Consider the following 72089-nt stretch of genomic DNA (forward strand, 5'->3'; position numbering starts at 1 on the left):
CTTTAGGCTTGACCACTCAAGCTGTTTACCTTTAACCACTTTTAGACCCCAGAAAAATCAGACTTGACTTTAAGATGTTCTACAAAATCGCATATAGGCTATATCAATTTAAGCCACATGAAGCCCTATATGTTTGTTGTAAAGCCTTATTGAAATCCCATGCGCTTCTCAGGAAACATTGTTTTATTCACATCTACTGAGATGTATTTCAATGTGAGTTCATAACAGGCCTTATTGTTGAGGAAAGGTTGACTTCATTTAGTTATGTCTGGTCATCTTTTGTGCTGACCTCTCTCAGTGAAGCAGCTTGTTAGATGTGTGAAGATAAACCCCCTTCTATGCTGAACCGTCTAGATCACATACCATGGGTTATCAAGAACCACTGTAAAGAGTTTTATAACATTTACCTAGCCGACTTGAAGGGCAGTAGGTAACCGTAAAGTCCCGATTTTAAAAATATAAAGAGAAAAAAGCGGTCTACTGTGGAGCGCCACCGTGGAGGAGGAGGAGGAGGAGGAGGAGGAGGAGGAGGGGGAGGGGGAGGAGGAGGAGGAGAGGAGGCTGTTCAATCAGACATCGCGGCGCGCGTTGACCGCAACGCTGAGGGAAAAAACTAGGCGCACGTGTTCAGTCGAGAGTCGGGACAGTCGCCTAACGTGGCTAAAATTCGGATTAACTATCTAGGGATTATAACGCTTTTTTATGGACTACCCTAAATGTATAACGATTATCGAACGAGCGTGCGGAAACGGAGACTTTTCTGAAGTGTAACTTTAAAAAAAGGTCTGCCTTGGGATCCCGTTCATCGAAGCGGTCCTTCGGGATACAAAGTGATGGTGAGTTCATGGTTATGATGTTCATGTTTGATGTTTAAAAAGGCTGTGTGTACTTTGCTCGCGTGCAATGCAAACACACACACGCGCGCGCACCCAGATTTTTTTTCTGTAATTGTGATTTTGTAGGTCTATCGATGAGTGACTTGGTTTTCCATATTGTCAGTCGCATTGTGCCCTTTAATGATTAACAACTGACCTCGCTGAGACCATCAGGGTTCTTTATAATGGTGATCGTATATAAGTCAAGGCCTATTATTGTATCATAAAGTGTATCATAAAGTTCAGTGATCAACTAAAATAAAAAACTCCAGGCTTACTATTGAGCAATCAGATCATATTTGACGTAATATTGACTTGTAAGCAAACATGCCTAGTTAAGTTTGTTGGTAGCCCAAATAGTCAAATCTAAATAAATATATTGTAGGTTCAAAATGCTTGAATGTTACATCAAATAAATAATAGTTACTAATAAATAATAAATACTTATACTAATAAAGAAATACTTTAGCTAATATGTATTTAACGTGGAATGAACATCATAGGTATCAATAGGACAATTTTGGCACCCTGCTCGTAGATATACAGTCAACACAATAACTGATGATATTTTCTTGCTTCCTGCTTCTATGAACTTATCTTGCTCCTTAATGGAAAAAGGGCCTGCCTGCTCCTATCAGCCCTGAGCAGGACACACCTGGCATCCACACACAGGCAGCATTATTTACTATGCATCTTCAGTGGAACAGTGAATGCAGTCTACATGTTTCCTACAGGAAAGCGTCAAAAGGTTAAGTTGTGGCTTCTAGGAAACCAGCCAGGGGGTAACCATGTTGATAGCACAAAAGATGCAGGCTTCAGAACCCAGTCTGCAGGCCACAAAGACATCAAATGTCAAATTATATGACACCTGTCCTTTGGGGGACAGGAAAGGAGCGGGCTCTAGAGAGAGAAAACACAAAATGATCTTCTTTGTTAATTAATTTAACTAACAATAAAGTAACTAATGAAAACAATTTGTGTGACGATATTATTAAGATTCAATGTTTGAGAGGCAGAATCTACTGTTAGTGAGCTAATTTACAAAATGACGTGCTAAAATTGCACATTATTTATTTTGCAACCCTTGAATATTGGTTGGAACTGGACATTTGTTCAACCACACTGCTTGACGCCTATCTTGACCATTCTTCAGATGTTAAGTGACCATTTCAGTGTATGAAGCAATACGTAGGGAAACCGAAAATATAAACTGGAGGATATATGAATCATCAGCATATGTTCAGGCTGCCCACTGCTGTGATTTGGAAAGCCATAGAGTGTGTTTTCTACGAGTGTGACAAAACCTCCCACCACTATGTCCCAACAGACTGGCTGTGCGCAGGACATTAGACAGGAATGGGGCCTTGTAGTCTCTGACTCTGAGGGGATGTTACCCACTGTGCCTGGCAGTGCTTGGGAAAACAGCAATCTGCTGCTCGCTTGGACATTACTGCTCTGGTCGCATGAGATTTGCCCTCAAAAATAACACATTTCATTTATGGTTTGCAAATATCCCTGAGAAGGCCCTGAGACCTGCTCAATTTCAAATACCATGCCAAATTGTACGTACTTGTTAAAGTGGCCGGCCTGACCCCTAAATGTTATTTTAAAGCATTGATTTAGAAGGGATATGATGGGAAAGGTCATTGCAAGCGGCAACAATGTTTTGGCTGCCTGTAACCAATAACTAATTCTCCATCCAGCAGGATTGATTTTATTATGGCTTCAGTTTTGTTTGATGAATACAGACGTCCTAGTCCAATAAATCACAAGCACAATATAAAGACTTTGGGAGAATAGCCTGAGAAAAAGGCTCCTGGCACAATTCAACTAATCAGGGCATCTCTTTCAGGATTGTTTCAGAGAATCCCGCTTGCCGATCAATCACATCCATGCACACAGCATCATCACAGCTCAATCACAGGTCTGCCAATGCAACCCTGGTCAATGGAGAAGAAGCATTGGTCTGTAGGGAGTTGTGCTGTTTCATAATCTTGCCCTCTTCTGCTCATTTATTTTTTCTACATAACTCCAGTTTACTTTCAGCAGCTTTACTAATAGAGCTTTAAGGGGTTGTGTTGCCATGTGCTCTACAACTTAGGCAAAACGGTAACACCTATCAGGGCGGAAGTCGTGGCGCCAGCTAGTTTTGTTCACACGGTGGGGTGATGGAACAGCTGCAATGCCAGTAGCTGGTGGAACAACAGGTGTGAGGTGTTCCCAACTGGTCAGACGTGCCATACACACATTCACCGTTGATGGAAATGTGCTTAGATAACTGATGTATGTGCATATCATTAGCAATGTGACTGTATGCCTGTTTTTTTTATTTATTTTTATCTGACATTAAAAGTCTATAAAAAATCCAAGCAATACTTTTGCTAATTAACGGTATTGCAGTACAGTGTTTATATATGCTCATCAAAAGACGAAATTGGGGCACTTTAGGATAAGAATTAAAAGTACAGAAACATTGATAAATCTCTGATAAAGGTTTTGTGTAATTATTTCTCTAATTATTAATGAGTCTGTTTAGTTAACTTAATTAACTACTAGATACATTTTTATAAAAAAAATATATAGTTCATTTGCAAGCTAATATTTTTTAATAAAAAACAATGGAGGCTGTGTTTGTTTAGGTATTCATTTTAACACGGTAACTAGTTAGAGACCGAAGGTAATGCAGCAACTTAACTAGCAGGAAGTGGAAAATCCTCATTTAATTATTTAAATTAATTATTATATACCATTATATTACACATGGCCATGGTTTGCTTCCATCCATTAATCTATGCCACAATTTAGTTGATCTATGTTAATATCAGGATCCTTGTAGAAGATGCAGGTGGGTTGACCATGATGTGAAGTATCTACTCCTCTTATGCCCTGACTTTGAAATAAAATTAGAGGCAAACTGTATTCTCTAACGGATGTTAATTTCCTTCCAGCCGATCTTCAGCTTTGCAGTTTATGTTTGAAGGCTCTGAAATTGCTCCCTTTGCACCAGTTCATATTGAGGAGATCATACACTGACAGAGTAACAGAACAAGATCATGTTCAATGGTGTCTCAATAGGCCCCTTTGTTCCATACTCAGAAAGGAGAATCTTCTTCTGGATAAAAAAACCCTCCAGTTTATACTTTTCTTCTTATGATTGTATTTACGTTTTTTGGTGACCTCAGTGGCTAGTGCTCTGGTCTCATAACTGAAGTATTCCTGGAGGGAGATAATGCCCCTGTGGTAGACATGGTGTCCTATTCAGGGTGTCTCCCTGCTTTTTGCAGATGCCCTTTGTCTACCGGCTGACAGCCACATTTTTCCTAATTCCAGTTTTTCCTCAAGCCACCGAGAATAAAATAACATGAAAACTGTTAATCGAATATAGTTATTCATGGTATTCATGCTCAGTGTTAGCTATTTTACCGTTGTTTTCACTGTTGATGGGTTGATTGCTAAATCCCAGGCATTGGATGAGACAAAATAAAGGCCCGCCTTTTAAGGCTTCCCCCCTTGCCTCAGGTGAAATCCAACACCTGTGATATCATGAATGTAGACACCAGGTTCTTTCTTGCTTATCCCTCCACATAATGTTGTGGGGGTTTTCACTGCTGGCTGCTCCAGGGATAGATCACATTTGGCCATGCCAGTCCCTCTCCCTGGCTAAGGACCCATTGCATGGTTGACCAAACGGCTAGAAAGTGGCTATGGCTCAGGTGGATCATTCACACCAGTGAGATCTGCTTTCCTGCTTTTTGTTGTCTACTTGACCTGTGGATAACCTGGTCAAAACCTCCTCCTTAATCTCTGGGCCCAAGGATATTATATGGAGCTCCATGACATTTATTGGAGGAACTTCAAGAAGACAAGTTCACAAGTTCTTTATTATCATAGATTCCATAGTTATGAAATAATTATTAAATCAGTAAGTACTTACTCTTTGAAGTTTTGTTATACTAAAGCAAAATGTTTCAAACAAATTTCAAACATCCCTGTTGCTTTATATTGATTGACAACCAGTGACGGATGAGCTAAGGACTTGTCTTGGCAGTGCTTTTGTGAGCCAATCTAGGTTGAAGGAAGTGTACTCTACCTCTGTGATGGTTTGGACTACATCTCTTGTACAACCATTTCAGCGGGAGTGATGTGAGGAAGCACAGGCCACCAATACGGTGAAGTATATTTTCGGTGCTTGTTTTACAGAGTCACGTGCTGCTTTTGACCTCACAATGTTGATGCTTTGCACGTGTAGGATGCCTTCGCTACCTACTGCTCCTTTGTCACGTCTCCCCATACTTCCTCCATCTGCTGGCGCCATATGCTGGAATCCGAGAAAGGGCTTTGCTCAAGGCAGGCCAGGTTAATTGCTTTCGACATTCCTTACACTAGTGGTGCTAATCCTGTCTTTGTGTAGCCTGTAGTCTGTATTTGGGCTGTTTGTGGTTTGATTTTCTAGGGAGGAAGTATTGAACACTAGAAAGTTTGCAGTCAACCTGCTGTTAATATGTACTGGAATGGGAAATCTCAGTTGATGAATACATATGAGTAAGATAGCGACCAAAGGAATCCATCTCAGAGAAACACGCTCATATATTTTCCTCTTCTTGTTCCTTTACCAATCCTTCATATGATGCCATATGAAGTCTTCAACATTATATGGAAAGTCTACCTCTCATCACTTTATATCATCAGTTAGCTGTTACGCTACTAGCCAACTTGGCAGTTGATTAAGCACCATAGAGTGGCTATTCCATTGTCATCACTTGATAAAACTTTCTTCTAACTTCTAAAATGTGAATATACATTATAACTTTATATTTTAGTTCTTACTTTTGTTATTTAGCTTTCAAACCAAAATACAAATCACAAAATGTACTGAATAAATAAAATATTTGTTTATGATTCTCTGACTAGGGACCATACAAATTGTAATTACTATATATAATATATAGATATATAGATAAAAAGGTAACATGTATTTGCATATTTTCTATTTCAACTTGCAAATGAGCATGCTTATGATTTAGATGTTTTATTAAAACGAGCACTGGCCAACTTATCAATGGAATGATGAATCAATGAATGATATGTATGTACTATGAATTACTAAATAGTGTTAATATAAATTAATAAGTGCCTATAAAGATATATAAGCCCACAAATGGGCTGAAATTGGGGAGTTTGGAGTTTATCCTGACCTGAACCCAAATGCAATCTTCCCTCCCAAGTCTCACACGTTGAACACACTCCTCCGTCAAAGTGTCAAGCCTCTGTTGTACTTTTGTAAAGTGGTTTCAGTGTAACTTTTATCATATGAAAACACTTGTGATCAGATAAGTGTTTTATTTGTTTTTATTTGTATAAGACACGCTTTTTTATGCACTTTCCATTCCCTGCCTATTCCCTCTTTCCCAAATCTAAGGCATAAGCTACCGCCACAAATGAAAAAAAAAAATTGGAGATAGTTTAATTCCAACGGCATGGAGCACCTATTTGCAGTTGACAGATTAGTATGATACAGCATATGGTCTTATGTTTTGGCCTCATCTCGCAAAATATATGTATTGGTCCAAACACATAAATTGTAAATGTATGTGTAAATTGTTGAAAAAAGCTTTATTGTTAAGTTTCATAAAGGTAAAAATACAATAGTTTTGCCCTACCATACCCTTACCTTTATAGACTTCCTAAATATTTAGTTGCTTTGACAATTGTTAGTCAATTTTGTTCAGGAGCATACATTTTCTACTTCATACTTTAAATCAATTATATGTTTCAGTTGACAGGTGTGGATGTCAGGTTCATGTTAAAATTTGTGTGCGTGGGTGTGGTTTGTGTGTGGGTGGGGTGTGTGTGTGTGTGTGCGTGTGTGTGTGTTTGTGTGTGCGTCCGTGTGTGTGTGTGTGTCTGTGTGTGTGTGCTGGAGATAATGTTATTGAACATTGATGCTAGAATAGAGAACACAGATAACAAAGCAGAATATATGAAATCAATTCTATGGGCCCTTCTCATGGATGGTCTGAGAATGGATGGACTTTGGTGGGGGTCACAAAATGTAGATCTCATCACATATGTTAATGGAAGGGGTGCGTGTGCACCCCTTCCATGGTGCCCACGCCCCTGCATTCTACTTATTTTTTGATATGGCAAATCTAAAACTATTCTGATCATCTCTCACTACATGGATTGGTTAAATACAGGGCAACTTTACTTTAACCTTTAAAAAATGCATTAAACATTCAAAACGTGGACAATGTTTCTTAAAGAGCTATCGGAATCAGTGTCAGTGAATTTAGTATAAATGTCGATGCTTTTCTTAGTTGTCAGAGAATATCAAGCTTTTCCAATAGACTTATTGGTGAAAAATGAAATAATTCTTTTTTAGATTAGATTTTGATGAAGTAGATTGCATTAATTGCATTGTAGTACCTCGGTTTTGTAGCTGGGTATGATATTCCTTAGCTAGGCTCAGATACTATTAAATAATTGTAATATGCATTGAGCCATACAATGCATGGGGCAATAGGGCACCTGTGCCTCACCACGCCCCACAACAAGACTCTGTGTTCACATCCACCACAACTAACACTGCTCCTCTGGACCCCCAGGTGCCAATATCAGACCCTATGAGCTCATAGCCAGTCTGCTGCAGTTTGGACCAGCAGGAAGTGCACACATGCAGGCTGGTCTAGGACGGATGTCGGCCCCTGGGCTCAGATGGATGTCGGCCCCTAGTCTCTGGGCCCCTGTCTGCGTGCTACTAGCCAGGCTGATGGTGCTGGCCCATGCAGGAAGTGAGTATTACAACACTTCTGCAACAATACAATAATACAAACACGCACCTTTTTACAGTTCATTCAGTATAAAATTGAGAGTCATATATTTGACGTTACTTAAGGTTTGTCACAAGTTGTTCATCGTGAAAGTGGGATTGTTAAAAAGTGCTTATAAATGGTTTCAGAAGCTGCTTTTGAATTGAACAAGTGAGTCCAACTTAATTTTAGATTGAACTAATCTAAAATTAGTTAAATCTAAACACAACCTAGTTGTCGAAAGTGTGTGGAGATCAACAATAATCTTCAAAGTCCAAACGAGTGGTAAGGGCTGTGTTTATACAACTTTGTCCTTCTACGATTCTTAGGCCATTCACATTACACACGCAGTATATTGCTATATTATACATACAATATTGTGATATTGTTTTTAACATATCTTATAGTCCATAACATCACAGTTATTGTGAAATATCTAAGTGTAGTGAGAAACCAAACATCATTATCTCTGTGTTGATATAAATCAATAACTTTACCAGCTCTGAAGGGTTTTGTTGATATGGGGACATGTTGAATGAATGTTGCCTTAAAGAAGTTTATATGACATGATATATGTATTTTAACAATACCCATAATGTGATTCTGACTCTTCAATGTAGTATGAAAACTATCGATGTAACCCTGTCCAATTCTATACATTTTTACTAAAACTATCACTAATACTATTTTCTTCAAACTCAATCTCCACAAATATGTATTCCAATATGTGAAAATAGGGGCATGATGATCCCTCACAGTGTTGTTTTGCTGTAGCTATGGTGTACTTACTTACTTTTTTGGTGGCCCTATTGAATAACACACATATATTTCGGATATCACATCATTTTAAATGGGTTGAATGGTTGTAGTAGTTATTTCAAAATGATTCTTCATGATATAGTTTTTGTTTTTTATAAAGCAGTTAAGGGAGGATGGCTTTATATGTTATTCAAAACAAATCCTTCACATGAAATCAATCTGCTGGAAATACTAAGAGAGAGAAACTAAAGATGCAAAATCCTTTTAAGAGGACAGTGTACAGATGTTTCAGACAGCTTGAGATGGTCCTTTGCGATTGCTGCACACTCCTCCCCTCTCATTATGTTGTGTTGAAAGTTCGGCAGCAGTGTTGTGAGTGTTTAAACATGAAGGTGCGTGAGCCCAATGAAGTGCTCGACCCTGCCACCACCCAACCTTCCACACTGCTCCTCTCACCACGGTATTGGAGCCGGCGAGTTGTTGTTTATTGCCGCATGATTCTGTATACCTTAGGCCGCTTACATTGGAATCAGGCTTTGCTCAAACTTTCCATAGAAACACGCAGAGGGAATCCTAAAGGTGGCTGACAACCTTTGTATCTGCTTGCTCAAGACATTTGCATGTTTGCGGCAAGTCAACAGTGCTTAACATTTATGCCCTCTTTGCTCATTTATGTTTTGCTCCAGGCAAACTGCAATGGGAAATATAAAGTGTTTATATTCATATAATATGAAGAAATATCATGTTGTGCCTTTAATTTGTTGCTAAGAGGTGTGAAGGCGTATGGAGGCACATCAGTGTCAGGCATCCTTAAGTGGGAAGCAAGTATAAACATGCAGATAAACCAGCTCTCACTCTACCATGCTATTATAGACTTTATAAAACATTTTTAAAACACTTTAAAAGCTGCCATTGGATGACACAATTTATACAACTTTTCAACATGTGAACCGTAACAATAAAACACATATAAACCATTAACAACAACAAAGTTGGTGGCATAGATCACTATATTTAACGTAGTTATCAATGAGTCGTAATAAATGATAAAAATCAAACAGATTCCCCAATTATTATTTATCATTTGCCATATTTATATCATACCCATACACTATTGGTTTTCCTCATCAGTTTGGGGTGGACCTCTACATTCAATTCTCAAGTCTTTCCATGTGAATCCTCTGTAACTTGTTCTTAATCTGCATCTCCCTCTGCTGTCGTAGGCGCGCCCAGCTTCCTCAGAGCCCCTGATGACCAGATAGGAATATCTGGGGGCGTTGCATCCTTCGTGTGCCAGGCGCTGGGGGACCCCAGACCCCGCATCACTTGGATGAAGAAAGGGAAAAAAGTTAGCTCTCAACGTTTTGAGGTAAAGTCTATCTTTCTGTTTGTCTATCGGTCTGTTTCTGTGTGAGTGTGTGTGTGTGTATGTCTATGTTTCTGTTTGTGTGTGCGCCTGTCTGTCTGTCTGTCCATGTTTGTGTGTGTGTGTGTGTGTGTGTGTGTGTGTGTCTATGAGTGTGTGTGTGTGTGTGTGTGTACGTGTGTGTGTGTGTGTCTGCAGGAGTGGATTTTGATCACAAACTCACAAATTGATCACCAGCCTAGAATCAGTCAGTGTCAGTCCTAATGTATAGTGGATGTGTTAAGATACAGCGAGGGCAGTGGTCAGGGCTGCTGAACAGTGTTCAGTAACATGACTTGCTGCATGATTCCGAGCCAGCGGGAGGGCTCATTAGCTGACTGCTAGTGCTTCAGAAGTGGCACAAAGACACATGCTGACGTCAATATGAGCCATAAGAATGGTTTTCCACCTGTCTGCTTGGCATGCTTCAAACATATGTGTGTGTGTGTGTGTGTGTGTGTGTGTGTGTGTGTGTGTGTGTGTGTGTGTGTGTGTGTGTGTGTGTGGGGGTGTGTGTGTGTGTGTGTGTGTGTGTGTGTGTGTGCATGTGTGTCTGCATGCCCCTGTGTGTGCGGGGGGCATGCAGACCATTTCTGGTCAGGAAGCTATTTCATGGGCTTCCTCCTTCATTAGGGTAAGAATGTCTTTCCTTGTGTCCTCAGTCCTCACACTAAAGAGACACTGCTTTGACCCCTTGGGTCCTTCGCCCCCTGAAATACCCCTGACCCACTCAGGCTTATCACGCAGATATCCCTTCATTGTCTTGCGTGTAGATGGAGTCATATTGAGGCATTTTCAGTTTGGTAGTAGTTCTTGGGTTGATTCATGGTTGTTTGGATTTTTACATGAATCTGTTGACATTAGACATAATATAATATGGCAAAATATCCATGGACCTAGTTATGCTACAATCTTAAAAACAAACCTACACAGCTATTAGAATATTACAATCATTTAAATCAACAATGCATTCATCTTTATCAAAGCAATAGCTCATTAATAAAACACTGGCTGTGATAATATACATAACGCTAAAAACTTGCACAATATTAAATTGATTGTTTACGGCAAAGTTACAGGTCCGTTTCTATGTTAACTTAAATTATGATTTTCCCACAAATATTTGAAAGTTGGAAAGGGACGAGAAGGTACAAAACTGAAGTTTCTTAAAAGATAATTATTCAAATGGCAAAGGAGGGAAAGGCTGGTAAGGACCATGGGTTATTATCGGACATTCTTACAGGCATTCACGCCTCCACCAACTTGACCGCAGAATCCTAATGACCTTTCAAGCCAGCTTTAACCCATTTTACAAGTTTATCAAAGAAATTCTTCAATCATAAAAACATGGGCATAATAATATACATAACGCTACAAGACATGCACAGGTATTCAATTGATTGTTTACGGCGAATGAAATGACACACACACACACACACACACACACACACACACACACACGCACACAGACAGAGCGATAGATGGATATTACAGGTCCGTTTTAGGCTACGTTTACATGATGACGGTCTGAACAGAAGACCCAAAAGTGCCGTCACGTCTTCACTTTTTATTCCGCATTTAGACGAGCGTTTTCGGGAGGAAATCTGCGTGCATACGGTGACGCAAAAGTGTGTGGATTTCGATTGGGTATGCATGTCAGGCGTGTCAGAATTTTCCCTCTTCCCTTATCTGTGCCGCGAAAACCAAAACATAATAACAGATCCTTCTCTGTTCAGTAATACTAGCTGTACATATCCTGAACATTTCATTTCAAGTTTTCCACTCTGGAGGGTGGTTTCAGATTTTTGCGTTTTGAAGCCCCAAAAACGCTGTCACCGTCTAAACGAAAGGCACTTCCAATAAAATATTTGATCGTTTTTACCCGCAAGCGTCCTCGTTTAAACGGGGCCTTTATGTTAACTCAAATTATGATTTCTCCACAAACAGATGAAAGTTGGAAAGGGATGAGAAGATGCAAAACTGACCTTTCTTAAAAGATAAGATTCTAAGATTCTAAGATAAGAGTCAAAGGAAGGGAGGTACATTCTTACAGGCATTCACCCCTCCACCAACATGATAGCAGACTCCTGAAGACCTTTTCAACCTAGCTTATGTCCATTTTAGTCTGATACAAGAACCAAGATTTCATCCTTTTTTCCTACTGTTGTAAGGCTTTGCAGGAGGTTAAATTTGGAGTATTAATAAGGGCCCTCACGTCCTTAATATAAACAAACGTCCACCCTGAGAACGTTTACAACGCTGCCAAGTTTTCAAAGACAGCTTCTACATGAGAAAAAGTTATTTTTAAGATTGTTTTTTTTGGCATTTTCAAGCTTTATTTGACAGTACAGAGTTGAAATGGGGAGACAGAGGGGGGGGGGGGAATGACCTGCAGTAAAGGTCCACGGGTCGGACTCGAACCTGCGACCACTGCAACGGAGGCCGGAGCCAATATGGTACGCGCTCTATCCACTACGCCACCGGAGCACCCATGAGAAATGTTAATCCTATGAATGCTCTTTAAAATGATTTATAATACTTTGAGAGAGTCAATGATACAGATTGATACACATTTGTCAAAGCCTCTTGACAACACATAGTTACTATAAGCAGTATCTTTCTTACTTAAAGATTACTGTGTTTTCTCTCACTAGGTGATTGAGTTTGACAACGGCTCAGTGCTACGCATCCAGCCCCTGCGGACCCATCGGGACGAGGCCATGTACGAATGCACGGCCAGCAATAGTGTGGGAGAGATCAACACTAGTGCCAAGCTCACTGTTCTGGAAGGTATGACCCCACTCTGTCCCTGTTGTAGCTCTTGCCCTTGCGCCCGTCTTGTAACAACTCCCGGTCTGTCTTTGTAGACACATAAGGTAACTCATAGCTTTGAGTCTGAGATTGATTCAGGAAGGAAACAATGGGTCCCAAATGCAACGCAGTACATAGACTGAGGTACTAAGCCAGTCTTTCCCAAAAGTGGTCTCCGCTTTGGGCTCTCCATTGGTACCAGACTCACAGAGGACCTACCTCTCAAATGCCAAAGTTACAGCTGAATGGTTGGATTTGGTCTGGACTTTGCTGGTGTCCTTGACGAACTGGAGAGGTAAGGAATGAACAGAACCATGTGCGTAACAAGCTGGCTCTAAGTCTTGCAGGTGTGCTTCTGCAGAGGTGTCAATTCTGCAGGGGAGATTGGCGCTAATCATGTAGGTGCAGCCAAAAGAAAAATCTAACACAGAAACAGGGTCTAAAACAGCAGGAATCAGTGAAGAGCCCAAAGCACACAGAGCACAAATTCGGCGTCATATTTGTTGCCTGAAAAATGAATTGTTATACTTCATAATCATCTAAAAAACATTTGCTCTATTCATATACGACTCCAGACTATTTTGGATGCAAAATGTATTTTGTGTCTGACAAAACAAGGCCACATGCTTTTGACATGAAAAAATAAATAAATCGCAACTGAAGAAAGCTCTTACTAGATGATTGAAACCACCTCTATGCAACTCACTCACCTCCCTACTAGTCTGGTCACTAGATCCACGCACCCTCCTGTCTCACCTACAAAGATCAACCACCCACACTGCCACAAACCTTCCTACTAGACCCCAGGCAGGCTCCTGATTACCGGATTACCAATCCACACTTCCATTCAACCCAGTGGTATGGTAAATGCTGTCTTTTAGATGGATTCATCTCAACCTGCCCATAGCCACTAGCTAGCTCAACGTTTTAGCACGCCCGGCCTTGGAGAAGGTGATGAGGTTTCTTCTTGACCAGGACTGCTGGGGCTGTCCAAGTAGTGCTTCTCTCCCCTAATTCATGAAGCCCTGCCTGTGAGTAAGGTCAACAACACACAGGGCAGATTCCAATGAATGCAACTGCAGGAAAAAAAGAAGAACCAAAAACAAAGGAACAAATGATTATTATTGAGAGCATTATTGGTAACCTTTTCTTGTTATGAACCATGATTTTCACACCGGAAATGTAGGGTATAAAGAGATTTTTCAATCATCCATCATCCATCCCAAACTGCTTCCCGGGGGATCCTATACAACAAGGGTGTCATTGTAGATGTTTGTTTTTCTAAAAACTTCTAATTTACACACCAGTCATGTTTCATGTGCAGAATATTCCCTTCCAGCCACACTTGGTTTGGGAAACTCCTTAGTGATAAATGATCTGGCATGTCAGGTTGAGTAGGCAAACACACACACACACACACACACACACACACACACACACACACAAACACATACACCCTTTGAAAAGAAGAACAATACACACCGTAATAAATGTCTTTGTTGAGGTCGTTGTTAAATTATGTTACCTTTTTTAACTAGTGGCTAAACTGAAATTGACCAGACTTGCCTTTTTTTTTAACAAGCTCGGTGACTGACAGTGGCATATGAAATCCTGTTTGTTTGATGTAAAGTAATATGAATAGTGTCATCTTATCTCATCTCTCAGTTCCCTGTTTAAAATAATTATCACACAATAGCCTGGAACCTTTTAAAAGGCATTCCTAGTAGAAACTCTTCACACACACATATATTACTTATAGATATCCTTTTTCCTGAGAGGCCTCCATAAGTTACCAACTACTCTTCTCTTTGTGTGGGACATGCCTTTAATTTAGTACTCAGTGTTGTCAGTTGGGTTATTTGAGATGACAATGGGCTTATAAAGTTTCAGAGTTGGTTTGTCTATTCTAGCTTGTCAGATTCTATGACTTGCCAAGAACAACATTATTACCAAAGTGATTATATCAGTAGTTTGTTACTGGAGTAGGTACATTGTATTCATTTATTCAAATTATAAAATAATAAACTCCAGCAAAATCAGCGAATTTCACTTCTTAATTTTGGGTCAGAATGACCACTACAATACAATGGAAACAGTTCAGTAAATACAAAGTTATTGCTGTTTGAAATTACACATATGTGACATTCCCTACAAAAAACTTCTATGTATAACAATCTCATGTAGGCAAACTTATAATGGCTGATTATTGTTGTTAACATGAAGAACCTACTCTTTTTCCACTTCCCTTTCAATTCGCCATAGAAAGGGAAATGAAAACGAGAATGATTCCACTAATTTAGTTGGTGCTATTATCTAAATGGCCTTGTTTGTGGTTAGAAGCAAAAACCTCTTGCCAGTTTATTAAACTGTTTTTGGGGTGGTTTAAAACCTAATTTTAACACACAAAATATCTAATTGTTGTAAATTTTCTGCAACCTCAGAATTGTCTTTGATTTATACCTTCATTTTAAAACAAGTGTAAGGGAACTCCCTGTTACAGTCCTGCTACATTCAAACACTATGGGATCAAAGAAATGCTTAGTTTGTTGACCGTTCAAGGAAGGGGGAGGGAGGGGGCGTGTTACTCCCCTGGTTCCCACCCATGGCAACTCTCTGCATGTTTTTATTAGCCCACCGATTGAATGGGCGATGTTGTTTATGAAACGCTTTACACGCCGTGGCGTTATTCTCTATATATAAGCGTATATAAACTCCTAAGAATCCTAACTCTCACTTGGAAGCTGCCATCAACAAAAGCTGCCCAGACCTCCACATGTCAACACAAACCTGTCCCATGGTCATGATGTGGAAGAGTAAAACTAAAAGGCATATCGACGTCAAGAGATTACTCCCTGCGTTCGGGATCGTTCATCAACTGTTTTATTTTAAGGCAGATAAATTACAATAAAGGTTCATTCGAGTAATCCTGTGAATGCTCATGTCTCGCTTGCTCTGTTGTTTGTGTTTGTCCCAGAGGACCAGGTCCCCCATGGCTTCCCCACCATCGACATGGGCCCCCAGCTGAAAGTAGTGGAGAGGACCCGCACAGCCACCATGCTGTGCGCTGCCAGCGGAAACCCAGACCCTGAGATCTTCTGGTTCAAGGATTTCCTCCCTGTTGAGATTGATAGCAGCAATGGACGCATCAAGCAACTCCGTTCAGGTAATATTACAGAATACGTTCCCGGTTGCATATGTCTGCATATGAATGCAGATTTCTTTTGACGATGGCACAGGATTTTGATATCGGAGCTGTTCTGGTTTCTCTTTGTAGTTGGTAGTCCAATTAGTCCAATCAGGTTTGAGCGAGCTTTGCTTCCATGCAGGTAAACATTCAGTGTGGAGTGTCGCTTAAAACCCATTTGGCTATTATTGGACTCCTATTAGGGTTTTTTATCTTAGCTTTGATATGTTTTCAAAGAGATTAGTCCAAATGTCTGTTATCCGCTATATTACCAAAAAAGATTGTCTGTTGCCCCCAGAGGTAAATATTTGTATGACTAGAGCTCATTGTAACCGAGATTAATGCAGCCGAAGCTTGACTGAAAAGAAGTGATTTGGAACCTCGATGCAGTGACCCGACGATGCAGTGGCATGTGTGAGCACCACTGCATGCAGATAGGAAACAGGAGTTCTCTTAAGACAATGGCCCTGTTATGTGCTTACATGTTCTTATTGGTGCTAGAGTAGAAGATAAACTGAATGTGATTCAATGTCAAATGTATCAGTTAAACTTTGTTTAATCCGACTGACGAAAGGTACTTCTGCGAATGACCTCTTCTACCTTGACATTGTGAAAAAATAATAAAGCGCTATTATTTTTCACAATGCATGTTTTACAGCCTGACCTGCCATGAAGCTCCCTCTGTACATAGTGAACAGGGGAGGCAGGCCTTTTGTCAGCATGCGTAAGAGCATCTGTAGCATGCAACTGCCGCAGCTTACCATGGCAGGTGTCAGTGTACAGAGCCAACTCCTTCTGGAAGCTGCTGAGGCTCTCTTACTGCGCTGGTGGGCTGGTGGGCAGTAAGAGACAACACAACTTCCCCTGTTCTTGCCCTCACCCTCTGACCATGACAGCCCCTCCATATCCCAAGCTACGAGGTTGATTGGGCTGTTATCCAGAGTCCTGGCATCTGGAAAGTAACCAATCAGTGTCCCCATTTGGAGTATCTACCCAATATGCTCAAATGGTCAGAATGTCAATTATATCAAATACAAACAAACAGTTCGTCCCCCTGCAGGCAGTTAGTCACACATTCTACATTAAAAACAGTTCCGCACAAATATAGAAAAAAATATATTATTGTTTTCTGACTTGTGTTTCACTCAAGTCCATTCTTTAATTATTTTAATTCTATTTATTTATTATAGGTATTATAATTAACTATCTGTAGCAGCTTTAACTGATTTATTTAGGTGATGACAATTATATAAACTCTTTCAAGAGGACAGGAAATTATCTCTGCTGCTTTGAGTTTTCTCTTGCTTTCTCTCACCTTCTCTCTCTCTCACCTATATACACACACACACACACACACACACACACACACACACACATACAGTACATATATACTCATGCACACACATACATGCACACTCATGCACACACAGACACGCAGACACACAAATACGCACACACACACACACATATTGCCCACACACACACACCCACACACACACACACACACACACAGACACACACACACACGCACACACATATTGCCCTCACAACCCATTATCTTATACTAACGCTTCTCTTTAATCCTATTTTCATTCAAATTACCTCGCCAGGTGGTACACCAATCAGAGGTAAGAATGCTCCGGTATAGAAAAAAAAATCCGCACCACCCTTTCCATTTCCATTGCTTGTCTCCACGCTTCACTGCCACTTAACCTCCCGTAACGACCGCTTCCTCAACCTCTGCCCTCTACAGCCCCTTAACCACCCAGCCACCTCCCTTTCCCTTGGAGGAGTGTCATTGGTTTAATCCTACTAACGAAGCAGACAGCTTTCGAGTGTGTGTGTGTGTGTGTGTGTGTGTGTGTGTGTGTGTGTGTTTGTGCGTGCGTGCGTATATGCGTATGTATGGGTGTGTGTGTGTGTGTGATGGACGGGTTGGATTAAAGTGAGAAACCAAAAGGAAGGAAACTATTAACTTTGGTTATGAAATAGATTTCAGCTCTTGGCAGTTCAGGACACTTTTGACATCATATTGAGTAACGATCATGGCGAATCCATCCACCATACATGAAACATTGCAAGAAATATATTCCTATGTATATTCGTATTCCACTGTTTGTCTTTTAGCACAAAAAAGCATGTGTCACAGTGAGCAATTTACAACAGGCTATGCTGTTCGCTCTGTTTCTACCCGTTTCTTCTGATATTTTGCAATTTTATGTATCAGTTACAACGGCCAATTTCTTTATTCTTTGTACAAATGGAACGGAAACATTGGTTCTTATATCAGATGTCTTTGCCTTTCAATCTTTCTCTTTATTTTCTACCTGTACTAAACATCCATCTTGTTATGTGGTGCTAATTCATCAGACCCAGGAGTAGTTGGGAATCTCTTCCACCAGAAGTCTCACTAACAGTTCCGTAACACCCCCCAGTCTCACATTATGAAACCAGTGTTTCCCAAACCTTAGCTTTAGGTGCACCACTATATTGTCATCAAGTCTTTTCGCTGACCACCTCATATGCAAACGGTAAAATACTTATAAATACACATGCTTTGGCAAAGCAAAGAGCAATGCATGTTTATTTAGAATACAAAAATTAACACAAAAGATCATTGGAAAACATTTAAATCCGAAACATATGATGGAATGCACAGTGAAACTATTTTTTAAATAATAACAAGCCATAATAGGATATTAGCTCAGTAGTTTTTATTATGTTTTTATTTTAAATCATCTATATTATTTTTACTTTATTGTAAATGTGTAAATGTGTAAATTTACACAATTTACAATGTGTAAATTGTACATTTCAAGAATAAAATCCCACGTAGCACCTGCAGTACCCTCGCTCACCACTGGTCGCTTACCACTGCAATTCGTAGCACAGGTTCAAAAGCTCTGTCCTATAGCACGGAGAGAAAGTAGCATACTGTCTCAAATAAAATTTCGCCCAGCTCATCTGCTAATGTCTATGTATAAAATAAACATTTATTCATGTAACAGTGTTTTTCAACCTGTGGTATTGCAGGAGCTACGTGTGATTTGTGTGTGTCACCTTGTGCATTCCGAAAGTTGGCAAATGAATGTTTGTTCCATGAAAAGAGGTGTGTGTGTGTGTGTGTGTGTGTGTGTGTGTGTGTGTGTGTGTGTGTGTTTGTGTGTGTTTATGTGTGTGTGTATTTGTGTGAGTATGTGTTTGTGTGTGCTGTGTGTGTAAGTGAGCAAACCAGGAAAATATAGTATGGTGTTTGGCTGTCTTGTGTCTTTGAGGCCTTGTGTCTTCCTGCTGCCTGTGTTCCCATGTCAACATGGATCTCTGATACTGATCCCTGCGCCCCCAGGAGCCCTGCAGATCGAGCTCAGTGAGGAGGCGGACCAGGGCAAGTACGAGTGTGTGGCTATGAACAACGCAGGCACCCGATACTCTGCTCCAGCTAACCTTTATGTTCGAGGTAACATCAGCTACCCCCCCCCCCCCCCCCCCCCCCCCCCCACACACACACACACACACACACACACACATTTTCTCATGCTTTTTTTTGTTGAATGCTTTTTTCCTACTCTCCTTCATTTGGTTTTAGGCCTTCATTAGGTCCCATATCTTAAGTGTTTTCAGTTTCTATAGGTGCTGTAAGTAAGATTTGAGAGTGTGGTTAAATTTGAGGTTCTGCATGTTTTATATTTTGTTTGTGACGTGTAAGGAAGAGGAACACAATCAGTGAGTCATTCACTGGTTGTCAGGTAAATTGACTACAAACATAGTTGTATGTTTGCATTCTTTAGTCAGTACATGTACATATTTTGTCCTTCTTTAACAACAACCCCTCTCATTTCTCTACATGTTGTATTCTAGTGCACCACCATGACCAATGATTCGCTAAATCTCTTGTACCATGCCTTCAGAATGCTCGCTGGAGCTTGTGTGGCATGGTGGTGATGAGTAGTTTGATGGGTAATGTGTGTGTGTGTGTGCGTGTGTGGGTGTAATTGCGCGTGAATTCATGAACAATTGAATGCCATGCAGGTCAATCTGCTGTATTTCACTGTTCACTCCTCACCTCTGGGATTGCTTTCTCAACACTTTTCTTTGTCACCTTACCTCTATGCTTAGATTTCCACATTCCAAAATTCACATTTTCTGATGGTGTGTGATATCATCATACACACAGATCCTAAGTGTGATTGCACATCTTGCAGCAACAAAAATAATATGTTCTGTCCGTGTTTGTTCACTCATGTCTCAGTGGGTCTTTCAAGTGAGGGTCTTGGGTTCTTCTCTGCCTGTCTTGTCTTGCACGTCTTGTTCTTAAGAGTTTGAATGTAAACTGAGCCACTGTGTTTGGAGCTAGGCTGGGCTAAAGATTGTGGAACCATAACCTTGTGTTGAACTGTGTTATTTTGATATTCACATTCAGAATAATTTTTGGTTTTGTGTGTTTGTGTTTGTATGCGTGTGTGTGTGCATATGCGTGTGTGTGGGTCTTCCTTAGTCCTTTAATTGCCTCTCTACGCTTGTGCTGTCAGCTATGTTTTTAGCACTTCAATTGCAAACACTGTTTATTATGTGACATATTTTCATCCATGTTTGAACCTGACACATGGTTAATAATCATCACTGGATAATCACATATTGGGCCTATTTTACTGTGTATTTCTTCCTGTCTTCTTCTTTCCGCTTTTTATTTCTTGTATATTATTTTTTCTTTACATTTCTTCTCCAAAATGTCTGCCTACCCCACGTTGCCATTGCCCCCTGCCATTTTAAAACGACAAAATGTCACCTTTCAGATCAGCGGGAAGGTTGGTTCTGTTTCTCCTCTCTCCTTTAAACTCAAACCTCAAGCTTAGGTCTGCCAGACTGGAGCCGTGCAGCGCCGGCATCTTGCTGGGCGCCTCAGGCCCGTCGTGGCCGCTATCAGGACCCCCTCCTTCCCAAATACCTTGCCTTGGTGTACAATCTAAACCCTACCTCTATGCTGCGATGCTGCTTGTTAGCCAACTGTGTGTCTGGCATGGCTACGCTGCTCATCTGGTCCTTTGTCTGCATGGGTCTGTGTTTGATCGACACGGAATGTCCTAGTGTGCATTTTTTGTGTATTGACATTCTTGTGTTTGCTTTTATACTTTTGAGTTGATAAACAAGTGGAATTTGGGTATGAGCTAATAGGAACGTTAAGATTGATGCTGTTTATTATCAACTTAACAAGAGCATTCTCCCTGTTAGAGTTGTTCAGGCTAAAAGAGTAGCCGCACGGTTCTCTGCAGTGAATTGATAACATGCATGCATAGAAGACATGCAAGAAATTGTATGAGCAGTAATATAAACACCCATGATATAGCCTAATCTTTTAACACACACATTTGAAATATGAACTGCCCAATCCCATTCTGATCCATGAATTGTTTTGTATGTGCTAATTCTCTGTGATACAGAGATAGTTATTGGTGTATTTGACCAATTACTAGCTCATTATAGTTATTCACTAAGAAACTAAGTTCATTCTCATAGTGAAGTTTATTAAAAAGTGTGTTTATAAAGCATAAGCAACAAAGGCAAAGTCGGTTTATTCTACTTATAGCTTTTAATCTATGTTTTTAACTGTTCTGTTTTCTTTACTGGGAATGTTGGCACCACAGGAAATAAACCCCACTGTGTTCTGCATGGCTGTGTCAGCTTCCTATCGCCCCATGTCCCTCGTTTATACCTCTTTTTCTGGCATGCCGTGCAAGATACATAATTTATAGGTCAATGGACGACACGTCTCTGTTGCTATTTTATAAAACACCCTTTTCCCAGTGGTGTCATCATATAACAAACAAAGTTGTCACTCATAAAACTAATTGTGCATCCGCTACCTTTTTTTACCAGAAGAAAATGGTCCAGGGTCAGTGTGTGTTACCTTCACTAGCCTACTTTTGTCTACTCCCTGTGTCCTCATACATCAAAGTATAGACATATATACATAGACACTGCATTGGGCTTTGGATCGTACGTCAAAGTCCCTGTTACTGGAGATGCATAGACTGGCCTGTAAACAAATATGAGTAAACAGCAAAGCTGTGTTTTTTCTGGATAAAGAGCCTTTAATGTTTTGATTTCTTAACTGATCTCAATGAGTTCAGTTCATGAGTTTTTCAAGGGTTTATCATCTCTGTGGTGAAAAAAATATTTATTATATCAAATATTTATTACATGATTTAATATTAATATAAAAACTACTCATTGATGTTTGTTGAGAATGTTAATCTTATGTTAACCGTATAGCTATATATCCAGACAAATCACAGCTCCACCGTTTACCCTCTATTCAGGCCAGTTCTGGCCTCTCAAATGTGCAACGTTGACGTAACGCAGCAATGGGTTGAAGCAGTCAATGCTCCAATCCCCGATTCCTACGATGACACCTCTGTGAATAGGGTCTATTGTCACTCTTTGCATCATTTTTATCACCCCCCAACCAAATAGAATTAATAATAGCTCATTTACGCTCTGATTCCATTACTATTGCAACTAATCTCCATCTTTAGGGTTCATCTAAAGTTTGCTAGGCTGTTGTTGATGTCCCTAGTGATGGCCAGCATGTAGACAGAGGAATAAAGGACTGTGACCTATTGTCCATGGATAAAAAATGCAAGCTTCTATACATTTTTTATTAAATTAAATTGGAATCTGCAACGTTTTAATATATATACTATTAACATATTACATTTTAAGGTTAAAAGTTTGTTCAGTTCAATAAAACATATACATGCTGTCATTCTTTAACTGGAGGGGATTCGATCACCTTTATCTAGTTTAATCTAGAAGTTATTCAACTGCTGGCCATGCAGGACTCCTGACTAGTTCATTCAGCCGTAATTTAATGCTCAAAGGGTGTTGTTTTTAAAGCCATGTGTTCAGAGTACCCGATACTTATTATCCTCCAATGTACAAAGGTGTCTCATTCAAAAACAAATCTTTTTAGAATTTTCACTCAAGTCCCAGCATTAAGCCCTTTAAACAATTAAATCATTTATATAATAATATATAATAAACTGGCATATTTTGAGCTGTATGGGCCATGAGACATCTGTGTGTTTTGGAAGATGAGTTGAAGAAGTCAAACATATTGCAAGATATTAATATTGCTGCTCAGCTTCTGCTCTTCACCTGCTATGCAATACCGCCATCCCTTCAAATACGACTGATGAAAACCGTGCTCTCACACGTCCCCCTCCTCCACCCGCAGTTCGGCGCGTGCCTCCGCGCTTCTCCATCCCGCCCACGGACCACGAGGTGATGCCAGGAGGCGATGTCAACCTGACTTGCGTGGCGGTGGGCGCCCCGATGCCCTACGTCAAGTGGATGAGCGGCGCGCTTGACCTCACCCGGGAGGACGAGACACCCGTGGGCCGCAACGTCCTGGAGCTCACCAATGTGCGGGATTCAGCTAATTACACCTGCGTGGCCATCTCCTCCCTGGGCATGATTGACACCACGGCCCAGATCACCGTCAAAGGTGAGCACTGAGTAGTAGGTCAGGGACGGGTCCTTCTGTTTGAGCTGCAGTGGTAGGAGGATCAATTAAAGAGGAGCATGTTTGAGGAGCATATATGGTTAGTTGAAGTATTAGAGAACCGGATGTTTCCGTTCAGATCGATCAAAGCCTGTCGTTTATTGGAAAAGTCTAAAGAACTAGCCTTTAGGGATCATGCATGGAAAAGGATATATGGTGAATTCAAGACTATTTTCTAGGTGGATGTATAATTTGATTGATTAGGTCTTGGAGAACTTAGATTGTCTTCTAATAACCAAATATGCTATTATCTTAGTGTAATTCTAAATAGTTTAGAGTAATCTGTAATTGTGTGTCTCAGATAACTGAGACACACAATTACAGATTACTCTGTAATTGTACACTGCAATTTCATTAATAACTTCAATGGCTATTTAGATTTCTTCTTACTGAGAACGCTGCTTGCCTTCACAGCCCTGCCCAAGCCACCCTCCACACTCATTGTGACTGAGACCACTGCCACTAGCATCACCCTGACTTGGGACTCAGGAAATCCCGAGCCTGTCTTCTATTATGTCCTCCAGTATCACCCAAAGCTGTCCATCAATGGCTTCCAGGAAGTGGACGGAGTAGCCACCACTCGCTACAGCATCGGAGGCCTCAGCCCTTACTCGGAGTACGAGTTCCAGGTCATCGCTGTGAACAATATCGGGCGCGGCCCCCCGAGCAGCGCGATCGCCGCACGCACTAGCGAGCAGGCGCCCTCCTCGCCCCCCCTGCACGTCCAGGCACGCATGCTGAGCCCCAGCACCCTGCTGGTCCAGTGGGAGCCTCCAGAGGAGCCCAACGGCCAGATCCGGGGCTACCGCTTGTACTACAGCTCCAGGGACGATACCCCCCTGAGCTCCTGGCACCGGCACAACACAGACGACGGGGAGATGACAAGCCTCCTGGGCCTGACCCCCGACACCACCTACAACCTGAGGGTGCTCGGGTTCACCTCCAAGGGGGACGGACCCCTCTCAGAGGTGCTGCAGGTCAGGACCCAGCAGGGAGGTGAGGAACCCGCTATGGGACTTTTGTTGCAAAAATACAACACATGGCAACAGTCTGGGTTGATGGCTTGGGGAATAAACCACTGACATGTCTGCATACTCATGAATAAATGATCCAAAACTCATTTCAATGTGGCAAAGTCCTTTGACTCTTCATTCCTTTGAAATACTAAATGTTAAGTATCTCCAATTTTGGGGATTTTCTCTTGTTTTCTCGTCTTAAGTTCCCGTTCAGCCAATTGGCTTTGAAGCAGAGGCTGAATTGGATACACGCATCATGTTGTCATGGCAGTGGCCCGTCAACGACCAGATTGTCAACTTAGAACTAATTTATTGGGAGGCTTCTGACTTGGCTAATAAAGTAAGTATATGTTGTTATGAAGGTCATCAGTTTTATTCTGTGAGGATGATCAGGCTATGGTCCCTCCACACCCATTTTTGAAATTATGTTCCAGACATTGGAGTCCCCAAAATTTTGCAGATACTCTAAGGCAAAATGTTCTACATAGTCCTTAACAGACAGCTTTGTAACGATTGTGGGCCCATTATTCTCTTCTCTCTTCTCCACAGGTCCAGACCACGTTGGAGCCAATGGGGTCCTATGCTGTGGAAGGTCTTAGACCAGACACCCTCTACATGTTCTCATTAGCAGCACGCTCCGAGCTGGGTTTAGGGGTGTTCACTCAGCCCATAGAGGCCAGAACTTCTCAGTCCAGTGAGTAGCGCAACATCATACACCTCCCACGGGTAATTGAAGATTTCTTGTGTGATACGAACTGTGATATAATACTGACTGTACCTAACTTAAAAAACTAACAGTGTCAGGGGTTTATGTCGGGGCCGGCCTTCAGCTCCAAGTCAGGCTTTGCTTGATCCTTGACCGTACCACACTACCTTCCCCTCAGCCCTACCCCTGGAGTTACACCTGCTAAGCCTTAGCTCCACCAGCATCCAGGTGAGTTGGGTAGCGCCCCATGCAGCCAGTCGTCATGGGAACATAGCATCCTACTCACTGGCCTATCAGGCACTCTCTGGCGAAGGGGCTGCACGTCGAGTGGTGACTGGGATCGGATTCAATGTGAGCAGCTACGTGCTGGAAGAACTGGAGAGGTGGACTGAGTATGTTGTCTGGTTGAAGATTCACTCTGACAAAGGGCTGGGCCCAGACAGTCCTGCGGCCCGCACCAGAACACAGGAAGACGGTATGTTGTCAAAGGCTACACTTGAACGTCCCTTGGCCCGGAGCTAACTCTTCCAGCTGCTGTTCCTGCTACTAGTAGCCCTCTCTCTTTTCTCCTTTACTTCAATCGTTTTTTAAATGGACTGCTCCTAGTAATTTTCTTTCTTTTTTTTCTTGCTCTGCAATTCCCTTGGAACCGTCTTACTGATAAAGCGTTGCTTCCCGTATCCTATTGATGTGCTCTCCCATCAAGGATAACCAACATACTTTACCCTACATATGACCTTACCCTGTCATCACACAAGGACTTCCTGTGGGATTTATTATCAGAGAAACTGGTGTAAAGATTTTGAAGGAGCAGACAACAACTCCAGCAATATGTCATGTACACATGTGTACACGACATGTGTTAGTGTACACATGCATATCCATTTGTGATCCAGATTATTAAACGTTTTGGTTCGTTGGTTTTGTTTGAGAAAACAAGTGAGAAATAAACCACTGTACTCCAGACTTTCTCCAGACAAATTTTTCTAACTAGGCTAGCCATCCAGGACAGCTATGGTCAGTAAATGTTCTGTAAGGTAATAAAATATGACTAATACTGTTCCTTCCTTATGTTTGTCCCAGTGCCCGGCGCCCCTCCCAGGAAGTTGGAGGCATATGCTCTGAACTCCACTGCCTTCAGAGCGACCTGGAAGCCCCCCCTGCCTGTGAAGCAGCACGGGCAGATCAGAGGCTACCAAGTGGTCTACACCCGGCTGGAAAACGGGGAGCCCCACGGGCAGCCCCTTATCATTGACGTGTCCCTCCCTGAAGTCCAGGTACCCCAAGCCCTTTTTTAGCACATTTGAACCCATCGTGGGGTTGTTTAAGGAGCAATGGGCTGGTTGACATCACCAGACTCAGCCTCCTTGATTACAGTGTGGAGCCTTAATGGAAGTCTGCTTCCTGCCCATTTATTTTGAACTGTTGGAATTGATAGGTGGCCAGTTCCTGAAGACCGCAGGGGCTGAGAAAGACAATTGGGGAATAATAGGGTCCTTCAGGTAGGAAGGACTCGGATTTGATGATTATATTATAGCACCATTTAATCTGACCCTGCATTAATCGGAAGTCAGTCAAGAGAGGAGATAACAGGACAGAGGCGTTCTTCACAAGCTGGAGGCTTCTTGGATGCATTTGGTAAACCAGAGAACATTGCATTACAGTGATCTAGTCTAGACGATATAAATGCATGGATGAGAGCCAATGTGTGGATAACAGTGGATAACACTGGGCTGATTTCAGCAATGTTTCTAAGATGAAGGAAACCCTCTGGTGATTTTCCCTGCTGATCAAAAGAAAGCAGACGGTTGAACAAGACACCAAGATTTTGACACAGGAAACTTGAGACAGGTAGAACCCTCAAGACACAGTGTGATGTCTTCAAATTGTGTTGCTTCAGGCGGGTGATTAACAGCTCAGTTTTCCCTGTGTTTAGTTGTTTGGGACATCCATCTTTTAACACAGAAAGATTCAAACTTTGAAATTTGGGAGAAGTAATTTGACCCATACGGATGTAAATTTGAATGGTCTGCAACAGTGTTTACAATACATTGCAATATGTGCAATGTGAAGGTATCCATCATGACGTAGTCGCCGTGTAGAAGCATGTCTCTTTCTCTGCCACGCACCCCTTTTCAGTTCTTCAACGCTTATCTGTGCCAGGATGCCTTTTTGGTGAGCAGGCGTTTGGGCACCCCAAACGCTTTGTTTAATAAGCCTCCGGGAAATAGACTCCCTTGCCTTTCCAGATTTGTTTAATGAAGGATTCACAAGAGGAGCAGAAAATTCTGTGTCTGCGATATTTTACCTTTTTCATGAAAACACAAGGTCCTGGGTAGAGGTTTTTAGTTCAGTACATGATTCTTTTTAGGATGTATTATTGTGCACATACTTTGTTCTGCTCATGTTTCAGTCCCTATAAAATTGATCATAGTTATAATTTGCATTTGTCTTCATACCTCATAGGTCCGATATAAGTCGGTTAATGGCAATTGATGTATTTCTGATTTTAGTAATGGTATGGAAAGGTTTACCTGTGTGTGTTGAGTCATCTTTCCTTCACACTCCTAGGAGACATATCTCCTGCAACTAACTCTGTGATTTACATTCCTGCCTTATCTTGTGTGGTACCAGGCCAGATAAAACACCCCCCTGCTCTCTCTTTTACACGCAGCTTTGTTTATTTGTTATGTTATTTTTATACCCTTGTTCCCTCGTTTCCCTCCTTTCTCATAGTTCAAATAAACTCACACATGCATCCATGCAGACATGCAGGCAAGCACAAACACACAGGCTCTACTGTACGTCACACACAGTGTGTTTGTGTGTGTGTGTATTTTGCCCGTCTCAGAGCTTTACCTTTGGTATGTTGAGTCTCTCCCATCGGCCCCATGGCAGCGATGAGACTCCTCACAAGATTACCATGGACCATGGACTGTAGCTCGCTTTTAAATCGTTTTCTTTCCTAAGTATGTATTTTTATGTCAAAAAAACATACTGTGACCCGCTATGATAAATCATTATAGAAGCCGACCAACAGAATAACAACAAGCAAGGAAACAAACATTCTGCTCAATTCATTATATGGAAATTCGAAATCAGCGGCCACATCAAACTCTTATGACAAAGGGGTGAAAAACAAGAAGCATCAGTATTTATTCTGGTTCGTATCAGTCTTAAGTGTGGGCCATCAGGAAAATCAGAACAGCCCTTGATGATGCCAGGGATGCGCTGAATTTCACTTTGTTTCTGTTTTGTCTCCTTCATTCCTTTCCGTTCTTCACTACTCTTTCTATTCCCTCTCTTCCCTTCCACACGACACCCTCTTACCCAGGAGGCGATCGTCACAGGACTGCTCCCAGAGAAGAGCTACTCTGTGACGGTGGCTGCCTACACCACCAAGGGAGACGGGGCCCGCAGCAAAGCCAAGGTGATCACCACAACAGGAGCAGGTAGGGGCCTCTTTTATGTCTGTTTGTAATTGGGACTGCACACACACAGACCATCAAACACACATTACCATTAAACGATCAGAGGAACTCCCTGGAAAAATCCCCATAGCGATCGGAAAGGGATAAATGTACCGCAGATTAAACCTTTACATCATGTGTAATGGTGACGCAACAGTGGTTGTATTTCTGAACATGCTCGTGTGAAGTTTCTAAAAGGTAGTCACATCAGAGGACTCTTTTTATTTAATTATTAAGACTGCATTCACCTTTTTCATAATTTTTAAATAAGAATAATGAACAAAAACCTTGTTCATTCCAATAAGCCATGAATAAAATGTGTGTGTTTGGTGGGATTATTCCTTCAGTCCCAGGCAAGCCCACCATGATGATCAGCACCACCATAGGCAACACGGCTCTGATCCAGTGGCAGCCCCCCAAGGAGATGGTCGGGGAGCACACGGGTTACCAACTGCAGTACAAGAGGGCTGAAGAGGGGGCTTTTACTGTGAAGGACTTCAAAAAGACTGACGACCACTTCACCGTCACCGGCCTCTACAAGGGATCAACCTACATCTTCAGACTGCGTGCCAAGAACCGTGCCGGCCCCGGGGAGGAGTACGTCAAGGCGGTGAGCACCCCGGAGGATGTGCCAGGCAGCTACCCCCAGAACCTGAGCGTGGTGGACCTGAGCGCCACGTCCACCGCCCTATCCTGGGACCCCCCGCCCCTGGCCGAGAGGAACGGGAGGATTGTCCAGTACCTGGTAGTGTACCGGGACATCAACAGCCAGCAAAACACCACCAACACCACCGAGGACACTCAGATGACCATCCAGGGCTTGCAGCCAGACACCACCTACGACATCCGCGTGCGGGCGTTCACCAGCAAGGGGAGCGGACCACTCAGTCCAAGCATCCAGAGCAGAACCATGTCCGCCTCCCCACCAGGTGAGACCCCGGTTGTGTGTGTGCAGTCGCTGATGACGAACAGAGAATGCAGGATCTGTCTAACATCCCTTCTCTATGGACTCCTTCCTGCTACTTACACCAAAATGTCAAGATAAATATACATGCTTCCAATATGTTGTTGTATGTATATAACACGTAATTGCCAGCATATTTCTAGACACATGCAGACTCTCACGCACCTACAGCTATACATGCGCAAAACACGCTAGAGGGCAGATGGCAGGGGGGAGGAGACCGAAGCCATATTGCAGCCTTCCTGAGCAGAGACTGTTCACTATAGCAAGTCTTGAGCCTGTGCAGAACATTTATTGAGGATATGCAGACATATGGTGTATATGAAGTATAACGGCATTCAAATAACACTGCCTTTATATGTGCCTATGGGGAGTGCTTAAAGCACTTTTCTTTTTTATTCTGATTCTCAGACTCCTGGCGTTTGTGGGGATTGTTCAATCATATTCAACGATGCATGATCTGATTTATGGCCTTAATACTTTTATTTACATATTCATAGTTATTTGTAACAATGATGAAAATTCTGAAAGAATTGATTTAACGTTGAAGATTGAGCATTCTCCATTCTCATAACAAAACTCTTTGTACTTAATCCAGAGTGTGTCTCTCTATTGACATGTTTTTATGTTTTCTCTTTTCCTAGAATTCACCAAAAACTTTGCTGTTAAAGCAGTGACCAAAACCTCTGTCCTGTTAACCTGGGAAGTACCAGAAACGTATCAATCTCAGGTTCCTTTCAAGGTAATGCAATGCCACGCTGCATACTCATTTGTATGCCCTTATAATGTATAATGTTTTAATGTGTGTATAATGTGTATATATGTATGCATGCAACTGTAATCTGTGCATCCATGCATGTATCTATTACACAACATGTATGAAGCATCTCGGAAAGAATCATTAAATTCATGCATGATGCATTTTAAGAGTGTGGCAAAAATACTTTTAATGAGAGGATGAGATAATAGAGACAAACAGCAAAACTGTAAACATATTTATAAAGCCTTTTCTTCTGTGTTCGATTTTAGATCCCTCCTTTTTTTTTCTAAAGGAGAACCGAATGCACCATCTTGTTTCGAACACGGAGGCTGAAAATGATAATTTCTCTGCTATATCCAACACGTCCCATCCGTTCCCTATAGATCCTGTATAACCAGCAGAGTGTAGAGGTCCAGGCCCACCTCAGGAAGAAGCTGATTAGGGGTCTGCAGCCGGAGACGGAGTACTCCTTCATGCTGATGAGCCGCGGGAGCAGCGCCGGGGGTCTCCAGCAGCAGGTCTCCATCCGGACGGCTCCTGACATGCTCCACGTCAAGCCAGCGCACCTCCAACAGAACCCAGAGGAGGGTGGGAAGCTCACCTTCAGTCTGCCCCGGGTCCCCGCTGGAGTCTCCGTCAGGTCAGTGCTGGTTCAGCCATCTGCCTCGAGACGAGCTAAGTTGTTTTTCTTCTCATACAATTTTTCTTTTATGTTGTTTCAAGGTTGTTGACTTCCCAGAAATATTTATTTGGTAGTGAAACATGGCAGTACAATTTGCTCCTTTTATGAGCCAGGGCACAGGTAGTAGGCTAAACTTGTGCCATAGATAAGTACCTACCCGTGCCACGTAAAAGTAACAGACCCGTAATTGGTGTTATGAGGGACACCTGTGCTGGTCCTCTGTGAAAACGGTGAGTTGCCAGTTTAACTTCAGCCAATCATATGATGTCTTGTTTGTTGTGGTCCATGTCATTTAAATCTTGCAAAGGGCTAAAAAACAGCTCCTATTCATCCAGTATGATCATATTATGGATGTGAGATGTTCCCTTGAACTTTGAAAGCCATTCCACCAGCTCATAACTGCTGCTCTAGCTCAGTGGTTCTCAAAGTGGGGGTCGCGTCCCCTGAGGGGGTTGTGAAAAGTTTTCAGGGGGTTGTTAAAAATGTCCGAGGGCGAGATGATTTTAATTTTTTAATTATTTTTTTTAAGTCAGAAACCACGCATCAAAAAATAAAGTCTACATTAAAACTCTAGGGCTCTAGTCTAGGCCTAAACCTGTCCTTTATTCCTCACAGACAGGCTTTCGCAGACCGTGCAGATGCGACAGAAACAATGTATCGCGTCGCTCCCACTACGCAAACTCAAAACAATTCCCGCTTGACAATAATCATGGATCTATTAAAGAAAGGACAGCGGATTAAAAAAATCATTCATGTTAAGTAAATGGAAAAACATCGGACACGAGAAGATAACGGTGCCGTGCACTGAGCCCTCTCGGATGCCGGGCCGAAACAACATTTGTTTCACTACGACTCCTTTCAGCTGCCCACCCCTCCTTCTCCCGGAAAAAATAAATTAATTAAACGGCTAATAAAACGCTTGAGGTGGCGTTTTGAAAAGAGAAAACTTGCATTTTATTAGTACATGGTATAAAGATAATTATGAGCCTTTGATTGATATCCAGACTTTTCCTGTCTCTGAACAGAGAGATCTACTTCTGGGCCCATTGAATCGAGGGACCTATCCATAGCCCACTTAAACAGCTGCAATATCAGGCTTGGCTGCTGAGCAGCACTGGTGGATTGCGGAAGTATGCACTGCTCCTGGGGGCCTGATAATAATACGAACAAAAATAGTGGGCTATTAGCAACATTTCGGGGGGATACATTTTGGCTTTCAGTTGCGCAGGAGTACCCCGCATTGTCTGCGGCCGCTATGGACATTCTTACACCCTTTGGGTCGACATATATGTGCGAAAAGACATTCTCGTCCCTGGCGTACTTGAAAAACAAGCAGGCCTATCCTTCACATTAGTGTAAAAAAAAAAAAATACAAACGAAAATACTCAGAGTTAATTTAGATCTGATGCATGTTCTTGGCTTGAATTGGATTTTTTTTTGGAGGAGGAGGAGGAGGTTTATTGTTCATGCATCTTGTTCAGGATTAGATCTATCTGCAGATGCACTGTTCCATCATGTTTAAGTTCTTGTTAAAAATAAACTAGGCATTTTGTCATTTTTCCTTTGATAGAATTGCTTATTTGATTATTTTCCTTTCAGTTTGTACAATTGTGGGAACATGCGATGAACAGGACAGGTTTTAAAATAAAATTAAATAAAAAAATAAAAGGGGGTCACCAGACGTCACCAGGGAATTTTGGGGGGTCGCCAGGGGAAAAGTTTGAGAACCACTGCTCTAGCTTGTTGATGCAGTTGTATGTTCTTAACACAGGTGGTACTATGTAGTGGTGGTTCTTGTCACCCCAGCTTCACTGCAGATGTGGGAAAGCCCTGAGGACATGGATATAAATGAGGTGAGTGAATGTTTGGTTTCACAGTGTATTGTTTTTCACACAGGACACATGCGTGAGTTGGCTACTTGGGTAATTTAAAACATTTAATTTAAAACAACAATTTAGTTTATAGTGATCCACTTTGTTATCGCAACGTGACTCCGTAGCCGAGCGTTTTCATGTCTACGGTTCATACAGAGTGCAGGTCACATAGGGGGCTAATCCCACAGGACGACATCACTAGCCAGTGTTGTGCCTGAACGCGTTCATTGAACGATAGTTCATGAACTTGTTCATATTTTGGGAGAACGTGAACTGAACGGACTGTATTGCTGCCTGATGAACGTTACTTTGAACTCGTTCATTCTGGTGTCTGTGAACTGCACGCTAACTTGGTTTAACTTCGTTCAATATGGGGGTTATTTGTTTATCAACACGGTGGATGCGCGCGCAGAACGCCGTGTTCTTTGACCGGTTGCCATGCTAATCTCTGCGGTTAATTTGCAGTTGAGGTGTTGCCAGTTTACTGTTACATTAAACTATAATCAGAAAACGCGGTTATATGCTATAGACCCTATAGTATCTGTCCTATAAAGGCTGGGACGAATTTCAAATTATAAATATGTACACTTTATTTTGAAAGTATAGACCGGCGCGATTCCCATTGAAACGAATGGCGCGGTGATTATTCTTCAAAACGAGAGCTGTTAAATTGTGGAAAATGAATTAAACTGGAATCAGGCAACACGGTTATATGCTATAGACCCTAGAGTATCTGTGGTATAAAGGCTGAGACGAATTTCGAATTATAAATATGTACAATCCATAACGTTAGCTCTCTGGCTCATAGCTCAGCGGACTAGAATACCTCATACAACCATTGCTTCTTGGCCGGAAACGGAAAGGGGGGCTGTTCATGTTTGGTTGTAGTCTTTTCGCTCGGTTCTCCCTCTCATCAGTAGGGCTAGAACCGAGCGAAAAGACTACAACCAAACGTGAACACCCCCCCATTCCGTTTCCGGCCAACGAGCAATGAGTCTTCCAACAGAAATCAATGGGATTCACAAAATGCGCTAAATGTGCAATAAAACACGATAGAAACTGTATTAAGCTGAGATACTTGGTTGAACCACTCTATTTCAACCTAGACAAACCTCAGATGGGGCTCAATGTTCAAAATACCGGAAAAAACGAATAGCTCACAGCAACATATTGAAAAAAAGAACTATGAACTAGTTAATTTTTTGGAACTGTGGACTTAGTTCAAAATTTTGAATTATGAACGTTTAACTGAAGTAGTTCATTTTAAAATTTGTGAACTGACCTTTGAACTAGTTCATGTAGAAAGTGAACTTTCCCAACACTGTCACTAGCAACATATCCAATGGCCCAAACTGCTTGTTAATGTCCGGTGTAAGCAGGAACTTTGATCAATCTGTTTGAATATGCTGGAAATGCTTGTTCTCAATTCTTAACTTGTCTTTTTTGACTTGTAGAACAATGAAGAGAAAGTTCTGGGTGTTGAACTAAATAATGTTTAATCTGTTTATACTTTAATTTCAATATTTGATCTTGTATATAATTATTTTTGTCATTGTTATGGATGACTACCGATGTTAACACAGGCTTGTTTAGTTTGACATTCTCAAATCTTCCATTATAGTTGTGTGATTTTACTTTCATGCTTTTTCATGTGTCTTATTGTTTATTAAATAACACACTTCATACAATTAAAAACTAAAGAAAACTGTGCAGTGACACACGTAGCAAAAGCTTTGCATCGGGATTATTTAAAGTCTATCGATTCTGGCATTGAAGCTATTTTGAAAATATAGTCCAGAAATATCAGATTTAAAATCGCAACAGAGAGTATTGTCACTTGTGAAATCCCATTGTGATGGTTTTGGTAAAAGCCACAACACCCATCCCTAAAAATAGTCATTACATATCTGATCTGACGTCCTCCCCCTGCCATGGAGCTCCTGGAAACGGACATGGACCTCAGCGTTTTCCGGCGCCGGAGACAGATCGAGGACGTTCCCCAGCCCTACATCGCTGCCCAGCTGGAGTCCCTGCCTGAGGCCTTCACCCTGGGTGACGAGAAGCACTACCACCGCTACTACAACCGGGCCCTTCCAGGGCAGCAGCTGTGCCTCTGCTTTGTCCTCGCCGAGCTCACAGACCAAGACTCTGTGAGTGGGAATTGCCACATCTCTAGCCTCACATTTAGGTTTCCATATTTCATAGTCACATGCTGATGTGGTGTCTGTACAATAGTGCTTAGTTATTGAGGGAAACCTCTGAGATCAACTTGCTCAAGAGGAAAGTCGATTCAGATTTGTATCATAATTTAAACAGGTTCAGAGCAGATCAAATTAGTATTGGACTTTAAAAGATGGTCATTTTGTATGGCTCACACATGCCATGCTAACCGCATTGAACCGTTTTTCTAGCAAATATAATTCACACAGCTGGACAACGTTTGTGGTTCAAGTTTTGACACAATCAATATACCTGCACTATTTCACTTTTTTTTAAGGAGTGGTTTACTGAAACAGTTTTAAATAAGATATCATTCAGAGAATAGATCTGTGGGAAATCTCAAATGTCAGACAATACTTTTATATGTAAAATAGTGCAACCACTACTTTTATATAATTATAAAATTATATTAAAGATAATCCTATTCAGCTGTCCACGTATTAATCAATATCAAATAAATATATGTTGTTATTGCTACTGGTCTAATCACCTGCTGTTAGGCCTTCTATTAAAAAAAGATGTGATTCACTGAGAGTAAATGCATGTTATATTATAATCTCTTCCGGTTTTTAACATTTTATAGAAGTTTTTTCAAGTGGCATCCTCTTTGTCTGTACCTGTGAAGCAGCAGCAAAAGGTCTTTGTGGCCAGTCCGTTTTCTGAGCCGGTGGTGCTGTCGTTCCAAACCATGCCGTGGCCCTCTGAGGACCCTGAGATGCTCTGGGTGATGGGTCCTGTTCTGGCTGTCCTCCTCATCATTGGCACTGTTATTGCTATTCTGCTGCTCAAGAGGTGAGGGGAAACTGACAATACAATGAGAAGCAGAGGTGAATCGTAGAAAATCATTGTTTGAATACACACTTGCACGCACGCACGCTCGCACGCACACACACACACACACACACACATACACACACACACACACACACACACACACACACACACTATCTTTAGTCGTTTTTACACTGTGAAATATGCCCGTCTTATACCCGCCTTTTTCATGCCACAGTCCCCGTTTTTTCCATGTTGATGACGCAACGACATCAACATGGGTAGTTTTAACTGGAGATACAATGAGATCAACGAGCTGCTGACCATCATGGGAGAGAAGGCGATGCAGTCGCATTTTATGAAGTCGGGGAAAGATGGTGCGATCTACGAGAAAGTAGCAGAGGAACTTTCCTTACGAGGCTTTTGGCTGGATAAAAAACAAAAAGTGGTCAGCAAAATAAAGAATATGTTGGCCTTTTTGAACTTCTAAATAGTTAATTGCGTTTGTAGCCAACACTCGGATGTGGTCTACTCATTCTTGCATGCAGGGTATGCAAATTATTCTAAAGAAGTCTCCGTGCGTCGCTCCGCCTGTTTCAGTGAACCAAGAAAGCCGGCTCCTTGACAAAGTCGGAATTTACCCCCTCAGTTTTAAACAGGCAAGACAGTGAAATTGCAGGGTGTGCAAAGCCGCCACCGTACCGGCTTGCCAGTGTGAAAATGCCTTTTGTATTGTATTGTACTTTTTTCAGAACTATGTACAGGTTCTCAGCCAATTGTTACAGAAGATCATTATCCTTTTATGATTAATCTATTTCAAATGATTACCTTATTTTTGGTGAGAGCCCCCAGCAACTTCTACCCAGTAATACTCAGCATCTATATACAATCATTATTCACTTAATTTAATGTAAACAGTGTGACGTTTCAATAAATATTTTTCGCAGCATTATGCATGATTTATAGGTATAGTTATATATAGTTATGGTTTTCAACATGATGGTAACAATTAAATACAACTTTTGGCTTCTTCAAAAAGTTTAGTAAAATAACTAGTGGTCTGTCCATATTTCTCACATTAAGTTGCCCTTTAGTGTTTGGCTCCGTGTTAGAAGAAGTTAATAGGGCTTTTCTAGTGCCCAGCATCACCTGGTGTCTCTAAATCTCTTGGTATGATAACATCCAATGTCTTCTCTCTTTGCCTTTCACCTCTGACTTCTGACCTGTGGACCATGGACATAGCAAACAAGAGGAGTAAGTGGTACCTTTATTTTACATGACCAAATGTATTTTCATTACTCCTTTATTAAAGGGAACCCATCACACTCTGCGCTTTAAGATAGTTATGCAAACTCATACGTGTGTTCTGAAAAAGAACGCTGTCTACAACATCAACTATGTTTCAGCAAAAAAAAGAAAAATATACATAAATGTTCAACTATCATTATCTTCTACACATCATATAAAGCCTGCAATATAAGTGTGTGATGTATCTCATGTATCTGTGATGTGTTTGACTCACAACTCTCATTCTTATCTGGCTTTGTGACCCTCTCTGTTTAGGAAGCGGGGCTCGCTCACAGCCAAGGATGAGTACCTGGTAGCCGGGGTTAAGGACTCACTGCTGCACCAGACCCAAGACCCTGTGGAGATGAGAAGACTCAACTACCAGACACAAGGCATGGAGACATATACGCACGCATGCACGCACGCACACACGCACGCACACACACACACACACACGCACACACACACACACGTATTTCTGAATTTGAACTGAATTGACCTTGATGACATAAATGGTCTGTTTCTAATGGATCACTTTTATTGCTGTTTAAAAAAGTTGCAATTTCTTTTTTGCCAAAATGACTTGACATGACATGCTATAATCTTTATTCTCACCAACATATTATTACAAGAACACACAATGTCCAATATCTATAGATTCCTGAGAATTATATATCTACTACATCACCAACCAACTCACTTAAAATGTTGGGACCTCAATGTGTGTCAGCATGCTGTTATTACCCCCATGTTTCTAGCTATATATATATATATATATATATATATATATATATATATATATATATATATATATATATACAAACTCACACAGTGAGTTTTGAGATCAATATATTTCAAGAAACTGACCTGTACCTGTTCCTATTCATTCATGTATTTCCTTTTTAATTAATGTGTTGTATTTCTCTTATTATTATTATTATTATTATTATTATTATTATTATTATTATTATTATTATTATTATATTATTTGTAATTATGTGTCTCTCACTCCCTGGCAGGTTCCAGATCCCCCAAATGCCCAAACACAACAAGTTAGTTTCTACCTTTGACATTCTTGATCCTTCAGAAGGTTTTCTTCTAAAGTCTGTTTATGTGTATAATGAATTGGGAAATACTAACTCTAGACCAGTGGTTAAAAGTAAGTTTTTTAAATGCTAATATTTGTAGCCTTTTTTCAAGTTAATATGCAGTCAGGATACATTTCTACTTATGCCATCAAGCCGATCTAGCATCTCGGATCGATTGCTCTTCCTTTGGTCCGTTGATGTTAACGCTGAATGTCATACATTGTATTTTGCAGGTGACTTTGGCATGTTGAATTTGGGGACGTTGAACGTATTTAAGTTAAAAATTTTAACGTTGAATATTTGATTTCGAATTTTTTTACATTGAGTTAAATTCAGAGGCAAAAAATCCAGATATATTACTTCAATGCATAAATATTCAGTACTTAAAATTCAATGGCTTTTTATTTTCAAAATCCGAAGACACAGATTAACTTCCATAGAGTTTTCAGTTCAGAAGAACAAGCAGCGCCTCAGTCTGCCCCGACCCATCGTGTTTAAAAAGATAGTCTGGTCCCAAACCAAGACCAGACTGATTGTAAAAGCAGACGTGAATATCAGGATGGTCTCACAATTACATTTATGCATTGTTTTTTAAGTCCCTGTAATTCAGCTATCCTCACTAAATGACTGACCTGCCCCTTCAATTATGAGTTAATTCAGTTTTTTGTGTTTCATGTTCTCTGTTACAGATTTTTTGTTCTGTAATGTTTTTTGTGTTTGCTTTTTTTGCACATACATTTCAAAATGTATAAAATTGCTTTGTTCCCAATGTCACTGCAGTATACATATATCCAGACATCTTTGTGCAAGAACAAATTGTAAATTATTATAGTTTTATTCTACTTCATTTAAGAATGCTTGATTCTGATTAGCTGGGAGGAGGGCATTAACCCGGCAGGTTGCCCGCTGACTTGATGATTCTACTTGCTGCTGACTGAGCACAGCGTCATTAAATAGTAGATTCAATACGCCGCTTGTATTTTCTGGAATACTTGATACGCGGTGATTAGTCTTCAAAACGAGAGCTGGTAAATTGTGAAAAATGCATTAAACTGTAATCGGATGTGGTATAAAGGCTGGGACGAATTTCAAATTATAAATCTGTACACTTTATGTTGAAAGTATAGACCGTCGCGATTCCCATTGAAACGAATGGCGTGGTGATTACTCTTAAAACGAGAGCTGGTAAATTTTGAAAAATGAATTAAGCTGTAATAGACAACGCGGTTATATGCTATAGACCCTAGAGTATCTGTGGTATAAAGGCTGGGACGAATTTCAAATTATAAATATGTACAATCAATAACGTTAGCTCTCTGGCTCATAGCTCAGCGGACTAGAATACCTCCCATTGCCAAGTCGTAGCTAAGGGCCATCCTATTTACTGAAGGAGTGAAAAACGTTTCCGTTGCATTAGAGCCTTACAGGAGGTTAATGATTATTCCAAGTTTTAGTCAAACCCTCAGGCATTACCAGGGAAACTAAATTATGGCATGTGAAAAACTTTATATTTGGATTGTAAAACGCATGAAAATATGAATGAATGATCTTAATTTCTTTTCTTTGGAAAGTGACCATGGTATAAGCGGGGTAATGCCCTTCGTGGCGTCCAAAACATGTTTGATCGATCGTAATTAAAGGGGACTACTTTTTGAGGGAGATGAACTCAAACAGAGTATACATTTAATAAGCATGCAATATGAATAAGAAAAAGCATAATTATTAAAGTATTTGACTTGTTTAATTATGTTGGCAAGCAAGAAGTAGAATAAACGGGATAATCACCTCAAGGCAGGGCAATAAACAGTTTGATTGTCCCGGCTCGTGGAAGGTTACCGCGGTAAGCCGTCCACGAGCCGGGCATATCAAACTGTTTATTGCCCTGCCTTGAGGTGATTGTCCCTTACACATTATGCACATTCACATTGTTCTCACTACACACAACAATTATTCAAATGAGCAGGTCTTACAGTCGGACCTTGGCAAGAATAATGATTAAGAAAGGTAACACCTGTTTAACATGATTATAACTAAGAGGTTTATAAAGCCAATACACATTTTCCATATTTTATCATTACTGATAACAGACCATTAGCAACACAGTGGGATTTTATTTTTTTCTTGAAGTATAGCATCTTCGTATCCAGATGATTCTAGGTCTGATAATGTGGTGATCTGTTTTTGTCTTGGGTCTGTGTTGAGTTTGTTAAGTTAAACAGGACATAGGGTAAGAGTGTTGTGTTTTTAAAACAATAACAATAACGCAATAACACAATGGCAATTCAGTTTTATGTCAGTTTCAAAATTGTACAATTTGGTCTTTAACTCTCACCAAATGGTCTTAATAGTAAGAGTAAATATGCTATAAAAATATAGATGTGCAAGTCCTTGGCATACACAAAAACTCATTCCCCTGTTCTCTCTTCGACGCCTCCCGCAAGCCAACCCCCCCCAACCACTAACGAGCCTCGTTAAACATGTTAAAAGATGCCATGGCTCTCTGCAGGGATGAGGGAGCATCCCCCTGTTGCCACGGGCAACCTGTTGGACCACATCGACAGGCTGAAAGCTAACAGTGGCCTGGGCTTCTCTCTGGAGTATGAGGTAACTTACTGGTTCATGCTCAATAAACATAAACTAATGTAGTAGCGAGAAGATAACCACTCGATACCACTAAAAACACTCGAAAGAAGCTTTTGGGAAAAAAAGGTGTTTATTGTGTCTCGCCAAATAATTTAACCAATGAAATATTGCTGATATAGAATGCCATTGGTTCATTCTATATCTTATGTAGAATGAACCAATGGTTGAAGCCATTTGAGACCGCTTTTATGGCTCACTAGAAAATGTATGCAGTTACATATTTATGAACTATGCTTTGTGATATTTATTTATAACTTTTGAACTCCAGCTCTGTCTTTTTCCCTGTCATTACCATTAACCTTTACACAAGCTTGATGTTGTTGTTAAAATATCTGAAAATATAACTTGCCATCTCATCTCACGAGACGGGTCATAAAATAGTCATGTGATGTCTCTCTCTCTCCCTCACTCTCCCTCACTCTCTCTTCCTACGAAAACACACACGCGCACAAACACCCACACTCAATCACTCACTCACTCATTCACTCACTCACTCACTCACTCAAACTCATCCACACAGGCTATAGATCCTGGACAGCAGTTCACGTGGGAGCACTCAAACCTGGACGTGAACAAACCAAAGAACCGCTATGCCAATGTCATCGCCTACGACCACTCCAGGGTGGTCCTCAGTCCGGTGGACGGTGAGTCCAGAAATTTTTATAAACTTGTACGATGAGAGGTTCATATTGGCCCAAATTGCCCTTTAAACGTAAATGTTGACATAATTACAGCATTGATTGTTACTGGCAGTATTGGATCGCCAGGAAACAAGCATTGTAGTTAGACCCCTTTCTCCTCCCAATCAGATTGGAGCGAGTGGAGATGGAAAAATGACTGTAGAGCAATATATCTGCCCTGTCCAACACTTGTGTCCCAATAGAACTGCTTACAGAGGTCCAGCTCGTTAGATGCTCTCCAACTTCTTCCCGTCACTGCAGGGATTCCAGGCAGCGACTACATCAACGCCAACTACATGGACGGCTACAGGAAGCAGAACGCCTACATCGCCACTCAGGGCCCGCTGCCAGAGACACTGGGGGACTTCTGGAGGATGGTGTGGGAGCAGCAGACCAGCACCATCGTCATGGTGACACGGCTTGAGGAGAAATCAAGGGTATTAAGCATACACACACACACACACACACACACACATACATACACATACACACATATACACACACAATGCTTGCTGTCTGCCTGTCGTAATGGGGTGGCCAATGGGCAGATAGGGGCAGGATCCTCTGGTCCACATGTAACCTCTTTCTGTGTCTCTCAGCAATCACTTTAACCAAATAATTATTAGTTCATTACCGACTTATAGTGCAATTTTTGAAAGCTGTTTTTTAACTTTTTTTTGGTTGTTCAATAAAAAGTTGGTATCACTCCCTCCAGGTAAGGGGGCGGGATACAAATGGGATACAAATGTGTCCACAGACATGGTGACTAATGTATGATAGTAAGCATTATTGGCCCTTAACACTAATATTCAGTTACAACACTGCCTCAAAAGGCTATTGGCTTAAGCAACACCAGTAGAGGCATATACTTTCCCCTGAACTTTTAAACGTTGCAAACGTGCAAAAACATAATTGTATATTTATGTGGCATTCAGTCCAATGCTTAAAATATATCTGTGGCATTCAGTAGGCCAATGCTGCGGTAAAGTGTGTAAAGTATGACCAAGTGTTTCTTTCTGTTCAATAGATAGAACTTTATCAATCCCCTGTAGGAGAAATTTGTTAGTGTTTGTCCCTATAAAACAATAATGGTAAAAAAATAAATACAAAACATGACGGTAATTTAGTCAAACCGTCCAATCTGAAGGCTCTACTTAACCACTCCCCCTACTCACTTCCAACAATGCAAACCGAACAGAACAGAGTAGGGGAGGGCGTAGCCTAACTAGTTTGTGAACGACCCAGAGAAATGCAACGCAAATTCAATGTGAACATGTATGAGGTTACAAAAAAATCACGGACGATTTTGAAATTCCGCCACACATTTTTTTAAAAGTGTCTCAAAAAGAGGGCATGTCCGGGCAAAAGAGGACGTCTGGTTACCCTACGTACGGGAAACCCATTTGATTCCTACCTGTTCCACTGTTAAATAGCGGCTGAAATTGGTTGGTGCTATCCTGGTAATTTCTCTGCGTGAAAAATACGAAGTGTGGCGTGTGAGCGTGTGCATGGGTTGAATTGCGTGTGTCTCACGCCGAATGCGTGAGACTTGAGAGCCCTGTGAACACACATATATTCTGAAAACAAACGTTTTAAACAATTTATACACATACCTCGTTTGCTGCATATAACCGTGAAAGTATTAGGTTTCTTCTGTAAGAAACTGCTCTTGTCTGCTCTTCTAGTTGTCCACTGAAGCACAAACTTTATTTTGACTATTGTTACAGAACCACATTCACATCCATTGCTCATCTCCCTTCTCCCTCTTGTCAGCATTCCACTGCTAATTGAAGTTAGCAGAAGAAAGAGCCTCAGCCAAAGAATCTCTGTTTGCGTTAAACTCAGTGAGCATTGTGTGTTGCTCCAGCCATGTGGCGGTGACCAGCCATCCAAACACGGCTAATAGGCCCCTTCACATCTCTCGGACCAGTGGTGTGAATGTAACAGTTGGACATCTGCCCCTCACCCCTGTTCTCTCCTTCAGGCAAACTGCCTTCATCTTGAGCAGATGCCCTCCCATCTGGTTAGCCCGCTTAGCGGTCCTGAGGCCTGGCTGCCCCCGCTTCCTCCGTCTAGCTCCTAGCGAGGCCGGAGCGACGGCAGCTTCATGCGCACCACTTCCCAGCAGTCCACCCTTGCATGATTATTTCCACAACTCTTCATTAAACTTTTGCTTTCTTTCTCTCCCCTCCCTGGGCGCTTTCTCTGCAATTTTTATTTAATATGTTTATAATGTTGTTACAGCTTATTTCTTCTAACTCAACAGAAACAATAAGTAAGAGAAGGAGTAGTTGAGGAGTATGTTCATGTGAAACTGCTCTAGTAAGTTTTCCACTGTTAAACACTTGTGTGTTTTATATCCAGGTTAATTGTATGCATCCTGCTCATGTTTGTAATGTTCTGTGTGTCTTACTCTGTTGATCGTTGTTTTGCTGTCCTGTTGTAAGGTGAGCTTCGCTAGCGGAACAGTAAGGATGGACTGATGTGCTTGTTTGATTGACAGCTTAAGTGTGACCAGTACTGGCCCAGCCGAGGCACAGAGACGTACGGAGTGATCCAGGTTTCCATGTTGGACACCGTGGAGCTGGCCACCTATATTCTCCGCACCTTTGCCCTGTTTAAGGTACATTAAGGAATTAAAATTGTAATTAAAATTATTATACGCAATGCTAGGCATCTATTATTGTTTAACATTGAATGTTTATTTTGAGAACTTGGGATTACTCTGTGTGTGTGTGTGCTTGTTTGTATGTTATAGAGCTCATCTGGCGAACTTTCTAAATGTTTCTAAATTTGATTTTGTGCATTAATAATATTTTATATTCTTTATAGATGTTATATCCATTTTTTATTATTCTATTATTATGTTCCATCTTGAGCGGAGCTAGTGTAATAAATGCTACTGGACCTTAACCCACGGTTGCAGAACGGCTCCAGCGAGAGGCGGGAAGTGAAGCAGTTCCAGTTCTTAGCCTGGCCGGACCACGGGGTCCCAGAGCACCCCACCCCCACCCTGGCCTTCCTCCGCAGAGTGAAGGCCTGTAACCCGCTAGAGGCTGGCCCCATGGTAGTCCACTGCAGGTACTCTCCATTTAACAGGAGTCAAGTAAAGTGGTTTCCATATACATAAGAATAATAAGAATAATAGTAATAGAGTCCAATATTCAATGTCTTTATTTTGAAGAAATTAATAGAAATGCTAGAGACTGCTAATGGCATCATATAGGTTTAAAACCTATAAGATACATTTCTATAACCGTCTTAAGACCCCTTTCAACTGATTTAATAACACAGTCAGTGATAACATAGCTTTTACTGTTTGGGGAACTATGCTTTTCTGGTTGTCTTATATTTATGTACACCAATATGTGGGCACAAATACAAAAAATCGAAACAAATAACTGTCTCTGAATTAAAAGAGACTGATTATAGTTATAGCATTGTTCCTTAATGCTGGTTATGGTCCTGGTATAGAAACCTCTGGAGAGACCAGAAATTTTCGATCTTCAGTTTCCCCCACCAAGCCAGGTTGCGGTGCTAAGAGACTCCGACTGCACTAACTCTCGGCACAGTCATTATGCGATGGTGAATGTTATGGACGGGGGTCTGGCATTCATCTTAGATACTTTTCTCAGTCCGTCCTTACCGTTTTGTTGCATGTAGGCTGGAAGGTTGGAATTAAACCGAAAAAAATGAAGCGCCTTTCCTCATTATTTAGAGAATTTCAACAGATCTTAGAATGGCTGCTACTTAGATACTCCCAGGTAATTTCCCTCAGTAAGGAACCTTCCTAAGCTAAAAAGGCTCTCCAACCGCAGGCCCAGTGTTGAGGACCAAGATGGTCACCAGGGGATTAAGCCCCCAGTTGCTCTTCTAGCGGACCTCCTCACCAGATGTATTCTGCTGTGTCCTCAGTGCTGGAGTGGGCCGGACCGGATGCTTCATCGTCATAGAAGCCATGCTGGAGAGGATCAAGTATGAGAAGACGGTGGACGCCTATGGTTATGTGACCTGCATGCGTGCGGCCAGGAACTACATGGTCCAGACTGAGGACCAGTACGTTTTTATTCACGAGGCCCTGCTGGAGGCCACTACCTGTGGCTGCACGGAGGTCCCAGCCCGCAGTCTGTTCGGCCACATCCAGAAACTTTCCCAGAATGCACCTGGGGAGACGCTCACCCCCATGGAGCTGGAGTTCAAGGTAAATCATTGCCTGTAAGGCTTTCATTGGTTTTCTTCACTGCAAAGAGCAATTCAAAATGGTAACAGAAAATATTGAACTACAATAAGATAAGGGGCATAAATTAAAAGTGGCTAGAAATGACTGAATACAAATATTATTGAATTGGTTGGGCACACTTAAACAAAAAGTCCTAGACCTCACTTCAATAGATCGTGAGACTTTTATCTGAAGCCAGAGGACAAACGGGCACCTTACTTTTCATTAACTTTTTCAAACCTTACCCTACCGCTATAAAAATAGAAATTAGGTCAATAGTAATATCTGGATCCTTGAGATTTTCAATTGGTTTTATGATGTTCTCGGGCTAAAGTACACTATAAAACAGCATGAACATAATGCAACATAATGAAATGCAAACAGAACAATAACGTAGTAATAATTTAATAATTTAAGTGTAGACATTTACTAGATCAACACACTCCTATTCTTAAAGGATTCATTCGAATTGACTGAAGATTGCAATTGCTGTCTCGCCATCTCGAGCTGTCTCGAGCTCCGTCTCTTACAAACGCTATGCAATCTTTTTGTGTCCCATTGTGCAGAACTTAGCCAACTCTAAAGCACATACCTCAAGATTTATCAGTGCCAACCTGCCATGCAACAAGTTCAAGAACCGCCTGGTGAACATCATGCCTTTTGAGTCCAGCCGGGTCTGCCTGCAGCCCCTTCGGGGGGTGGAGGGCTCGGACTATATCAATGCCAGCTCCATCGATGGCTACAGGTGAGGAGAGCATATCACTGATGATTCTACCAGCCAGACCCACGTCTCCTCTTTGAAGTTATCCAGTTGTATTTCACCCACCGTCGTTTAGTCAACAAAGCTTTTCCAAGCCTCTTAACTTCTGCAGTTCACCAATCACAACATTTGTTGTAGCTGTATCAATCTGTTGAATCATGTTTAGGGTGTCTGTCCAATTATAATCGCATAATTGTGCCATTTGACCATACTGATTATTTCATTGCTGTACACACAGCAAAGCTCTGTCTTTTAACAGCAGTTACCAAAATGACATGAGGCAAAGGAGTTTTGACACAGGGGTTAAGGGTTAGGCTTGTATTGCAATTCCTGAAATGCTGAATTAAAACCGTTATATACCTTATATATCATATATACCATGTATAACTGATGATATACAAATAATCATTGTAAAACAAAATGAAAGAAAATAACAAAGGCGTAGAATACACAATTAATTGAACTATCTTTGAATACATTGAAATATAAAAATAACTTTGTTAACCCTTTACAATAGGGCTACAATAAACCAATAATAAACATTGGTTATTGCAGTAATAAACATTAAATGACAGAACACTTATCTAATGGTCTAGTAATCATTTACTAATGATTACTCTTCGTAAATCCTACTAAGAGTAATCAGTATGATTTACAATAAGGCTACAATAGAGCCTGTAAATCAGGCTCTATTGATTTACTAATGTGTTCATTGGTACTTGCACACCATCGCTTATCCTTTCATGTGGTGTTTTTGTTTTTTCAGGACTAACCATAATGCCTAACACTATACTGATGCTACATAATAATGCTCAGCACTGCATTACCTAATGTTTTTTAATGGTTCATAAGTGTACGCTTATTATTAAGTGTGACCATAACTTGTAGATATGCTGCCATCTCGTCCTTCCTTTGTGCAGGCAACAGAGAGCCTATATGGCTACACAGGGCCCCTTGGCAGAGACCACAGAGGACTTCTGGAGGATGCTCTGGGAACATAACTCCACCATTGTCGTCATGCTCACCAAACTCCGGGAGATGGGGAGGGTGGGTGACCCACACATGTACCATACACAGACGCACCCAAAAACAAGACGGAAACAAAGTTTTGACATGTAGACATATGCAAACTGTGGAAATGCACACTAATGAGGCATTCTGAAGTGTATGGATTTAAAGCTGAACACACACCCACTTATGTACATATAAGGTTGTGTTATCTCAGGCTGTTACTTCATCAAAATTCTCGCCCCTGCCAAGGGGCGAGAAGTTACTGTAATTACTAATGCAAAAAAGTGAATTCCATCCAAGCATAGCTCATTCTTGCATCTTTTAAAATGTTTAATTTGCTGTAGATGGTCACTCTGAATGAACAATTCCTTTTTCGTAGGAGAAGTGCCATCAGTACTGGCCAGCTGAGCGATCAGCCCGCTACCAGTATTTTGTGGTGGACCCCATGGCAGAGTACAACATGCCTCAGTACATCCTCCGAGAGTTCAAGGTCACAGACGCCAGGGTACCTGCTGTTCCTCTCATGCATCACATGATATTCCTAAGTGGTTGAGGAATACACATTTAATGATTTTATCATTTGATTGAAAATTATTCAATAGTATTAGAATGAATGAATTGTCTACCCATATAGGATGGCCAGTCTAGGACCATTAGACAGTTTCAGTTTACTGACTGGCCTGAGCAAGGTGTTCCAAAAACCGGAGAGGGCTTCATTGATTTTATCGGCCAGGTTCACAAAACCAAAGAGCAGTTTGGACAAGATGGACCGATCACCGTGCACTGCAGGTAACCATCTCATCACAGTATATTTACACTGACATGCTGAAGTGTACATTCATCAGTTTTTCTTCATCTTAAACAGAAACCCTGATAAGCGGCAGAAATCAGACACAGGCTATACAGTTGCCCTTTTAATGTTTCCCCGGTAACCCAAAACATCAGGATACAGTTTCCTTGATTTGATTGTGTGATCTGTTAAAACTGCCATATGCTACTTTTCTAATGCCAAACCTAATCCTTACCCTAACCCATTTAAAAAATATCTGTACTAGAAAGTTCCTCAAGAATAAAGCACGTCCATCCAGGGCATTTTTCTAAAAAAATATTTTATTCTGATCCACTCTTCAATAATCTATGCCCTTATCAACAATTAGCATTTGAAGTAGAAATTAGAACGCAAGCATTCTTGGAGCCTCATCGTATTTATCATTGGCCAAACATTTCTGGAGACTGGACCGTGTAAGTGCCAAGGCCTACATAGCTATAACTGTGGCTACGACTCAAGCCACTAGAGACTGCTAATGGCAAAACCTACAAAGCTGAAACTCTTTAACATGTGAATGTTTGGTCATCAGTGCGGGTGTTGGACGGACGGGTGTTTTCATCGCACTGAGCATTGTGCTGGAGAGGATGAGATACGAGGGAGTGGTGGACCTCTTCCAGACAGTCAAGACACTGAGAACTCAGAGACCCGCCATGGTGCAGACAGAGGTACAGCGCGAGCTAAGACTGGGCTGTACTGGTTCCTCATCAGGCCAGGGCTCCAAGTAGCTTCAATAATCTAAAATATACACATACTGTGGGACAGGGAACATGTCATGTAAATATTAAAGTTGTTTCAACTTTTATAAAGGTCAAATGTTGTTTTCCATACTTGGTATATAAGGCATAGCACTGCCACATCATAGTCGTAGTAGTTTAGGAGAGAGAAAAATGCAAAATATGCATTTTATTTATTCGTTTTAGACTTCAATGAATGCTTGTCCTGGCTGCATCCGTGCAATATGTTCAGAAGATGTTAGAGAGATTTTTTTTATCTCAGACAATCAGCTGTGTGATCACAACTTAGTAAAATCTTAAATACATAAAATAAAGTGTTACTCAGTTTCCCATTACAGCAAAGTCTTACGTCTTTACTATTTTGGTTTTGTTTTCAGGACCAGTACCAGTTATGTTACAGGGCAGCGCTGGAATACCTTGGAAGCTTTGATCACTATGGACCATGATGACACAAGAACCTATTTCTGACTTGTGGACTGCTTAGAAGGGGCATGCTTGTTGCACCCCTCCCCCTCCTACACAATCTTTTAGTAGGCCTCACTTTTTCATTTGGACGAGATACTTCCATTAACTACCCGAAAGATAAAAAAAATAATATTTTCTGCTGTTTTCCTTTAGATCATTGTTCCTGTGATTATATACATGGTAATATTATCGTTTGTTTTAATGTTTACTTTTTTTGTAATTCATTTATACTTTTTTATTAGCACAAATTATAATTTTCAGACATGCTTCAAATATGGAATATTGGGGTTTGCATAGAGCTGCTAATAATATTATTTTTCTTACCATATAACATATATATTAAATATCCTATGTTACCCATATTTTTTAGTTGAGCACAGGGCCCAACTGTATTTGTCAAACCATGTTATTAGATGCAGCATAAAGAAAATAAAAAACACCTTTTGTGTGAAGTATAAAGTAAACCTCAAAGTTTCAACTAATACTTTTAATTCACATGAATAACATAATTTGTATCTGTAACTTCCATTAAATAATTAATAGAGTTGATGTTTTCAAATTATATAGTTTTAATCTGTACAATGAACTTTGACTCAAGTAGACTTTTGCTACATTATTAGACGATATACAAATAATTAAGATAATGATGAACAAGTAGCATATTACATTGATACAATACCAACCTAAAAAACTGTATCATGGATATCACAATGCATCCCTTCATTTACTATCTATACATATTTTTTATGGAAAATGAATGGATATCATTATATTTGCATATATAATGATATCCATTATACGGCATATATAACACTTGGAGAAGATATTCTATTCCAATATTAAATAATATCAATATTACTATAATGAAAAAGTAGAATTGGTGAATCCCTTTTGAAGACTGCTGATTTAGGTCTCAGAGTCAGGACATCACTTGATCCGTCCAAGCATAATGCTTTTTGGTTCAGACTGCTGTTTTAGACCTGAAATAAAACTGTTATGAATCTGTTAATACATTAGGAGGATTCAAACATTCAGGTTAACCCCGTTTCTTTGTGTGTTTATTCACACAGTACAACAGTCGCCATGTCACTGTGGAACAGTGTTTGTATGTCTACACTGTCATACTTTTTTTATTTGTAAATAAAAGAGATATAACCAAAATTTGAGATGAATGAAGTTTGATATTTGGCTTCAATATAAAGCTGGCCAAGTTCCTGTACCTATAACTGCCTGAAATGCCCTATCCAACGGATTTCCCATGGCATTTTACAAGCGTCTTATGAGGTGTCTGCATATAACCAAAGGTTGGGGCAGGACACACCCTCCAACAGTTTCAAAAAGTGGAAGGGATGATCACATTGGCGAGGGTAGAAGCTTGCAAGCCTTGATATTTTAATTTGTCAAAAGGTTAGCTTTCAATCAATGTGCTATGATTTACAGTTGACAATAGAGCAATGTAATCAAACAAAATACTTGTCTGTTTAACCCCAGTAAAAGCATTGGCAAAACTGCATGAAGAATACCTACATTGAATAATTGTATTCTTTGGTCTGAATCCCGAATTTGATGTAATTGAACTATAGGTCATCCAATTTGGACTTTGTGAGCTAATATTCTTTATGGGAACTTTGATTAGATTTCTGTAAAGATAAACAAACCTCTGGGATAATGTCATCTCTAGTGAAAAACTTTCATCTGGCACCACTTTCTGAAACTGGTGCCAGATGATGTGCTGCTCCTAGGGTTGAACACCTGTGACAACTCTGTAATATGAAATATATATGCAAGTGAAGAGCAAATCAGGGTAGTTTGTGGAGACATGATGTCTTCCAATCCATTCATTGATTGTGCCCAATTGAATTGCTTGCCAGTGGTGCCTATACTATTTTGATCGTGAAGGGAAACATGATATTGGTTGAAATTTAAACTGACCATTTCCACCGGTTGGCATCACAGGCAAAATAATCATGCTGTATAGAGGTAATTAACATTCAGATGTAAAATACCAAATAATCACAGACCCGGCAGCCAATGAATCATAACCATTTGGGTCGAAGAAAGTATGAAGGCTTCCCGAAGAGGAGGTGACTTTTCAGTTGGGTGAGGTTATTCTCCCTTCCTCATTGACTTCAGGATCAGTGGAAAAGCCTTGGCAGATGGCAGGCATGCAGGAGTAGAAGAAGAGTCTACGCTATTGAAGAGTTAGTCAACGGCACTATGGTGCTCCTGATCATCAGATTTCTGCCTCCAATGAGCCACCACGCAAAATGCCATTGAACGGCAAATCCTTCTAACAAGTATAGGGGGGTCAGGAGGGCACGGTATTCTCTTTAAAACTGGATGTTTTTAAGTATGTATAGGAAGAGCCAGCATATCTAGGGGAACACATAGAGTGGTCTTTCTCCCAAGGTACAATTATCTTTTCTGGAGGGAACCCTCATGCAGTAGATGGCTTGTTCAATAATATCTATTTTTTACTTCATTTTCTGCCCGTATTGAGCTTGACTTTTTAGATGAATACTTGTGATGCCCGCTTTGCTACAGAGTTTATGGAAGATTAACCATAATTAATTAATTATTTAATTATTCAGGCACAAAGGTCGATGGCAGATCTGATTGTGTGGTCCTGAACAACAGACTAGTTGGTACATCAAAGGGATTGGCTCTCAGACAGCTAATGTGACCATTAGTCAAAACGGTCACTTTGGGACTCATGGCTCTCCTGTGCCTGGTAAAAAATCTAAAGGGAAGCAAATTGGACTACGGTCTACAGTTGATGTTAAGGATGGTTAAGCATGTGGATATTTCCTACTTCATCTAGTTCTGTGCAAGAATTTCTGAATCTGATGTCATTGTAATATCAAGGCGACGGATATTTGCCACGAGTTGCTCTTCTTTGGGTTGACTTCATCCCAATTTTAGCTTGAGTTCATGAAGGATTTGTTTCACCTTTAAAGATGATTTGGAAAAGGAAAACCTAGTGCATCTTAGATGGCATTGACAGTCGATACCTCTTGACTGTTCTTTGGCGGGATTTGGAAGGTTAATTCATCACTTAATGTTCCAATGGAATGCCATTGCTCTCTTTTTTTTTAAAACTTTCTTTTTATTTGTTTTTCAGGATGAATAAGAACATACAAACAGACAATAAACACAGGGCAAACATGGGCCATACTAGAGTGCGAGGATAAAAAAATAAAAAGGACGAGAAAAGGAAACAGGCAAATTTACAATTAAAATGGGTTACATTCGTTACAGTAGACAGACCATTTTTCCCAGGCCTTGATATAGCGATCAAATTGTAACCTTAAGGAAAAGGTCAGTCTCTCAAAACAGTTTATTTCGTTTGTGGCATCCCGCCGCTGGACCTCGGACCGGACGGGTCCGAGGAGACGCAGTAGACCTGGTTTACCGTCGCCACCCTCCAGCCGGCGACAGAGAGCACCACGTCTCTCCCCCCAATCAGCGTGATCGGGGACACCTGGTCGGAGGAAGGGAAAGGACCAGGAGCCGGGCTTAAAAGGAGCACCAAACCGGGCAAACGAGAGAGTGCCACGGAGAGAGTCCGCACCACATGGAGAGTGCCACGGAGAGAGTCCGCACCACATGGAGAGTGCCCGCACCACATGGAGAGTGCCACGGAGAGAGTCCGCACCACATGGAGAGTGACACGGGGGGAGTCCACCCCACGGAGCGAGCGACACGGAGGGAGTAAGCACCAGGCCGGGCGAACGGCGAAGCGACACGGAGGGATTCCGCACCACGCCGGCGAACTAGAGGCTCCCGGAGACCCTAGCACGAGGATACAGACTATTTATTCTGTTGAAATAAACGCAGACTGCGGCTTTAACCCTTGCTTTCCGCGTTATTCCTACCGGGTACCTGACACTCGGGGAAACGGGTTGCCACAGTTGACAATTGCAATCCATTCGTCTTTAGATGGTGGATTTTCCCTTAGTCCGGGAGTTTACACAGGTATAGTATGACAAAGGAGTTAACAACTGTTATTCAAAAAATTGAACTAATTTCTTTGACTATCTCACCCCAGAATGGCTGGATACAAGAGCAGTCCCAAAATATATGGAAATGATCAGCCATTGATTTGTCACATTGCCTCCAACATCCACTCTAGCCCTGAGATCCCTGCTGCATGAATTTAATTTTTGGAGTCACAAAAAAACACATAATATTCTTCCAGGAAAATTCACGCCAAGATCTTGAGTTGGTAGTTTTAACCAGATTTTCCCAAATATCACTCCATTCCTCTTCAGATAACTTCAGGCCGGATTCCTTCTCCCATTTTTTTCTGACCTGGACGGGGGACTGGTCCTTTGAGTTCTGCAGTTCCCTATATATCCGTGAAATCAAATGTTTGCTACCCAAAGGTAGCAAACATTTGATTTCAGCAACAGGAAGAGACTGGATAGCAACAGGAAGCGACTGGAATAGGTACAAAAGCCTGGGGAGCACAAACATTTTCACTGTTTCAATTCTATTCGACATGTCTAGTGGTAGCAAAGTCCATCTATTAAGGTCTGCTTTAATTGACTTAGTAACAGGACTATAGTTACTATCATAAACTTTAGAGATGTCCCTTGGGATCCACACACTCAAATATTTAATAGCCGTGGCGTTCCATCTAAAGTTGTATTTAGTTTACATCTCACCATTTGGATTGAAGTGATAGTAACTATCGTCCTGTTACTAAGTCAATTAAAGCAGACATTAATAGATGGACTTTACTACCACTAGACATGTCGAATAGAATTGAAACGGTCAAAATTTTTGTGCTCCATTTACATTTAGGGCATTTAGCAGACGCTTTTATCCAAAGCGACTTACAATAAGTGCATTTGTTACAATAAGTACATTTGTCATAAGAAGTGAAACATATCGCTGTCGGTACAGTAAAGACGTTCATAGAACCAAGTGCAAGTATTACAATCGCTAGGCTAACCCATTCCCCGTGTAAAGCAGCGATAGCAGCTACTGTAGATGCTACACAATTAAGTACCTTGAATGAGTGCAATGTACAAGTGCCAGGACGTACAACATTCAATGGTGGCTGTGCATTGGTTTCTATGCAGAGTCGAGATGAACTCTGAACAGGTGAGTTTTGAGTCTTTTGCGGAAGCTGGTGAGCGACTCTGCGGTCCTGACATCGGTAGGGAGCTCGTTCCACCACTGAGGTCCCAAATTTTGGGACCTCAGTGGTTTAAATTTTGGCGCTAGCTTGTTTGGAACTTTGACCACTTCTTCACTGTTTTCTTGGTTTGCGCTCGCATTGAGCTCCCCCTACAACTTCGGAGGAGATATTTTACAACACTTTCGTAACTACTCGTTGATGACCCTTCCAGAGCCATAGAGAGAGAAGAGTTGCGACACTCTCTGATCTCGCCGGCAGGGTGGTCACGTGGTTCATGTAAGCCTGTATAGTTCCAAAACACGCCGCGCTGCTGTGTTCTTCAATGGGTCTAACAGCAGCGATTGCAATATTGAATGGTAAATATAAATTAAAAAACACGTTTTTAGGTTGAGGGAAAGCTTCACGTTCGTGCTAGCATGGCTAGCACTAGGCTACTGACTTTAGTGGCTTAACCTTAACTTTTAAGTTACAATCTGTTCTGAAATCAAAGGCTATTCAAGATGTTCATTTTTGCGCAACTGGACTATTGGATTTCCTTGATTTTGCGTGTAATTCCAATTCACTTACCCGTGGTCAGAGAGCGCTTGAGAAAGCAGAGTAGCAACAGTCCATTTAGCATTTATTTTCCAGGCAACTTCTTCTGATGAGGCAGGAACTGACTACACAACCATTATACTTTTGAGACTAAGCCATACACAAAGTATCACATATATTAAAGAATAACAAATCATTACGCTTGGATGAATTAAATAGTATTTTTTTTATTAAACAATGGGTGAGAAAACAAGAATGTGTGTGTGTGTATCCAACTTGAAAAACCAGAACAAAGTGAAGGAACAAGGATGAATATTGTATATATAAGTGTTAACAAGAGAGGAATACGGTGAGGAAAGGAGACAATTAAAACAGCAATACAAGTAAGATGGACCACTGGTTATAAAACCCTCCAGCAACTGCAGATTCCACTGCCTATCATCTGCACGCTGTAAAGGAGGATACACCATTGACCCAATGTTTGAGATGCGAAGTGTTTAGAAAAAAATCAAAAAAAAAAAGATTCTAAGAACAACGAAGCAAACATACAGTAAGTGTGAACAAGAACAGCAAAGTAGAGCCAGGGGGTATCAATAAATAAAACAAAGTTAGTCATGTGTGGAACAAGAACAACAAATGTGAACAGGTGTGCACATCTAACTTGTAAAACAAGAACAAAGTTAAGGAACAGGGAGGAATATTATTAACATCAGCAGCATCCACCATCAGCCGCATACACCATCAGCAGCAGCAGCAGCCGCCACCAGCACCAGCAGCCACCACCTGCAGGAGAGTGAAAATAATCAGACAAGACCTTGAATAGCCTGTAGGTCAATGAGTTTCCCCACACATGGACAAATTGCTGCCAAGTTGGGTAATGGATGGAAGGAAGCTTACATTAAGAAAAAAAAGAATGACACTACTGTCTGTAATAACATTTGAAAGCTCATCATTATGGCTTATATTTTTTGTGTGGAATCATTTCTATTCATATATGTAATCAAACAGCCTTTTCTAGGGTATAATCAAACAAAAGCAACCTTATTTCTACTAGCTATAACATCAGACACACAGTTCTCCAACATTGTAGCTAACACCGTCAGGTTCAGCAGGTTAAACCCGTCGTTAATCAACCTTATTGATCCTAGTAATCCTACATCAATAACTAACTCAATAAAAGTTTCAGAGATTCACTACTTAACTTCTGGTGCAGTGATACCTTCACAGCTGGCGAAATCGAGCTGACTAACTAGCAGGCAATGACTGAAAATCGGTCGTCTACCAAGATCAAAATATATAATTACGCTGTGCACATACAAATAAAGATCAGTATATGCTTCATAAAGGCCCTCTGATATAATATAGAGCAGTGGTATTCACTATTTTTTTCAGGAGAGCCGCACTGACAGGACGACGTCAACAGGAGAGCCATTTTTACCGCAAAGTATCAAAAGCTATAAATCCAGTCATAAATAAGTATGCCTGCTTAATAATATGTCCTCCCTGAAGCAGTGTTTCCCACAGAATTTTGTGAAACTGTGGAGGGAACCCGGTCCTTAGCGGGGTCCGGGGGCATGCTCCCCCGGAAGAAAATTTGGTACCTTTTAACCTGGAATGCATCAATCTGGTGCACTTTGAGAGGAAAATTAAGACTTGTGTGACTGTGTGCTATTTTCTGGAATAATGTGGAGACACTGGGTCACATAACATGGAAGCTATTGAAGAATAAGTTAATAAGAATAAGTCCATCCAAAGAGCACATTCTCTCTTGTTATGCAGGAAAACCGCCAATCTGGCAAACCCGCTGTCAGCGTAGAGCCGAGCAAGTTTAAAAATATTTTCTAGACAAGGCTTGGTTCCACCTTTTAATGCCGCTGTTGATTTTTTTTTAAAATAATTGTTTGTATTGTTTTTTTAAATATCTGTATTCACTGCATGATCATATCACTGTATATTTTTACCGCCATGCGAGCCGCAAATAGAGGCTTGGTGAGCCGCATGTGGCTTGCGAGCCGCGCAATGAGTAATACTGTACTAAAGGAAGGGAGATGTTGTAGGGTAGTGTTATGCAAGCCGACAGCTCCCTCTGGTGGGCTCGGGTGTGTATGCACTCGGTAGCTAACCCGCGTCAGTCCTGTTATGTGCCAGCTCGTTAATACATGTTACTAAGAGACACAACCCAACTCCGTGTATTTTTCTATGCTCCTTCACTTGCAACAAATAGCAGTAGGCGAGAATCGTTTTCTTAAAAGCTATTTCCAGCAAACCGCTTCAAAAACATGTTTTCTAGAGCTCAAATACAATGTTTACTTGTTGGGAAAACACCATAATGTCTCCTTTAACAACCAGAATAAAAGCCTGAAAAATGATAATACAAAATAAAATATTTAAGAAACGACTCTGTAGATGTTTGGTCATACAAATTAATATTACAGTAATTAATTGTATTATAACTTATACGTTATTATCATAATATATATTGAAGAGGCTCGGTCTGTCAAGAAGAACGCGCCGTAATTGGCTTATACGTGGCGTAAGGCCCGCCCTCTCCGCTCTCGGTGTAAACAAACCCACACTGGGCATGCGTACGACACTGAATAATGGAGGACTATCTTTTTTACCCAGACTGATTTTTTATATTTACATGATACTAGCGTTAACTAGAAACCGATACAATTCATGCTCGTATATATAGGTAAGTCTCAGTTTAGAACTAAGATATTTTCTTATTTATTGGCACTACTAGGTTCGCTATCTAAGTTTGCGAGTAATAAGTGTGGACGATATGCAACAAGGCATGTTTGCTGTTGTAGCTTCCCAATGTTTGGTAGCTCAAGCCTGTCCGATTCCTGGCCGTTCCTACTGTTAGTTTTTGCTACAACAATTGATCAAATACATAGAGATCCTACTTCTATTTAGTTTAGTCACTGTTTAATGTAACTCTCGCCGGATATTGGTGGTTTGCTACACTGCGTTAGCCTCGGCAGGACATGTCAACCAGTACTAGCATGTTAGCTACCTAGCTCGCTTTATTTATCATAGTGCAGTGTTGTCTCTGGAGCTTACTTTTAAAATATTGTGTTCAGTCAACATAATGTACTCATCATTTTGCTATTAATATTAACTACGTTTTCATACGGCTATTGTTTTTGCTGACGTGCAGTTAATATATCTTACTTGGTAGTCTGTTAAAAGTTAACTAATGAACCCTTCACTACCAACATGGGACTAGCTTTAGCTTGGTGTTGCCCTCCGTGTGGATCCTTTAATGAATCCTGATCATAAATGACCGTTAACTTCAAGGAATGTCTTGCATTTATTTCGGGGGGGGGGGGGGGGGGGGGGGGGACAATGAAACTGCCAGTAAACCCGATTCATCAAAACCAAGTTACTGCCATGGAAGTTTTTAAGTATAATTCCGTGAAATATAATTGCATTACTTTCTCTCTTATTTTAATTATATAAATATGTATATATTTCTTAAAGAGTTTCCTCCTTGTGCATGCTAAAGTCACCCAAGATGACCACGGACCCAGCTCAGACAGATGGCAGCGGGATAATGACCTTTAGCCCCTCGAAGGAGGAATTTAAATACTTTAGCCGGTACATTGCCTATATGGAGTCTCAAGGAGCACACAAAGCTGGCATGGCAAGAGTAAGTATTATTTATTTTGTTTAAAACAAGATGATTTTGTCAATTCATATATTCATTATTACGGCACAGTAATTCATACATGAACTGTTGAAAGCACCACAGGATATTAGCACATTAGTATGAAATAGCTATGGAAAATACATTTTTATTTACTCTTGGTTTTCCAATATGTATTCTTTACTAGGTATCAACAAGATTTTTTACAAACGTAGATTTTCACTATATATATACAACAAGATAAACTGTTGTCATATAGGCCTTATGCATATGAATTGTGTGCAATGTTATTGGCTGTGGATACACTTGAGGTAACAGGGTTGTAATAGATGGTTAGGACCATCCAGGTAGTAGTATTTACAGACTCCTATTTATTAATCATGCAACCAATATACTGATTCCACAAAGTGTATATTACCTAGTTGTTAAATGTTGCAGAAGGTTTATTTTGTTTTTTTGTAATAAAGTGAATGAGAGCACGACATTTTCTTCATTCTCAGGTTATCCCACCGAAAGATTGGAAGCCAAGGCGGAGTTATGATGACATCGATGATTTGGTGATCCCTGCCCCCATTCAGCAGGTTGTGACAGGACAGTCGGGTCTCTTCACACAGTACAACATCCAGAAAAAGCCCATGACGGTCCGAGAGTTTCGCAAAACTTCCAATCTAGACAAGTAAGCCATGCAGCATTATTACGGTGTTAACAATAGATAATATGTCTGCATTGTGCACATGTGAATTTGGGTCTCGCATTCATTATGCTTTTCAAGACCTCACCATGTGGGTGTTTTGAAGCTGTAACTGCAGCCAAGGGAAGAAGGTTGACCTTAAACAGGTCACATTTTTATATTTGAGGTTCCCAAAGTTGGCACATTCGGCAGAGTGAAAGCGCTTTGCATGGTCTGGAAGCAAATCTATCTATCTATTCAAGGTTTAAGGGGGATGCCATTTTCCAAACGCTGCACCCGCGCTGGTCATTTTGGCGAGACATGCTTCTTGTAAGTCGCTTTGGATAAAAGCGTCTGCTAAATGCCCTAAACGTAAATGTAAATGTAATGCTTCTGGAGTAAAAATCTGCCAAGATAACTCTTCATCAGTCTATTTGTAAGGGCAGTTACAGTTGTCTTCCTATGGATCATGTACTCTAACTGTTATCTTCTTCATAGAGGTGTTGTGTTTGTTTTAGGATAAAAACTCGAACATTGTCTTTCCCTCTAGGTTTTGTAATCCTCGGTATGTTGACTTTGAGGAATTGGAGAGGAAGTTCTGGAAGAATCTGACTTTTAATCCCCCACTCTATGGAGCTGATGTATCTGGGACACTGTACGACCTTGTATGTAAACAAATTATTTATATGGTTCAATGTATTGTTGAAGTCTTGTATGGCATTTCATGATGCCTGATAAGCATTTGTATCTTGTTAATGATATTGGCATTTTAAATATCATTGAAGATGACACAAGATATAGTTGGAACAAGGTTATGGTAATTTTCTTGAATAAAATAAATATCATTCAATAAAAAAGATAGCAAGAAAAACATAAGATGGGCTACCTACAAATATTCTGCCTCGCCCTTAAATTACGTTTATGGTATCCTTCTTTGGTGGTGTACATAGTAAAGTACCTGGTTGGTACTTGGTTATCTAACACATGCATTGCTAACCCAGCCAATCACCTTTCTTTCCTTCACCATCCTTTCCTATCAAGGATGTAAGCGAGTGGAACATTGGCCATTTGAACACAATCCTAGACACGGTTGAACATGAGAGTGGGATCAAGATCAAGGGAGTCAATACACCATACCTATACTTTGGGATGTGGAAGAGTACATTTGCCTGGCACACAGAGGACATGGATCTCTACAGCATAAACTATCTCCATTTTGGAGAGCCCAAATCTTGGTAAATTCTACGTTTAACCTTCCCCTCCGATTCGTGCATAGCTGTCATTACCACCGCCTAAACATTATATTTGATTGATCACCCAACCTGCATATGCGTTGGTGTATAGCTTAGTGGTTAGGAATGCTCATAGGTCTTCGATTTAGGTTAATTCTTGAGATTTACTTGTCAATCTTGTTCAGTTGCCAACGCTTTTACTAACTATTGACAATTGACTATTGATTAACATGTTTAAAATATTTATAGTGTTCGAGAATGTTGATGTATTTCTGAAATATCTGTGGTTCTTTACCGTGCACAGGTATGTTGTCCCTCCAGAACATGGCAAACGTCTAGAGCGGCTTGCAAAGGGTTTGTATATACAATAATCTCACATAAGCTGCCCCCACATAGCCACAAGGAAGAGGGATCGAACACACAAGCTGATTAATTATTTTAGTTACCAAGGTTACTGTCATGACGATGAGTCAATTTGGTTTAATAATTGGGTCATAGTCTACATGGTAAATTTTTGTTTTGTTATATTCGTCATCACCGGCCACTTTATGGAGACTGATGCTCATAATAAGATAAAATATTGATACTTTTTTTGCTTTTTTACAGGATTCTTTCCAGGAAGTGCTCAGAGCTGCGAAGCTTTTTTGCGACACAAAATGACCCTTATCTCACCATCCATCCTGAAAAAGTATGGCATACCTTTTGAGAAGGTGAGCTTGTCATCTATTATGAACAGATGTTCAACATTTATATTAATTGACATTCATTTTTGTATTATTTGTATTTAAATGGTCCATGTTTGATGTTTAGGTTACGCAAGAGGCTGGGCAGTTTATCGTGACCTTTCCGTTTGCTTATCACGCTGGATTCAATCATGGGTTCAACTGTGCAGAGTCAACCAACTTTGCCACGCAGCGGTGGATTGATTACGGCAAACAAGCAACCCTGGTACTGTTTGCTTCACACTAAGTCCCACCACAACTTTACTCAGGGGTTGATTGCACTCAGCCACACTGAATATTCTGGATTCAGGAATCGAGCACCATGCTCCAATTCCATTTATATCAAAATAGGTCTTATATACATAGTCTCATTCATCAGTATGATTGTACTTTTTATATAATAGCAGACTCATTTCAACTTGATGCCTCATAATTAATATAAGTCAACAATCAAAGGAACAGGCTGGCGCTAAACTAGCTAGACTTTCCACAGGTTACCTCAGGTACCCCAATTAACTCAATTTTTAATAGGCAAGATAAGGAATATAATGAATGAAACAGATTTAAACTTGTACAGTATCAAGGCTTCTTCCTCAACCTTTCTAGTTATTTGCAAGGTTGATAGTAGAATAACACAAGTTACAAGTGCCACCCATGACTTTTTTTCAGGAGTGGTTACCAAGGATTCACACACATGGACACAGTTAGACTTGTAATGCATCTGTGCTATTTTTATTAACTAGCCTAGAAAAGAATCATGCATTACGAATTGTATGATGAAAGTAAATTCCATTGTTTTTTAATTGACTTTTCAGTGCTCCTGTAGTCAAGACATGGTGAAGATATCAATGGATGTCTTCGTGCGCAAGTATCAACCAGAGCGCTACGCGCAGTGGTTGGCCGGAAAAGACAACGCGCCGATCGATCACTCCAAACCAACACCCGAAGCAGCAGAGTTCATCCCGGGACATGAGACCCTCGAGCTGCTAGACCCAACCGCGAGTGACCTTCAAGAAGCTGCAAGCACCATCCAAGAGGACAAAAGGTTGGTTTTCATGCTCACAGAAGGGAGGCATTTGCATGGCATCAGAGCCACTGCGTATAGGCGGCAGTGGCTCTGGAGGTTGAGCCGGTTGACTGGGAACCGGAAGGTTGCTAGTTCGATCCCTGGCTCCCTCTAGCGATTGTCGAGGTGTCCCTGAGCAAGACACCTAACCCTAACTGCTCCAGACGAGTCTAACTGCTCTGTCGCCCTGCATTGTTGAAACCGCTGTCATTGTATGAATGTGTGTATGGTTAGGTGAATGTTAGGCAATAATTGTGAAGCGTTTTGATTGGCCACCGGCAAAAAATAAATAAATAAATATATATATATATATGTATATATACAGTGTATAAATGCAGTCCATTTACCATCCAATGCAATATTTTGTTGTTCCTCAAGTTGTGTGTTAACATGCCATAGCATTTTTTTTAAGTAGCGATTTAATTTATGTCTGAAACATTAACAGTTATTTTAATGGAATCGTACCGCCTTTCTTTTCCAGTTAAGTTGCTTTTTTAGATATAGATCCCATGTGTTGTGTATCTATTCAGGTCTGCGATGTCTGGATTTCTGTTTGTTGTGTTTTTTACTTACATAGCTTATACCCAAGGAGCACAATAACCATTAAATTCTTCCTTTCAATGCATGAGTTTTGGTCGAAAGACATACGCTACATACGTACTGTATGTTCTCTCTGAACAAACACATTAATATGATGGCAATAATTGATTTTTTTGCTTCAGTGCCAAGCAGGGGACAAAGCGTTTCTATGTGGACTTGGTAGTGGCTGAGGATGGCAGCTCGCCACCGATGGAAGACGACAAGAGAGAGGATGAGGTGGATGCGGTCAAAGCATACAAGGAGGTGGAACCAGACAAAGGTACTGCACAATGCACATTTATATTTGTCTAATCGGGGGGCATATTTTGTTATTATCTATGGTATGAGAACTACCAAACATATCCTTCAAATATATAAATAAATGATGCCACTTTTTTGTCTGTTATCTCATCTTTAGAGGGCAGGTCTAAAATATATGGTTCATATTGGTCCTCTTGATGCATATTAGTATGGGAAAATGGGGAAAAAAACAATTAAGTATTTGTTAGTAAATATTGATTTTATATCAGAGTTTATTTACTAAAATAGAAATACCTTTTGTGTGCTGCCATTGGAAATGTGTTTATGAGCCGAAAACATCCTTGTGAATATTGAGGCTAATCTAACTATACATCATCTCTGTTCTCCTCCCGCAGACATCCAGGGCCCCAAGGACAAAGGGGTCAAATCCAAGCCCAAAGCGCAGTCTAAAGCCCATGCCAAAAAATCAGCCAGAAGAAGAAGTCCTGGGAAAAACTACAACAACAATGGCGTCCTAGACACGGACGAATCCCCAGAAAACCACCATGAGGCCGGTGCGCTCACCCTGGCCCTGAAGTCTGAGACGCTGGACGAGGAGCCCCAGCTAGCAGGCAGCTCCAGCCCGGCTCCCAGGCTCTTTCAGATGGCCCTGAGTCCAGCCGATGTCCTCCATGTCCACAGCTACGCCAAGGGGGACTACGGGGATGACGAGGTCCAGGTCAGGGAGAAGGAGGAAGGCATGAACTACAGCACAGACACAGAGACGGATGCACAGGATAAAGGGGTGAGCAGCTAAAGCGTCAATACTTTGCTTTGTTTGCTACAAATGCTGATTTATGATCCTGACGATAAACCATCCTCGCTATTATTTGTACATAAATGCGGATTACAAACTGCAGTTTGCTCTCTTTTTATATTGCAAGGAGCAAACTAAGTGGTTAAGTGGATTAAACTGATCTTAATTTAACTTTGATTGTTTTACTACTCTAATGAGGCACCACTTCCCTGAGTAGGAAAATAACACATTTTAGGTATTAGATTATACTTTAAAGATTAATTAACCTAGCCACTTAATCTACCTTTCTCTATCCAAGTCAGTTGTTTATATCATCTATCAACCATGAGGATTCTTCTTCCTTTTATTGCATTTTATTAACACATAAAGGGGGGTGATGTGCATGAAAAAAAATTGGGAGTAAATAAGCAAACAAAACGTCAAAAACCTAAATCAAACCAAACACAAATAACTTAAAGGTGTATGTAGAATACAGTGGCATCTAGTGGTGAGGTTGCAGATGCATCCAACTGAATACGTATTGTTGTATAAGGCCATGGTGTTGATGTGTTGACCTCCATCTGGGCAGCAGTTGATTTTGATGCATGCTAGAAGGTTAAGAAGTCTGTGTGGTTTGGATACTAGGGGATAACACATGCCCCATCCTTTCTAGACGCTTTTGCTCAAAACGTATTATTAACCAAACTAAACCCTTGCTTGATTGACCGTATTAGAACTTAACCCAAGTAGCATGTAGCTATATTTAATTCTTAATCTCTCTCTCTCGATCTCAATCTCAATCATGGTTCACCACACTCACACTGACGACATGTTCTCCTGCAGGATGCAGATGAGATGGCCACAGATGAAGAGTATGAAAGCCACCTTGGAAAGCTGCCAAGACACCATCCACTGATCAAAGATGGCATCAGTGATGAGGGTATGGAATAACCGGACACAATACAAAATGAGAATAGAATATGACAATTAACAGAGAAAAACAGACTCGTGGATAGCTGTGTTTTATTCTTGAGAAACGTTCTCGTTATGTCGACACTTTGTAATGGAGTAAATAGCCGCTGTAGAAAAGTTATGTAGTGCAGATTTGACCCATGCCTCTTTGAAACGTGAACATCCCTGTGCTTATCGGTTTTATTCTGAATGATGGATTTCAGAGGTGGCCGAGGACATGCCTCTAGAGGACGAAAGCCACGATGTGGGGGAGAGCTGGACCAAACCCTTGGCTCAGCTGTGGCAGAACAGACCTCCCAACATGAAGAAGGAGAGGGAGTACAACCGTCGCATGGGCCTGCAGCCCCCCTACTGCTCCGTCTGTACACTGTTCAGGACCTACCAGCGGGTGAGACCTCTAACATGGGATGCACAGGGGCGCGTACATATTTATGACACATTGCAAGGACACCTCCATTACGGAAGTATAGGAGCACAGAAATTTTATTGGTAGTAATGTTGTTTTGTTCAAGTTTTAGTAATTAATCGTTCAATTATTTTTCATAATGGGGAGACATGCTGTGCTTTGAAATGGCCACGGTTTGTCATGTGAGATGTATGGCCAAGTTTTGATTGGCCTAGGGCCCTAGGCTATGCTACTATTTAGGTTGTATTAAGGATTTAATACATTTTAATCTACTACAACTCTCGTGAGTCAAGCACCATACAGTGTTCTCAAAGAGGCGACATGGTGGGACAAATGCAGGTGTCGCTCATAAATCTTACAACGGGTTTAATCCTGTATTGTAGCAGGTCACAGAGACGTAGGCCTCGTCCACAAAAATATGAAAATGTATTTTCCTTTCCACACTAATGGCGTCATAGCAACTATCTCTGTCCACAAGAGAACACAAAAACGCCGCCCTAACCATGCCAGGCAAGTAGGGGGCGATACAACTTGATGTCAAACCCAAAGGAACATGAGCAGCATGCGCTGGGCTATGCTGCTCATAGCCCAGCTACTTCTTGAACGGCAAATACACAACACCTACTGAGGAAGTTAAGCTCTGTTAATCTGTAAACCTGTATTGCTTGTAGGTTTCTGGTGCATGAGTAATGTGTGAAACAACAGTTGCCATGCTTAAAATCAAGGTTACGATACCATCGTTGTTTTTTGTGTAAAACAAATTAAATGTATCAACAGTATAAAAAGGCAAGCCTGCTGGAAGAACTAAAGATTGGTTTTCTTTAACAGCCTGGGGCAAACCTTCATTCCTCCTTCTTCTCCTTTCCAGACGGAGTGTACCAGCGGAGGAGAGAGCCCTGTTATGGCGTCCGGCGGCCGCATGCGCACCAAGCCGCTGATCCCCGAGGCATGCTTCACCACCATCACCGAGGAGGACGCCGAGTCGGAGGAGCAGACGCCCACGCCCCATCTCCACGATGACGGGACCAGCCTGCTCGTCAGCTGCTCCCAGTGCAGCGTCCGTGTTCACACAAGTCAGTGCAGCAGAACATACTCCTTGTTGGATGCGGGTTTTCCATCGCACAGGTTGTAGTTTGGTTTGGTTCAGGGTCAGGGAAAACATACGAAACAGGCATGTGCCTCAATGGGAAGAGATGATTGGAGCGGATTAGAACGTCTTGTTCATCTCCATCCATGGGACCAGGGCAGGTACACATCACATTGTATAAAACAGGTTAGAGTACAAAATATTTTCGCTCGCACGCACACACACAATTGCAATCTTATGGTTTTATATATCTGAACATAACTCCTTAAAACAACTTGAAGTTGGTTGTATGTAGGGCTGCAACTAACGATTATTTTAATAATCGATTAATCGGTCGATTATTTTATCGATCAATCGATGGATCAGATAAAAAAAGAAACATTTGTAATTGGCACATCTTTATTCAAAAACTGAACATTACTTAATCATAACTGGGTTAACACAAAAAAAACATACAATGTATGATATACATTTATATATATATACAGTATATAAGGGATGTCCATGGTTAATCAGTTAACCGATAAGATCTTTAACCGGTAAATACTAACGGTTAAAAATAAATTAAATCATCTTAATTTCTTAACATCGTTAATTTTCATTGATATTGATACCATTTGAGACTCCTTAACGATCCAAGTCTTTATTGATACCACTATTGATAGTTTTGTATTTTGTTGAAATAGAACTTGTACTATTGCTTTAATTGCTGATAAGATGATCATAGCTCAAGATAGGACGTTAAACAGGTCATAATTCCATCTTACTATCTATTTTATATTGCTGGGAAAACAAGTTTTCGCCAAATTTCTTTTTTTTTTTTGTGTTGCATTTGAACACATCAATCATATTACTGAGCCGACCTGAACACATCACATTTGACACTGTTTGCTACTTTTTTTAAGCTAAAAAGCTCTATATCCTGCCGATTTTAACATGGATTTAAAAACTGGATTACTATTTTTAACTGACGGGACTTTCTACACCGTCCAGTTGTGTGATTACTACCGCTGCTTTGAATGGCTGTTGATGCACGCGGTGCCAACTCCGATCCCGTCTGCACACCGTCTGCAGCAGCAGCAGCTGACAGAGTTTTTGGTTGGACTAGACGGATACTGAGTTGAAGGGAGTTTTTTTTTAACCCAAAGACAGTGATGGTACAACACTTTTATATAGGCCTACAGTCCAGTGTTAAGATATGACCAAAATACAAGCTGTGGTCGCTCACACTAAAGCTTGCTGTGGGCATGCATGAACCATGAGCCAACCTGTCGGCGGCTGGCTGTAAACAGTGCCGCTCCTACGAGTGACGTATTAATCGCGTGACTCAACGAATCGATGAGCAAATTCGTTGCCAACGCTTTTAGTAATCGATTTTTATCGATCCGTTGTTGCAGCCCTAGGTGTATGCTATGTCACCTTTTCCGAGGAAAGTTCGCAAATGTCTTGATGTATGATTTTATCACTCATGCTAGGTCATTTCAGATGTATTTTCTTTAACCTTTATCCATAATGCTTGACTTTCTACTTGGTGGCAACCATTTTGAGAGGATGAAGCACAAATGAGTCTTGCGTTTTCTTTTCAAATCAAAGCAATATTGATTACTTGGTGTATATCTTGTGTTTGCAGGTTGCTACGGCGTAGATCCAGCAAATGTGAGCAAGGACTGGAAGTGTGCACGCTGCAGGGCCAATGCCATGACTGAGGTCAGAACATGTCATTGGTTGTTTATTCAACATTTCTCCAAATACAAACATAACTTTGTGGCTTTGTGATAAAGACATTATCATAAACATGCAGATTTTTAAAGTCTAGGGACCTTAATCATTTTTTATCAAATAAGCTGTTACAGTGATGTATGATCAGGGGGCGGTTGTGCTTGGATTGCTGGATGATGAGTAGCTAGTTGAGATCTGAATTTCGATTGTATTTCCCTGTTTCACATTGACATTTCTGGGGCAGGTTTTGCATGTGGGCTCGTCTCAATTAGATGGCTCTCCCTTTTAATTCGGTTGAAAGCCGAAATGTTCACAAACTGGCTAAACGGTTAGATTTGGTTCTGTGACCAGAGCAGCTGCCGTCTCAAATAACAAAAACGGAGGCTCTGCAGCAAAGGATGCTAACTTAGGAATTCAGTTAACTCATGCGCATCAAAGTGTACATATAACAATATTGTGCCAGCCCTAATTTATGTATTTATAAATTATATTTCATCGATTTGTTTGAAAATACCAGTCCCAAATTTCAAAAAGAGTATTAATGTTGTCTTCAATGTGTTTATTCTTTCTCTCTAGAACTGCTGTTTGTGCTCTTTAAGGGGCGGGGCCCTCCAGAAAGCCAACAACAACAAGTGAGCGGAACCACACCACCTCCACTAGCATGTGTTTAATGTCAGGGTAGTGATCATTGAGCTTACTTAAGAGATGTGACCAGCGGCCTGTTTGTGTTTCAGGTGGGTACACGTGTTGTGTGCAGTGGCCGTGCTCGAAGCACGCTTTGTCAACATCACTGAGAGAAGTCCTGTGGACCTGAGCGGAATACCGTTGCAGAGATTTAAACTTGTGAGTTCCTGTAAATAATATCTTTATTTGCTTTGGTTTTTGTTTGATATTGTCCATGGTTTTATCCGTGAACAAAAGGGATGGTTATAAAACAGTGGGAACAACAGAACACTTTCTACTTTGCTGGATGTTTTTCCTGCAGTTTGTGACTTGTGGAATGGAGGTCTGAATTTGTCCCTAAATGAGGCTGTATATAATTAAAGGTGGTTGTTGGATTCTTTTCTAGCCAACTGTTAGTCCATTAAATGGAAGACACTACCTATGAGACATCCTCAAAACTTCCACGTGCTTGAGTACAACATTTTGTAGTTGTCTGTCTGTACAATTCTTTAAACACATATATTTTCTGTTGATCTCGTGATCCCTTACTGCTTGCCAGCACATGCAATGTTTACATTTCATATTACGTACCACAACCTATAAACCTTTCCTACCGTTCCCCACCCCCCTGCCCTGTCTCTTTTAACCCTGTGTCGGTCATGTCGTTCAGAAATGCTACTACTGCAAGAAGCGCATGAAGAAGGCGTCGGGGTGCTGCGTGCAGTGCTCACACGGCCGCTGTCCCACCGCCTACCACCCCACCTGCGCCCAGGCCGCTGGGGTGCTGATGCAGCCCGATGAGTGGCCCTTTGTGGTCTACGTCACCTGCTGCCGGCATAAAGGCCCCACACAGATTGAGGTAAGCCCCCGTTTCCAGCCTGTCCGCAGTAGCAGGGCGGTTGTCGTGTTTCTTCAGTCAACGCGAGTAAGTCCATGCAGTTCCTTGTCACAGAGGGCACTCGTTTCCAGGTTGAAATGATTTATACGTTCACCTCCGCGCTGCACGACGTAGCGCACCAACCCACAGATTTGCAGTACCCAAAAAGCTAGATGGTTTTGAGCTCTATCTTATTGTGTTTGTTTGAGAACACATCACCCGACCTGGTAAAACGCACAATGTCCCATCGCATCTCAAGAGAACGCACCTTCAAGGCATACGCCAAGATGCCATTAAATTGCCATTTGCCTGTCTTACCCAGATTACCCAGAGTTGTGTGATTCCGGAATCATCAGTGTGTGTCCAGAAGGGGAGCTTGCTGGGTTGACATTTACTTTCCCTGGGCCACTTCCCTAGACCTGCAGAGTTGCAGAAGCCTAGCTCCTGTTCATGTGAGGGAATACACTTAATATTAGCATGTTCAGCTTATTCAAAACGAATGCACAATTTTAAAAAACAAAAACAACACAATTGTAGTTTGTGTACAAACACAGTTATTTTCGGTGCTGTGATTTTTAGGCTACTACTGATGTTCCAGCGTTGGGTTTGTCGGCAAATAACTTATTTGGTCTTGGCCGACACGTAAAAGATCTGCTTCTTTTGAGGTATGCCAGCCCATGAAAGTGTAAAAAGTGAATGTGTTGTTGCTCATCTCACGGCCTGACTCGCCCCTCCCAGCGTAACAAAGCAGCGATGCTGGAGCTGACGGTGGGACAGAAGGTCATATGCAAACACAAAAACGGCCGCTACTACCAGTGTGACGTGGTGCAGCTATCCAAGGAGACCTTCTACGAAGTCAACTTCGACGACGGCTCCTTTAGCGACAACCTTTTCCCAGAAGACATTGTGGTAGGTTTGTTGGTGCTTTGGTGTGCTTCTCTACTTAGAGATTAAAATGTATATTATAGGTATAATATATCATATATAGACATTAGAATATTTGAAATATGAATACTAATTTCTCTTCAGAAGTATTGCTAAAAAGAACAGGCAGAAATATGCTACAGATATAATATCACTACCCTAAAGCGGGACTTGAATAATATATTTGCGTTCTTGGTAAATGTCTGCTGAATCGTTTATCCACATTAAGAGGTTTCACACCGTATTATTAAACACAGACCTATTATTTGTCAGTGAATCACACAAGGGTCCGTGTCTCCTCCTTCACTGAGTTCTTGTGCAACCCCTCAGAGTCGGGACTGCGCCCAGCTGGGGCCCCCCCCGCCCGGGGAGGTGGTCCAGGTGCGCTGGACAGACGGACTCGTCTACGGGGCCAAATTTGTTGCAACTCATGTGACTCAGATGTACCTGGTAAGAATTAAGTTGATCTGGCAGAAAAGTTCTGAGTTCGCCAATTATTAATCATTCGTGTTCTGTAACGCAACAACACAACAACCGTCGTGTCTCTTCAGGTGGAGTTTGAGGACGGATCACAACTAACGGCCAAGAGAGATGATGTCTATTCCCTGGATGAAGAGCTGCCCAAGAGGGTCAAGTCTAGACTGGTTAGTGACACTTGAGTTCAGTAATTGTTGTTTTTTTGTATTATAAGTCTGTCCAGATTTGTTGATTCCCCATTAAGCTGTGTCCATACTAGACATTTTCAATCCAAACAATTACAAAGCAACGCCCCAGCACACATTTAACGATTGACTTGCCGATTTTCCAATCTTGTCTGGGTACGCACATAACCGCTGTCTTTGGGGAACACAAATCTTAGACCGACGTCCTACGGACAAGTTTTCCTGAGAGTGTGTTCGTCCACAATGTTTTTCCGCAATGACAAAGTGAACACAATCGTGGACGCCATATAATTTGCTGTATTTGTGGAGCTATATGCATGGGAAGAAAAGTAAAAGAAGGCAACCTTTTTTTCCATCTTTTAAGCTTTCACCTGCTCCTCCTAGTGAATACACACTTTTCTTTAGCAGGTGAAAATTCCCCTTTGAATATCTGTCCTTGACCCCAAACATGTACATAATCTAGAGTTTAGATAAAGTCCAACTTGTTTGAGGTTAAAGACAGATCCATGGCCTAGATTCAAGACCACGTCTTTGACCCCAAACAAGGTTGTCAAGAGAA

At 41.1% G+C, this 72089-nt stretch overlaps 2 protein-coding genes across 8 annotated transcripts in view; both read left to right on the forward strand.

Moving 5' to 3' along the window:
* Positions 1-612: 612 nt before the first annotated feature.
* Positions 613-50737, forward strand: ptprfa (protein tyrosine phosphatase receptor type Fa). 6 transcript variants are annotated; one of them, XM_079739347.1, is made up of 34 exons: positions 613-836; positions 7481-7666; positions 9667-9812; positions 12503-12638; positions 15634-15822; positions 19190-19300; positions 23078-23347; positions 23819-24400; positions 24624-24760; positions 24970-25114; positions 25305-25601; positions 26210-26403; positions 28461-28578; positions 28944-29525; positions 30205-30302; positions 30704-30960; positions 32774-32855; positions 34814-35026; positions 35722-35888; positions 37110-37121; positions 37431-37546; positions 38174-38206; positions 40749-40846; positions 41406-41529; positions 41827-42002; positions 44069-44188; positions 44492-44646; positions 45481-45766; positions 46351-46529; positions 47465-47591; positions 47935-48060; positions 48190-48344; positions 48914-49049; positions 49496-50737. In XM_079739347.1, exons 2-34 carry the CDS (start codon positions 7549-7551, stop codon positions 49562-49564), a joined length of 5754 nt encoding a protein of 1917 aa, XP_079595473.1. In that variant the 5' UTR covers positions 613-836; positions 7481-7548; the 3' UTR covers positions 49565-50737. The 6 variants fall into 6 exon arrangements, with proteins under 6 accessions (XP_079595473.1, XP_079595474.1, XP_079595470.1 ...); XM_079739348.1 differs by lacking the exon at positions 613-836 and adding an exon at positions 4914-5044; XM_079739344.1 differs by lacking the exon at positions 613-836 and adding an exon at positions 5111-5231.
* A 7104-nt stretch (positions 50738-57841) lies between these two features.
* Positions 57842-72089, forward strand: part of kdm4aa (lysine (K)-specific demethylase 4A-a) — a 15409-nt gene continuing 1161 nt past the window's right edge. The window contains exons 1-21 of one of the 2 annotated variants that reach the window (XM_079739748.1): positions 57842-57958; positions 58775-58918; positions 59416-59591; positions 60136-60250; positions 60627-60820; positions 61122-61171; positions 61424-61527; positions 61628-61765; positions 62355-62584; positions 63328-63464; positions 63841-64229; positions 65064-65160; positions 65396-65580; positions 66467-66671; positions 68316-68392; positions 68981-69036; positions 69139-69247; positions 69738-69926; positions 70683-70853; positions 71199-71318; positions 71420-71512. In XM_079739748.1, coding sequence (XP_079595874.1) covers positions 58784-58918; positions 59416-59591; positions 60136-60250; positions 60627-60820; positions 61122-61171; positions 61424-61527; positions 61628-61765; positions 62355-62584; positions 63328-63464; positions 63841-64229; positions 65064-65160; positions 65396-65580; positions 66467-66671; positions 68316-68392; positions 68981-69036; positions 69139-69247; positions 69738-69926; positions 70683-70853; positions 71199-71318; positions 71420-71512 — 2970 coding nt within the window. In that variant the 5' untranslated portion in view covers positions 57842-57958; positions 58775-58783. Of the gene's footprint in view, positions 57959-58749; positions 58919-59415; positions 59592-60135; positions 60251-60626; positions 60821-61121; positions 61172-61423; positions 61528-61627; positions 61766-62354; positions 62585-63327; positions 63465-63840; positions 64230-65063; positions 65161-65395; positions 65581-66466; positions 66672-68315; positions 68393-68980; positions 69037-69138; positions 69248-69737; positions 69927-70682; positions 70854-71198; positions 71319-71419; positions 71513-72089 lie in introns of both variants that reach the window. The other variant, XM_079739747.1, reaches the window with a different exon arrangement.

Source organism: Pollachius pollachius, assembly GCF_949987615.1.
Source record: "Pollachius pollachius genome assembly, chromosome: 7".
Taxonomy (NCBI): Eukaryota; Metazoa; Chordata; class Actinopteri; order Gadiformes; family Gadidae; genus Pollachius; species Pollachius pollachius.

What these genes read in the sequence shown, in the direction of transcription:
- ptprfa (XM_079739344.1), top strand. Translation starts at nt 5,126, where the DNA reads ATGCCTTCGCTACCTACTGCTCCTTTGTCACGTCTCCCCATACTTCCT. An exon ending in AGGACATGGATATAAATGAG is followed by an intron (nt 32,856 to 34,813) that starts GTGAGTGAATGT and finishes CCTGCCATGGAG; the next exon opens with CTCCTGGAAACGGACATGGA. An exon ending in AGCTCCATCGATGGCTACAG is followed by an intron (nt 46,530 to 47,464) that starts GTGAGGAGAGCA and finishes TCCTTTGTGCAG; the next exon opens with GCAACAGAGAGCCTATATGG.